This window comes from Marmota flaviventris, chromosome 2, assembly GCF_047511675.1.
Source record: "Marmota flaviventris isolate mMarFla1 chromosome 2, mMarFla1.hap1, whole genome shotgun sequence".
NCBI lineage: Eukaryota > Metazoa > Chordata > Mammalia > Rodentia > Sciuridae > Marmota > Marmota flaviventris.
The window spans coordinates 76,998,159-77,070,247 of NC_092499.1; the positions used below are offsets into that span (position 1 = coordinate 76,998,159).

General features: G+C 36.2%; 2 protein-coding genes across 3 annotated transcripts in view; one reads left to right on the plus strand and one right to left on the minus strand.

Moving 5' to 3' along the window:
* The first annotated feature begins 18,454 nt into the window (after nucleotides 1-18,454).
* On the plus strand, nucleotides 18,455-57,164 carry Dlgap5 (DLG associated protein 5). Of its 2 annotated transcripts, XM_027929564.2 has the most exons (19): nucleotides 18,455-18,577; nucleotides 21,510-21,715; nucleotides 25,212-25,405; nucleotides 28,171-28,233; nucleotides 29,121-29,205; nucleotides 29,292-29,414; nucleotides 30,287-30,357; nucleotides 32,126-32,400; nucleotides 33,778-33,905; nucleotides 34,285-34,411; nucleotides 37,040-37,125; nucleotides 38,040-38,200; nucleotides 43,902-43,994; nucleotides 47,880-48,099; nucleotides 51,100-51,286; nucleotides 52,692-52,752; nucleotides 52,941-53,100; nucleotides 54,937-54,986; nucleotides 56,822-57,164. In XM_027929564.2, exons 2-19 carry the CDS (start codon nucleotides 21,511-21,513, stop codon nucleotides 56,951-56,953), a joined length of 2,421 nt encoding a protein of 806 aa, XP_027785365.2. In that variant the 5' UTR covers nucleotides 18,455-18,577; nucleotide 21,510; the 3' UTR covers nucleotides 56,954-57,164. The 2 variants fall into 2 exon arrangements, with proteins under 2 accessions (XP_027785365.2, XP_071463386.1); XM_071607285.1 differs by lacking the exon at nucleotides 43,902-43,994.
* Nucleotides 57,165-60,348: 3,184 nt separating this feature from the next.
* Lgals3 (galectin 3) overlaps nucleotides 60,349-72,089 on the minus strand; it is a 14,400-nt gene continuing 2,659 nt past the window's right edge. Inside the window, exons 2-6 of the mRNA XM_027929465.2 lie at nucleotides 68,678-68,699; nucleotides 67,317-67,706; nucleotides 65,806-65,894; nucleotides 63,414-63,579; nucleotides 60,349-60,642 (exon numbers count right to left, since the gene is read on the minus strand). Coding sequence (XP_027785266.2) covers nucleotides 60,487-60,642; nucleotides 63,414-63,579; nucleotides 65,806-65,894; nucleotides 67,317-67,706; nucleotides 68,678-68,695 — 819 coding nt within the window. The 5' untranslated portion in view covers nucleotides 68,696-68,699 and the 3' untranslated portion in view covers nucleotides 60,349-60,486. The remainder of the gene's footprint in view (nucleotides 60,643-63,413; nucleotides 63,580-65,805; nucleotides 65,895-67,316; nucleotides 67,707-68,677; nucleotides 68,700-72,089) is intronic.

Here is a 72,089-nt window from a genome sequence, read left to right on the forward strand (position 1 = left end):
GATATTATTAGACCATGGAAACATGAAGATTTAAACACATATATTAAATTATGTAGAGACATTAATGAACAAGAGCAAGTCGTGGCAGCTGCAGTAAAACAGGCTTTAGATGCCAGAGACATTAATGAACAAGGGCAAATTGTGGCAGCTGCAGTAAAACAGGCTTTAGATGCCAGGCCAAGAACATGCTACAATTGTGAACAAACAGGACATTTTAAAAGGAATTGCCCCATTGGAGGAGGGTTTAACAAAACTAGGTATCAAAGGAGTAGAATACCAGGTATTTGCCCACGATGCCGTAGAGGGAGACATTGGGCTAATGAATGCCGTTCTCAAACCACCATAGAGGGTACTCCATTATCAAAAAATGAACAAGGACCAGGTGTTTATCCACGATATCGTGGAGAAAGGCATCGGGCTCCATTGCCAAAAAACGGACAGGGGGGCCCAATGCTCCGGGGCCCAAAACCACAAATATACGGAGCACTGGAGGAACCCAGCAACCCCATCAGGGTAGTGCCCAGGATACATTGTCCATCAGATCCCTCATCAGACAAACCAGAGGGAGCGCAGGGTTGGACATCTGCGCCTCCGCCAGAGCAGTACTAACTCCAGAGATGGGAGTTCAAATCATTCCCACAGGGGTGAAAGGACCTCTTCCCAAAGGAACAGTAGGCTTATTATTGGGACGCAGCTCTTCTACTCTAAAAGGACTTATGATAAGTCCTGGGGTAATTGATCCCGATTATGAAGGTGAAATAAAAATTATAGCCAGTTCTCCAAAGGGTATATCAGTAATTTCACCAGGAGATAGAATAGCACAGTTACTAATAATACCCAGCCTACATGATAAATTTTCCAGTCGTACTGTAGAAAGAGGTTCCAAGGGATTAGGCTCCACAGGTGTAGATTGGGCTATGTTGTCTTTAAATTTAGATTCTCGCCCCATGCTAAAACTAAATATTCAAGGACATGAATTTAATGGGCTACTGGATACAGGTGCAGACCTTAGCATCATCTCTCGTCAAGAATGGCCAAAACATTGGCCATTACAACAAGCCACTCAAACGCTTCGAGGCCTAGGAGTGGCGACTAATCCCCATAGAAGTGCAATGGTATTAGATTGGAAGGATCCTGAAGGATGTGAAGGAACTATACAGCCATATGTATTGGATCATCTTCCCGTAAATTTATGGGGACGAGATGTCCTAGATCAATTAGGTTTGACATTAACAAATAACATCAACCAAAATGCACCCACTATTATGACTAGACAAGGTTTTAGGAAAGGAAAAAGATTAGAAAAACAAGAACAAGGTATAGCAGCACCAATACAAATAGATCAAGGAACAGAAAGACATGGGTTGGATTTTCAGAAAGGGCCACTGAGACAATAAAAATTACTTGGAAATCAGAAAGACCAGTATGGGTTCCTCAGTGGCCCCTGACTAAAGAAAAGATACAAGCAGCCCATGACCTGGTCAAACAACAATTAGCGGAAGGACATATACAACCTTCTGTATCTCCCCATAATACTCCCATTTTTGTCATCAAAAAGAAATCTGGTAAATGGAGATTATTGCAAGATTTAAGAGCCATAAATAATGAGATGGTTATTATGGGACCTGCTCAATCAGGGATTCCTCAGTTGTCTGCTTTGCCAAAAACCTGGTATGTTTTAGTTATAGATATTAAAGATTGTTTTTTTTTCAATTCCAATTCATCCTGAGGATAGTCCACGTTTTGCATTTACTATCCCTGCACTGAATCATGAAGGTCCTGATCAGAGATATGAATGGAAAGTACTCCCTCAAGGGATGGCTAACAGCCCAACTATGTGTCAAATTTATGTTAACAAAGCAATCCAGCCACTTAGAAATCAAAATCCTGAACTACAAATATTTCACTATATGGATGATGTATTATTAGCACACAAAGATAAAAACACATTGCTAGAATGTTATGCCACACTTACAAACTTATTAAAAAATTATAATCTAGAGATAGCAATAGATAAAGTACAATTAAATTTTCCAATTAATTATTTAGGAGTTCTATTATCCTCAACCATGGTCCGTCCACCAAAAATTCAAATACGAGTAGATCAACTCAAATCACTTAATGACTTTCAAAAGTTATTAGGAGACATAAATTGGATAAGGCCTTATTTAGGTATACCAACAGGAGAGTTGGGACCTTTATTTGATATCCTAAAAGGTCCATCAGATCCAAATTCACCCCGAATGTTAACGCCTGAAGCAAGAAAGGCATTAAAAATCATTGAAACATATATGGAAAATATGCATTTGGATAGAATTGATATAAGTTTGCCTTTATTATTTATTGTACTACCAACAAAAAATATTCCTACAGGAGTATTTTGGCAAGAAGGTCCATTATTATGGATACATTTATCTTATTCTCCTAACACTATTCTTACTAGGTATCCTGAGGCTGTAGGACAATTAATACTCAAAGGAATAAAAGCAGCAAAGGGAGTGTTTGGAATTTCTCCCAATAAAATTATTACTCCATATAATATGAATCAAATTGATGAGTTAGCTAATGAGTTAAATACTTGGGCAATAATCATGTGCAAATCTAATGTTTCATTTGATAACCACTTACCATCTAATCCTTTATTGTCTTTTTGGTCATTGCATCCTGTAATTTTTCCAAAAATGACAAGAAAAACACCTATCATGAATGCTCCAAATATATTCACTGATGGGTCAAATAATGGTACAGCAGCAGTAGTTACCCCTGATCAAACTTTTACATTTTTAGTACCCAAACAATCAGCTCAAAAGGTAGAGCTTAATGCAGTTTTACAAGCTTTTGTGATGTTTAAAGATTCTGTATTTAATTTATTTTCTGATAGTCAGTATGTAGTTAATGCTATAGTATCTCTTGAAGATGCTGGTAGGATTTCCCCTTCTTCTACTGTTTTCTCTTTGCTTTCCACTATACAAAGTCTAATCTGGGACAGAAAAGATCCATTCTTTATAGGACATATCAGGGCACATACAGGATTGCCTGGAGCCCTTAGTTTGGGCAATGATTTAGCAGATAAAACTACACATGACATACATATTTTCTCTACACTAGAAGAAGCTATAAATTTTCATAAAAAGTTCCATGTCAATGCTAATACTTTACAAAAGCATTTTAAAATAACTAAGGAACAAGCTAGACAAATAATAAAACAATGTCAAAATTGTGTGACCTTTTTACCACAAGTTAATCTTGGAGTCAATCCTAGAGGATTGATACCTAACCATATTTGGCAGATGGACGTCACACACTTGCCAGAATTTGGAAAATTAAAATATTTGCATGTTACAGTTGATACTTCTTCTGGATTTTTGATGGGCTCCCTTCATGCCGGAGAAAAAACTAAAGATGTTATAGCTCATTGCTTACAAAATTTTGCCACTGTGGGTGTTCCAAAACAGTTAAAAACAGATAATGCCCCTGGTTATTCTTCTACCTCTTTTAAACAATTTTGCTCAACATTTGGCATTACTCATATAACAGGAATCCCATACAATCCACAGGGACAAGGCATAGTTGAAAGAGCTCATCAAACTATTAAAATGTACTTATTAAAGCAAAAAGAAGGAATTGGGAAGGGGTATATATTCCCCAAAGATAAACTTAAAATAACCCTTTTTACTCTAAACTTTTTAAATTTGGATTCATCAGGACTTAGTGCTGCGGAAAGGCATATGTGTCCAAAAAATGTGCATAAGCCCAAGGTACTTTGGAAGGATATTCTAACAGGACAATGGAAAGGTCCTGACCCAGTAATTGTCTGGAGTCGAGGGTCTGTTTGTGTGTTTCCACAGGGAGAACAGCAGCCGATTTGGATTCCAGAGAGATTAACCAAGGTCCTGACCCAGTGATTGTCTGGAGTCGGGGGTCTGTTTATGTGTTTCCACAGGGAGAACAGCAGCCGATTTGGATTCCAGAAAGATTAACTAAAGCGATTTCTACAGACCAAAAAGAAGATGATTTGGCTCAAATCCATAACAACTGATATCCAAAACTCCAGTTTGGCTATTCTTACATCTGCAACAGAACCAGGATGCTTTTTTCAATATCTATTTTATTATTGCCCTTTGCCATATCATGAAGTTCTATTTTGTTTTTTGAGCTCATACAGACCTAGGTTAATGTTTTGCTGATCAGCTCTATTTTTTGACTATAGAGTTTTTAAACATTGCAATGGAGATTTCACCTGTAAAAAGTTATAAGGCCTTTACTATAATGTTATGTGTTGTATGTATTATATTATGTGTGCACACTTGTGTTTTGTGTTATATGTTTGAATGTACGTATGTCCATATATCATATATGATGAGCGCTCATGATAAAATGGATCCAAATATTTTTTTTTTCACGTGATTTATATGGTTTAATTTAAATTGGGTAAACAACTGTTGAGGATTGTTTTAATATGTAAATAAAAAAGAAGGTTAACAGATCTGTTTGTTTACTTTCACCTTTCCTTTTCATTATATTTAATAATTCTCTTAAAGATAATGTAAATTGTTAAGAAAATTGTTTTCTTTTAGTGCCTTCTGTAATGTTACATAATTTTTTCTTTAGCCATTATTGCCAGAATTCCTATCTTCATCCCAGTGCCGGTGAAGACAATGTAAATTGTTAAGAAAATTGTTTTCTTTTAGTGCCTTCTGTAATGTTACATAATTTTTTCTTTAGCCATTATTGCCAGAATTCCTATCTTCATCCCAGTGCCGGTGAAGACAATGTAAATTGTTAAGAAAATTGTTACATAATTTTTTCTTTAGCCATTATTGCTAGAATTCCTATCTTCATCCCAGTGCTGGTGAAGTCAAAGATAAAACCAATCTACAGCTTCTACAATAGCCATCACTGAACTGCTTGCAGAACTTGCCTGGACACATTGTGAGCTCACCTGTATGCATTGTGAACTATCTGTTGGTGCAGCGACTTGTGGTAGTGTTGGGGTATTTTTGCTGATGATGTCACCGGTGGTACAATTTTTCAAAGGAGCCCTCAATTGGCTTAATGTCATGGCATTTTGCATCCTCCTCTACTAGTGATGGTCTAAAATTTGGGGGCCAACAGAGGTGAGGCAAAGAACCTCACCCCCCCACTGGTGCAAAGGCCTATCCACAAGTATAGCTGTATGCTGGACCGGTAGTCAGTGACGGGTATGATCCAATTGCAGTGGTACCAACCTAAGACAGGAGGCTGACGCCTAGAGGTCAGTTCATCCGATGACGGGTAAGGACCATATGTTGAATTGGACTGCCTAACAGACACGGTCCCTAAGCCACATGCTTGTTGTTTAAACAGAGAGGGGGAGATGTTGAGAGCCACAGCCGAAGGGGCCCCAGCAAACTTCCAGCTGCCAGCACCAGCTGCTGGCTGATGATTGGCTCACAGCGGCCCCAGCAACATCTAACTGATTGGCTCCTCGGCCCCAGCAACATCTAGCTGATTGGCTCCTCTGCGGTGATGCTCATTGGACTGTTTCCCTGCCCTTTCAGACCACGGAGCTGCTCATTGGGGGACTTTTTTGGCTCTGCCCACGTGACCCAGCCAATCGGCCTCAAGAGCAGGAGGATGGTGGGAGGTGAAGAAGCTTGTGTGGGAGAGAGAGGCTTGTGGAAAGCCGGTGGTGGCAGTTGAGGCTCTGAGGATTTTTCCTGAGAGGCTGTTTTGTTTGGCGTGTGTGGTTCTAAAAATAAAGTTAGTTTCTTTTGACAAGTGGCTTCTGATTGTGCCCAGCCAGACTGCGGCACCTAGCCACAGCAATCAGATAGATGAAAGAAATTAAAGGAATACAGACAGGAAAAGAAGAACTCAAATTATCACTATTTGTAGATAATATGATTCTATACATAGAAGACCCAAAGCATTCTGCCAGAAATCTCCTAGAATTAATAAATGAATTCAGCAAAGTAACTGCATATAAAATCAACACCCATAAATCAAAGGCATTTCTGTATATCAGTGACAAATCCACTAAAAGAGAAACTAGGAAAACCACCCCATTTACAGTAGCCTCAAAAAAATAAAATACTTGGGAATAAACTTAATGAAAGAGGTGAAAGACCTCTACGATGAACTACAACATACTAAAGAAAGAAATTAAAGAAGACCTTAGAAGATGGAAAGATCAACCTTATACTTGGATAGGCAGAATTAATATTGTCAAAATGACCATGCTACCAAAAGCACTATACAGAATCAATGCAATCCCAATAAAAATCCCAATGACATTCCTCATAGAAATAGAAAAAGCAGTCATGAAATTCATCTGGAAAAATAAGAGACCCAGAGTAGCAAAAGCAATCCTTAGCAAGAAGAGTGAAGCTGGTGGCATCACTATTCCAGACCTTAAATTATATTACAGAGCAATTGTAACAAAAACAGCATGGTATTGGCACCAAAATAAACCAGTAGACCAATGGTACAGAATAGAGGACATAGAGCCTATTCCACATAACTACAGTTATCTTATATTAGACAAAGTCACCAAAAACATACATTGGAGAAAAGATAGCCTCTTCAACAAATGGTGTGAGAAAACTGGAAATCCACATGTAACAAAATAAAATTAAACATCTATCTCTCACCGTGCACAAAACTCAACTCAAAGTGGATCAAGGACCTAGGAATTAAACCAGAGACACTGTGTCTATTAGAAGAAAAAGTAGGCTCAAATCTCCATCATGTTGGATTAGGCCCCAATTTTCTTAATAAGATTCCTATAGCACAAGAATTAAAACCAAGAATCAATAAATGGGATGGATTCAAACTAAAAAGCTTCTTCTCAGCAAAAGAAACAATCAGTGAGGTGCGTAGAGAGCCTACAGAATGGGAGCAAATCTTTACCACAAGCACATCAGATAGAGCACTAATCTCTAGGATATATAAAGTACTAAAAAATATTAACACCAAAAAACAAATAACCCAATCAACAAATGGGCCAAGGACCTGAACAGACACTTCTCAAAAGAGGATATACAATCAACCAACAAACATATGAAAAAATTTCAACATTAGAGAAATGCAAATCAAAACTCCTCTAAGATTTTATCTCACTCCAGTCAGAATAGCAGCTATCAAGAATACAAACAACAATAAGTGTTGGCAAGGATGTGGAGGAAAAGGCACAATCATACATTGCTGGTGGGTCTGCAAGTTGTTGCAGCCAATATGGAAAGCAGTATGAAGATTTCTTGGAAAACTGGGAATGGAACCCACCATTTGACCCAGCGTATCCCACTTCTCAGTTTATACACAAAGGACTTAAAAACAGCATACTATAGGGACACAGCCACATCAATGTTTATAGCAGCACAATTCACAATAGCTAAATTATGGAACCAACCTAGATGCCCTTCAGTAGATGAATGGATAGGGAAACTTTGGTATATATAAACAACGGAACATTACTCAAAACTAAAGGAGAATAAAATCATGGCATTTGCAGGTAAATGGACGAAGTTGGAGAATATAATGCTAAGTGAAGCAAGCCAATCCCCAAAACCAAAGGCTGAATGTTTTCTTTGATATGAGGATGCTGTTTCATAATGGCTATGGCAGGGAGCATGGGAAGAATGGAGGAACTTTAGATAGGGCAGAAGGAAGGGAGGAAAAGGGAGGGGGAAAAGGGGTAGGAATGATTGTGGAATGAGTTCTACATCATTACCCTAAGTGCATGTATGAAGACATGAATGGTATGAAAATACTTTGTGTACAATCAGTGACTTGAAAATTTGTGCTCTATATGTGTAATAAGAAATGAATTGCATTCTGCCATCATGTATAACAAATTAGAATAAATACATAATTTAATTTAAAAAAGGAAACTACTAGCCTGATTGATGAATTTGTTTAAATAAATAATTACCCCTAGATAATCACTGTTAGGAAACATTTTCTAAAGACATTATATCAGAAAAGCCTAATTAGTAATTTTGGAAAAATAGTATACATTTATGATGTTATTTATAAATATATTTTTCCCAATTAAAAATGCTTTAATAAAAATAGCTTTTATCTATACAGAGCTTTAAAAGTTTTCAGAACATCATTGTATCCATCATTTTGATTTCATCCTCAACACAACTCTATTAGATATGTCTAAGATATCATTATTCCCATGCTTTCTATTTAAGAAACTAAGGTTCAGGACAACCATACAGCAATTTGTCAAAAAGAAAAAAAAATAAGTGGTATGAGCAGAATAAAATCCAGCTTTTACTCTTGGCCAGGACTTTACATATTTTTTTCAATTTTTTTTTTTTTTGTAGTTGTAGATGGACAGCATGCCATTATTTTATTTTTTTATTTTTATGTGGTGCTAATGATGGAACCCAGTGCCTTGTACATTCTGGGCAAACACTCTGCCACTGAGCTACAGTCTCAGCACACTCCCGCCCTTTTTATATTTTTATAATGAAAATGATGAGACTACACATCTGAATCCATCTACCTATCTATATATATGAATTTTTATTTATTGGCAATGAAATTTGTTATATTGTACTAAAATACAATTACACTGATTGTATTAGTCAGCTTTTGTGTTGTTGGGACCAAAATATGCAACAAGAACAACTTAGAGGAGAACAGTATTAGAGATAGTAGACTCCATTGCTCTGGGCCCAAGGTGAGGTAGAATGCCATGGGGAAAGGGCACAGCAGAAGGAAGCTGCTTCCCCCATAGCAGCTTTCCATTTTCTTTTAGTTTACTCTATTTTATTTTTCTAATTTCTTTTCTTTTTTCTTTTTTCTTTTTGCCCCAGTGCTAGGGATTCAATTCAGGTGTGCTCTACCATTGTGTCCCAGCCTTTTTAAAATTTTTACTTATTTATTTTTTATTTTGAAATAGTGTCTCACTAAGGTACCCAAACTATGTTGAATTTGCAATCCTTCTGCTGCAGGGTTCTAAATTTCTGGGATTACAAGTGTACATTACTTTACCTGGCTATTTTTCTAATTTCTTAAGAGAGCCACAGCTTATTAATTTGGAGATTTTTTTTAATAATTTAAGATTTTTTTGTTTTATAATGTAAGCATTAAAGTCTTGACATTTTCCTTAAGTACTACATTTGCTATATTCACAAGCTTTGGTTTGCATTGTATTTATTTGGATTTAGTTTTAGTTTTTTTTTTTTAATTTCCAACATGATTTCTTCCTAAACTCAAGAGTTATTTAACAGTGATTTTAAATTTATCTCTTTGTTCTAATTTATGTTTTTAATTGATTTTATTTTTTAAACACATGACAGTGGAATCATTACAATTTATTACACATACAGAGCATAATTTTTCATATCTCTGTATATAAAGTATGTTCACACCAATTCATGTTTTCATACATGTACTTTGGATAATGATGTCTACCACATTCCACCATCATTGCTAACCCCCTACTCCTTCCCTTCCCCTCCCACCCCTCTAATTTTTTTATGTTTTCTTTTTTCATGTGTTTTTTAATTGATTTTTTAAAAATAAATGACAGCAGAATGCATTACAATTCTTATTACACATATACAGCACAATTTTTCATATCTCTGGTTGTATATAAAGTATGTTCACACCAATTCGTGTCTTCATACATGTACTTTGGATAATGATGTCCATCACATTCCACCCCTGAATGTTTTCTTTGCTCTAATTTCTAGCTTGATTGTGTATTTATTCCTTGAAATTTGCTGATTTTTTTTCATGGTTTAATATGTGATCTTTGATAATGGTTCCATTTTAATTTTAATTTTTTTTTCAGAACTGGGGATTGAACCCAGGGGCACTTTACCACCAAGCTATATTCCCAGGTGTTACCCCTGCCTCTTTTGAAGCAGGGTCTTGCTAAATTGCTATGACAGACCTTGTGATTCTCCTGGCTCAGCAACCCAAGTAGCTGGGATTACAGGTATATACCACTCAGCTCAGCTGGCAACTGTCCCATATGTGCTAGAGAAAAATATATATTCTCCCATTGTTGGATGTTCATTTTGTTAAATGTATTAATATTTTTGTTCATATTTTCTATATATCTTTGCTAAATTTCTGTCTGTTGAGCCTATAAATAATGAGAGTGCATGTTAAATCTCTGTTTCAGTTTGGATATGGTTTAATTGTCTCCCCCAAAGTTTCATATATTAGAAGTTTGGTCATCAGCATAGTGATGCTAAGAGGTAGTAGGACCTTTAAGAGGTGGAGCCCAGTGTTATTAGGTCATTGCAGGTGTGACTTGGAAGGGATTGATGTGGTTCTTGTGGGACCTTAGTCTCCCTGTGTGTTGCTGTCTCCCAACTTGGCTGCTCTCTGTTGCATGCACTCTTTCCATGATATCATCAGCTATAAGGGGATACAGTTACCAGAGTTCTCTGGACTTTGAGCCTCCAAAACTATGAAATAAGTAAACTTCTTTTAATTTAATTTTATTTGGTTTTTGGAAATTACTCAATCTCTGAAAGCTTTTTTTTATAGTAAAGAAAAATGGACTAGTACAATTTCTAACATTAATGATGGATTTTTCTAGGTGTGGTGGCACATTCCTGTAATACCATTTACCTGAGACTCTAAGGAAGGAGGATCACCAAGTTTGAGGCCAACCTGGGCAATTTAATGAGACCCTGTTTGAATATAATAAAAATAATTTTTAAAAAGGGGATTGAGAATATAGCTCAGTGAATAGCACTTGTCTAACTTGCATAAGGTTGTGTTAAATCCCCAATAGCAAGAAAAAAAAATAATAGTGGCTATTGTCAACGTTTTCCTATTCTATAAATTTTGCTTCATCTTTTATGAGACTATTTTATTAGATGCATACATGTTTCAACTTGCCCGACTTGGTGAACTGAACCTTTTATCACTCTACTTATGACTCTCCTCATCCCTAATGAAGTCCCAGCTTTCTTTTGGTTAGTATTTGCTTGATATAGAATACACTTTTTCCCCCCTCCATTCTCTTTATATCCTTGTTATCTGGGCATATCACTTATAAAACAGTATATATCTGAATTTTTTTTAAAGGGTGTTGATCTTTATATTGATAAAATGTGAATGAATGATCTTATTTATTTATTTGTTACTTTTAGGTGGACACAATGTCTTTATTATATATATATATCGAACCCAGTGCCTCATGCATACTAGGCCAACACTCTACCACTGAGCCACAACCCCAGCCCTATATCTGAATTTTTAAAATCAAATCTATCTTCTAATTAGTGAGTTTACTGACATTTATATTTATCACACTTATTGATATATTTGTAACTTTTTCTACCATTTTAATTTTTAATTCCAGTTTGTCCAACTTTGTTTCCTGTTTTAAAAATATATATATTTATGTAAAAGTCCCTAACTTATAAGGATTTTAGTACTTCCTCTAACATCTTCTGTATGCTGCTATTATCTAGAAACTTTTTTTTGTTTTTTGTAGTGGGGGTTGAATCCAGGGGCACTTAACCAGTGAGCCACATCCTCAGCCCTTTCTAAAATTATATTTTAATTTTGAGACAGGGTCTTGCTAAGTTGCACAGGCTGGTTCTGAACTTGTGATCCCCCTGCTTCAGCCTCTTAATCGTTGTGATTACAGGCATGTGCCACCATGCCTGGCTAGAGACTTTAATTCCATGTTTTTATGAATATGGTTTTTTTTCTTTTTTGTCTTATGTTTGTTTTGTGTGGGGTTTTTTTTTGGGGGGGGGGGGTATTTTTGTTTTTTGGTATTAGAAATTCAACCCAGGGATACTCTACCACTAAGTTATATCTACAGCCCCCCGCTTTTTATTTTGAAATAGGTTCTTGCTAAGTTGCAAGATTGAGCTTGCAATCCTTATGACTTTGCCTCCTGAATTCCTAGGATTACAGGTGTATGTCACCACATCTGTCTGGTCTTAGCATTTTTTAAGCAACCGAAAATATTATGAATGTATTTTCTCACCTTCAAATATTTTTATTTTTTTCTGTTTCATCTAGAGATCTTATTTTCCATCCCTCTCTCTCTAGATATTTTAGTTTATACCAAGGGAATAATGGGAAGAGGCAAAAACCAAAGCCTTACAATTTTTTTCCTAATTTATTTTTCCTTTGCCTTTGCCCAGGGTACCCATCATCTTATAAAAACCAGGTCAGAACAGATGGATTGCCCCAGAATTTTCTGTTTTCTTGATATCTTGATGTTTACCCTGTACTTGGCATTGTTTTCCCTCTGAACTTGACCTTATAGGAGAGACAGTAATTTTACCATATCAGCATCCTGGTAGGAAGCAGGACTGAAACTCATTATCTCATTTAATTCGCCCAACAATCCTAAGAAGGTGATTATTTGATATGATTTGACCATCTTCCTCTTATTTTTTTTTTTTTTTTGGGTGCTGGGTGGGGTTGAAACCCATGGCTTTGCCCATGCTAAAGAACATACTAAGCAAGCACTCTACCACAGAGCTATACCCTTTAAGCAAAGAGGTGATTTTTTTTTAGAGAGAGAGAGAATTTTTTTCAATATTTATTTTTTGGTTATTGGCGGACACAACATCTTTGTTTGTATGTGGTATTGGGGATCGAACCCGGGCCGCACGCATGCCAGGCGAGCGCGCTACCGCTTGAGCCACATCCCCAGGCCAAGAGGTGATTTTTAAACCACATCTCTTTGATTCCAAAGTCTGTGCTTTTTTCTGTGCTCAAGCAAGTATTAAAACAAGCCATTGCTGGGGAGTGATATTGGCCAAATTATATTGTGTATTGTGTGCATGTACAAATATGTAACAGCAAATCCCATCAGTATGTACAAATATAATGCACCAATAAAAAAAGTGAAGAAAAAAGTCAAAATAAATTTTTAAAATGCAATAAAACATGAAAGATTTAAAAGACTTGGATTTGGGTGTTGGCTTTTCTACCTTCGTTTTTTGTTTTGTTCTGTTTTTTGTTTTTGAGATGGGGCCCCTGTTGGCTCAGGCTGGCCTCCAACGATTGGGCTCATGTCATCCTCCTCTGCCTCCACCTTCCTAGTAACTGAGACTACAGCGCGTACTACCACAACCAGTTGGCTCTGCTACTAAATTAGTTGTGGGATGAGGTTGAAGTCCTTTCCATCCCCAAAACTGTGATTCCTCAACCATATTCTGTTTCAGTAATTCCAAATGAAGCTTTAATTCTTGGTACTATGCTTTCCCCATTCAGATGAAACTATTCTAAGGCTACCAATCATATCCTTGATAAACGGATTTAAAAAGCAAGCTGGGGCGGGCATGGTGGCACAAGCCTATAATCCTAGAGGTTTGGGAGGCTGAGGCAGGAGGATCTCAAGTTCAAAGTCAGCCTCGGGAATGGCGAGGTGCTAAGCAACTAACTCGGTGAGACCCTGCCTCTAAATAAAATACAGAATAGGACTGGGGATGTGGCTAAGTGGCCCAGTGCCTCTAAGTTCAATCCTTGGTAACCTCCCCACCCCACCCCCCAAAAAAGAAAAGCAAACCTGGTGCACAAATTCAAAGTTAGCCTCAGCAAATTAGTGCAGGCCTAAGCAACTCAGCGAGACCCCCGCCTCTAAATAAGAAAAAAAAAAGGTCTGTGGAGCAATGTTATGTTATTCTCATATATATGCTTTGTTTTGTATTTCTGAATACAGTCAAGTATGGTAGTTTTTTAACTCACCTAAAAGTTTGCAGAGGGAATTTTATTGACAAACAACTATACAGATCAACTTCGTGTGTGTGGTGCTGGAGCATGTGCTAAAAAAAAAAAAAGTGAGAGAAGACTGAAGATACCACATACTACTAATTTGAGATGGATCACAGATCTAAACATTGGAGCTAAAACTACCAAATTTCTAAATGAAAACATAGTATAACTTTGTGATCTTGTGTTAGACAAAGATTTCTTAGAAAACAAAGCACTAAAGACAAAAGAAAAAACATTGGTAAATTGAATTTCTTTGTACTATCACAGGTCCAAACCACTCACCAATGACACCTTTAAGAAAACAAAGACAGAGCTTGAGATGTAGCTCTGCCATCCAGTGTGTAGTTAACATGGTTGGGAAGCTCTGGGTTCAATCACAAACATATCCCTCTATCCACCATTCCTATCCATGCCAAGAAAAAGGACAGTTTGCTCACTATTGAAGTGGGCGGTTACAGATAAGCAAGTTTAGGTTAGAACAATGGATCTGAGTTGGAGACATCAGCAGTAACTCATTGATTAGCTTAAAACAGACACAGATATTTGCATATTGAAATATTTGTAGGTATCTGTACTCACACATTAATATAGACAAGTATATTCCTTTACTTCATCAGCTGAGAGATTCCCTAGTAGTAAGGAACATATCTAGTGCCCAGATATGGGTTTTAAAAGAAACCAAGGAACTGGACACCATGATACACACCTGTAATGGACTGACTTAATAGGCTGAGGCAGGAGGATCACAAGTTTAAAGCCTGCCTCAGCAAAAGTGAGGCGCTAAACAACTCAGTGAGACCTTCTCTCTAAATAAAATACAAAACAGGGCTGTGGTTGTGGCTTAGTGGTCACATGCCCCAAAGGGGGGTGGAGATGTAGCTCAGTGGTAAAGTGACTCTGGGTTAAATCCTCCTACCCATCCCCCCCAAAAGAAAACATTTCAAATAGTTTAAATAAATACGTACTTTATCCTCAAAGGAATGGAGCAAAACTTTCCGAACTCCTTAAGTGGGTATTGTTGTATACTAATTTTCTTCAAAAGAACCACAGTATGGAAAGTAATAACTTTACAGTGGGGAAACCTGATAAACACTGGGTGATCAAGTTTAATATTAACGTTGATTAAGTCATATTAGGTCATCTTGATAGTATGTAACATTTTACTCTTGGAGGGGCTTGGGGATTAGACCCAAAAGTATATATCTTTTTCTTTAAATTTTTTTTAATTTGTTCTTTTTAGTTATACATATATCATACAGGAAGGACAGCAGAATAAAATAGACTTTATTATTGCTGTATGTATATTCGTGACTGCATGACCAATGTGATTCTGTACACTCAGAAAAATGAGAAATTATACCCCATCTGATTCAAATGTATGATATATCAAGATCATTGTACTGTCATGTGTAACTAATTATTATTTTTTTAATATTTATTTTTTAGTTTTCAGCGGACACAACATCTTTGTTTGTATGTGGTGCTGAGGATCGAACCCGGGCCGCACGCATGCCAGGCGAGTGCGCTACCACTTGAGCCACATCCCCAGCCCAAATGTGTAACTAATTAAAACAAATTAAAAAATTGTTTCTAGTTATACATGTCCATAGAATGTGTTTTGACGTATTATACAAAAAGTATATATTTTTATGTAATGTGATGAAAACAGTATTTTACCTCTCTGGTCTTCCCCTCCAAAACCCATAATCACAATCTAATCATGAGAAAAACATCAGACAAATTCCATTTGAGGGGCATTCTACAAAATACTTGATCAGGAGAGGACCTCTCAAAAATGCCCAGGTCATCAAAAACAAGGAAAATCTGAGAAACAGTCACAGGGTAAGCAGCCTAAAGCAACATGACAGCTAAATGTAGGTGGTATACAGAATGGAAAAAAAAAAAAAAGATCAGTGAGTAAAAAAAAAGTAAGACTATCTAAGGAGTATATGGACTTTAGTTAAGAATAATAATGTATCAGTATCATTCCATTAATTGTAACAAAGGTACCATGCTTATGTAAACAGCAAGAAATGGGTATGAGAATTCTACTATCTGTAAATTTTCAGTGAATCTAAAGTTTGATTTTAAAAAGACCACCCGTGAAATGAGCAAATACATTCAAAATACACATATTTAACAAAGGACTTGTACCCAGAATAAAATTCCTACAAATGAAAAATAAAGAGACAGCCAAATTTAAAAACTATAATATTCAATTTTAAAAACATTTTTTAAAAAACTAAAAACAAAACTTGAACAAACATTTCACAAAACAAGATATAAAAATAGTCAATAAACACATGAAAAAAATCCTCATTATCATTAGTCATTGTGTAACAGCGGTTCACTTTATGCTTTCAATATTGTAAGGGTAAAAGAAATTGAAGTTAAAGCGTAAAAGTTAAAGGGTAAAAGACCGGGTGTTGTAAAGTTTCTAAGCTGCAAGGTCTGAGTTAAAATGTAAAGGATTAGGTATTGTTAGGTTTCTATGCTACCTGCAAAACCTGAAATTTCTGTAGCTGTTAAGACAATGCTTGGAACTGCCCAGTAAATATTTCCCCTGACTATTTGGTTGTTTAATAAGGGCTCTGTGTGGTCGCACGTAGGCATTGCAGGGCCTGGACCAATCAGTTTAAATGTAACCCCCTCCTTAGGAATGACCTATCACTCCAGCCTGACCTGTTCCCGCCAATGAATGAACTAATCATGTTTAGGAGTTGTTGTTCAATTTTCCCGCGCCTCATGATGATTTGTCCTGATGTATACAAAGCCCTCCGCCCTCCCCAAAAAGTGTACTTAAGCAGTGCTCAGCCCCTGCTCGGGGCTCTGGGCTGCTTTCCCTTCTTGAGTGGGCACGGAGCCCCAGCATGCTGGCTCAATAAATCCCCCTTCTGCCAATTGCATGAGTGGTCACTTGGTGGTCTCTTTCTCCGACGTTTCGCGGGACCCTTACAATATAACCCTTGCTGCTTTGTCACTGAAAGTTATTTTTTAAATGGACATGTTTCTTTCTTTTCCTCTCTCATCGCTTTTCCCTAATCTCTCCCTCCTCCCTAATCTCAGGTGAAACAGGATTACCTTTCTTCTTCATCCTAGGCAGATTTATCTGTCCTTGAGTACATACCCAACATAGAACCCAAGTAATTCGGAATTTGGGGATGGTACCAGATGATCTCAGAAATGACTATCTTCCAAATTAACAAATGAATTACAACTCCAGACAGAAATGAGGGGAATGTAGCTTTTGAATCGCCTCTTTAAAAGCCCCCTGTTCCTGCTGATGGGCAGAATCACAGCTTTAGGGACAGGAGTCCCCAGTGTTTCTCCTTTGTTAGCAAAGCAATAAAAGGTTCTATTTCCTTTTTCTCAAAACCGGTGTCCTTGTTATTGGATTGGCATGGGGGACAAGGGCAGAGCTTTCGGAAACAATTTCAAAACTGGCCATGGTGGGGGTACTCGTGAAATCCAAGCAACTAGGGAGGGTGCGTTCAGATTTTGATTTAGAGGCCAGTTTAGGCAACATAGCAAGACCCTTGTCTCCACAAACAAAATTAAAAGGAGACATCATTTCGCACCCTCTGGAGGGTTAAAATGAAATACTGACAACCCTAAACGTTAGAAAGCACGGGAATAACTGGAGTGCCTATAAATCAAAGGCAGGACTTTGGAAAACTGCTCGTTAATTTCTTAGTTAAACCTACCCAGAATGCCCCAAACAAGCTATGCCTAACTTTCCCCAACAGAAATTAAAATGCCCTAAAAAAGAGATATAGCTAAGATCATAACAACTTCGTTCATTCTAGACCAAGATCAGAAATAACACAAAGGGGCGAAAGGATAAAGCACTCAATGTAATACTTCTCGGCAATAAAAATTAACTGTTGGCTCATGCAACAGTACGCATGCATCCTGAAAACTTGCTGAGAGGAAGATTAAGTTTCCTCCTGATGGAATCAGTGGAGGAACTCTGATGATGGGAATCCTGATTGGCCATTAGGTAAACAGCTGTTTACATTTATTAAAACCCTAAATAAATAACCCTAAAATAAATGTAAAGCTGTTTACATTTATTTATTATTGAGTGCATTTATTGTGCACTCAAAAAAAAAATGCCTTTCACCAAAATATGTAAATTTCTCCTTAACAAAAAATGGACAGAAAGGAAAAAGTCACTGAAGAATGTAAGGAGGAATTTGTGTGGCAGGCCCTTTCTTTTAAATGTTGAAAAGCTGGGCGTGGTGGTGCTCGGAGGCAGGAGAATTTCAAGTTCGAAGTCAGCCTCAGCAACTCAGCAAGACGCTGTCTCAAAAATTTAAAAAGGAGGTGCTGGGTATGCAGCTCAGGAAAAAAGACCCGCTAGGGTCTGTCCCCAGTACTGCAAGTAAATGAAATGTTTTCTGGCTAATAATGTCTTCTGGATTTTTGTGACTAAACAAGGCCGGGAGATTCTGGGAGTTCAGGGCCGTGGGACGAACTCGCCCATTGCATACAGCTGGCTACCAGAATTCCGCCAGAATTTGGCTACGGCACCTGAGTTCGCTCCCCTACGGCTCCGCTCTTCGCCTTCAGCGTGGCGGTCCCGCCTATTTTTCCCGTCACACCCATCTATTGAACCGTCCCTTCGCCTTTCAATCAATTCAAATATCGCACAGAGCGAACCTATCGCAAGATTCGTCGAAGGGAAGAGGCGGGCACTTTCCCGGAAGTGCTGGTTAAAGCCCCTCCAATCAGAGGCTTGGTACGGAAGGTTTGAATTTTGCGCAGGTTTGGCTTTTAGCGTTCCTGCTTCGGAAGCGACCGACGTTGTCCTGACTCGGAGGACCCTCATACTTTTAGTTTGGTTGTAGTTTCGCACTAGAAAGTGCCTCAGGTAGGTGGGTTCTGGAGAGCTGCGGGGAGTATCTTGGTCCGCTGCCGGAGACGATCTGAGGAGTGGGACAGTATATGTAAATTAAATGCTTCTCTGAGATCTGTCGGTCGCCGCTCGGGGGAGGGCTCTCAGGGACCGGATTGCCTCCCGAAGCTGATGGCAGGATCCTCCCAAAGTGTAAAAGTTTGTTGCCGTGGTTTATAGAGCAGTCAGCGTTTTACCAGTGGGATGTAATTGGCTTTTGAGGTAGCACAGTGCTCCACGATGCTGGACGTTGAACATTCCAGGAGCTCCTCCCAGATCTTTTGACGACTAAAAACTCCCAGCTGAGAACCTCTGGCACGCCAGACTAACGCATTCTAGTCTTTTAAGTTGGAAGAAACTCCAGGCAGCCAAAGAAAATTTAAGATGTGTGTGAAAGGCAGGCTGCCTGACTTGGGATAGACCATCTTTTAGCTGTATTAATGTGGGAAGTTAATTTACCTTATCTGTACAATGGTAATAATACTAAACTACTTTGTAGGGTTATTGTGACAAATATACCTTTAATGTTAGATAGTCTTTTTGAAAAATATTTTTTTGGTTGTAGGTGGACACAATATGTTTTGTTTGTTTGTTTATTTTTATTTGATGCTGAGGATAGATCCCAGTGGCTCATGCATGGGAGGCAATTGCTTTACCACTGAGCCACAACCCCAGCCCCTAGATAGTCTTTTAAAGTAACTAATAACAAGTTTTAACTTTTACTATTTAGCAAATCACATAATAGTAACAAATCACATATTAGAGGAGACTTCTTCATGAAAAGCATAGCCCATGTCACTTTTCCTGGGCTCTTCAAGGAGAATGTTACTAGTATCCAAGTGGGATGCTAATTATGCTCTTGTAATTGCTTAAAATCGTGTTTTTAGGGGCTGGAATTGTGGCTCAGCAGTAGAGCGCTCGCCTAGCATGGGCGGACCCGGTTAGATCCTCAGCCCCACATAAAAATAAACGCATAGTATTGTGTCCATCTACCAAAAAAAAAAAAAAATCGTGTTTTTAAGAACTTTCAAGTAGAAATGTGAAGGTTCATGGAGGGCAATGCGCTTGAAGACAGCTTAGAAATGTGTATCTCTTCATCTTTATCTTTTGCTATAACCTTTGGAATAAACCAGTATATGTAAATTAAATGCTTCTCTGAGATCTGTGAGCTGCTTTAGCAAATAATTGCAACCTGAAAACAGGGGTTGTGGAAACCCTGATATATAGCTAGTCAGTCAGTAGCACAGGTAAAACAATTTGACATGGGATATGGGGGCAGTCTTGTAGGACTGAGCCCTTAACCTGAAGGATCTGATGTTGTCTTCAGGTAGATAGAATCAGAATTGTATTGAATTAGAGTGCATCCAGCTGGAGTCCCCTGCAAATTGATTGCTTGCCTGACCGACATGAGACATGTATTGAGAGGTCTGGGGACTTAAGCTCAGTAGTAGATTGACAAGCACGAAGCCCTGGGTTCAATCCCCAGCACTACAAAAAACAATAACAGAAACTTAGCAGTACCTTGTGAGAATATGATGGTAGAAAGGGAGTACTTCTATATATTCATGGTGCCCATAACTTTTTAAACCTTCTAATCACAGAGGGGACCTTCTTACCTTCTTTTAAACTGTCAAGACTTTTATTCTGGAGAACAAGTCTTCTCTCTAGCTTTGTAGTTTTCTTGAAATATCAGGTGCATAAGTGACCCCCTTAAACTTTCCACTATCCTTTATTATTCTCATTTGGAGTCACTGTTAGAACTTATGACACTGTCTTTATTGACTTTCTTGTTTTTCTTTAATACATTCTCAAAAAATCTTTCTAAAGAAAAGGGTGTGTACCAAGTAAACTATGTGTTTTCTTGCTTGGATAAAAAAAAATGGGGCAAGGGCTGGGATTGTGGCTCAATGGCATAAAAATAAATAAATAAAATGTATTGTGTCCATCTACAACTAAAAAATATATATGCTAAAAAAATAGTGGGGCAAACTGATGTTATCTTTCTGCATCACTATGGTAATTATTCCTGAAAAACCTTTCTTTTCCAAGTTTAAAAATCCATCTGCCTATTTTTGGACAAGTCTAATAGGCATCTGGTGTGTGTGTGTGTGTGTGTGTGTGTGTGTGTGTGTGTGTTGTGTTGTTTTGAAGTGAGAAGAAACGCCAGGCTATTCATCACCAGTGTGTTACTGGCAGCATCCCCTAGGGATCCTGCCTGGATCCCCTCTGGCTGGATACAGTGTCCACAGGCATAAGAGACACATACAAAATGGAAAAAGAAAAAATGAATTTTATGCAGTTTAATCAAACTGGGGAGAAGCAGCTAGAGGAGGTGGTAATAGTGTTGCCTGGTAACACAGGGAAAGTTAAGGAAACTGTTCTATATACAGTCCTGTATGTTCCCTGTTTTCACCTTTACTTGCACGCTTCTATTTCAGTGTTCTTTATGGCAATTCTGGAGCCTCTTGTCTATATTCAGTAGACTATAGTTTTCCTGGGCTTCACTTCATCTATCAAACAGGTTCCTATTTAGAACTCCAAAATAGGTTGTAGCGTCTTGTCTCTTGATAATCTCTTTTCTATTCTTCATTGTCACATAGGTATTCCATTATGCATTTAATAGTTTTATTTCAAATAGCTCTGAAGTGGGAGGGAAGATGAACTGGAATCTTAATTTTTAAAAATATCTAAATGAAAATTCATGTTGGGGGCTGGGGATGTGGCTCAAGCTGTAGCGCGCTCGCCTGGCATGCGTGCGGCCCGGGTTCGATCCTCAGCACCACATACAAACAAAGATGTTGAGTCCGCCGATAACTGAAAAATAAATATTAAAAAATTTTCTCTCTCTCTCTTAAAAAAAAAAGAAAAGAAAATTCATGTTGGTTTCTATTTCTCTTTTCCCTGACAGTATGTCTTCATCACGTTTTGCCAGTCATCACAGAAAGGATTTAAGTACTGAAATGATTAGAACTAAAATTGCTCATAGGAAATCACTGTCTCAAAAAGAAAACAGACATAAGAAATACCAACGAAATAGACACATTGGTTTGAAAGATGTTGAATTAGATGAGACATTGCAAGAGCTTGTTCCAGAAAAGGCCAGTACCAAGCCAAGTAAGTAAAGTTCTGTTGTAGTTTTAAGTATTTGGGTGGGGGGGAGGTGGGGTGGGGGGAGTACCAGGGATTGAACCCAGGGGCACTTAGCTACTGAGCCACATCCCCAGCCATTTTTGTATATTATTTAGAGACAAGGTCTTGCTAAGGCTGGCTTTGAACTTGTAATCCTCCTGTCTCAGCCTCCCCAGCCACTGGGATTACTTGTGTGCCACCACACCTGGCTTAAGTATTTTTAAGAGTGAATAAAAGTTGATTTAATGCCTGTGAGTAAGACAAAAAGAACAAAACAAAACTAGCCAAAAACAAATTTTTTTTAAATGGTCAAAAGAGTGGAGCTTTGAAATATTCTAAATAACTTGGTGTTTTCTACAACTAAGTCCTAGCCATTTAAATTAAAGGCCATAAATGTCCCTAGCTAGGCTAAAGCCATTTTCCTATGGAGGTACGATAGCATTTTATTATCTATATTACCTTGTAGGAAACCTAAAGTTCTTAACTTCTGGAACTTAGATAAGTAATGACAAGGTTAATAAGAAACATAAAAATAGAATGGGTAAAAAAACCTGTGAAATAACAATAAGAAAACATCACTCCTGGGTATTTATCCTAAAGAATTAAAGTTTATGGGTGTGTGTGTGGTGTGTATGTGTATACATATACATATGTATATACATATTTCAATATGTGTATATAACAGCACAATTCACAGTAGTCAGATTATAGAACCAACCAATAGGTGTCTGTCAATGAATGAATAGATAAATGAAATATAAGTATACATAATGGAGTTTTATTCAATATGAAGAATGAAATTATCTCATTTGCAGGAAAATGGATAGAACTTGAGCATTATGTTAAGTGAAATAAGTCAAACTCAGAAAGTCCAGGATCATGTGTTTCCTTTTCTCTCATGTGGAAGCTAGAGAGTGGGGAATCTCATGAAAATAGAAGAAAGACCGGTATAGTAAAGTAACCAGCGAGAGAGAGGAAGAGAGGGAAAAAGGAGATATACTGGTGAATGATATTGACTATATTAATTTTTGTGCATGTATGAATATGTCACAACACTTTTCATATATAATGTACTAATTAAGATATGGAAAAAAATTAAAGGATAACTCAAACAGAGCAAGAAAAGGGCAAAGAATTCACCCTGGGGCTGGGGTTGTGGCTCAGCAGTAGAGTGCTGGCCTAGCATGTGCAAGGCCCTGAGTTCGATCCTCAGCACCACATTTTAAAAAAAAAGAAGAAGAAGGTAATGTGTTCAATTACAACTAGAAAATGAATATTTTTTTGAGAGAGAATTTTTAATATTTATTGTTTTAGTTTTCGGCCGACACAATATCTTTGTTTGTATGTAGTGCTGAGGATCGAACCCGGGCCGCACGCATGCCAGGCAAGCGCGCTACCGCTTGAGCCACATCCCCAGCCCCAGAAAATGAATATTAAAAAAAAAAAAAATTCATCCTTACAGTTTGCCCAAAATGATTTGGGGCCATTAGACAAGACAAACTAAAGAAAAGTAATCTCAGGAATGATGAAAATATAGTGTCTTAGAAGGCAAGGGATTTATAGGGAAGGAGGAAGAATAAGAAATGATTTTTCATTTAGCCAGGAGGCATTGGAGTTCTATTTTATTGTTTAGGTGGCAGTAAGATAAAGCCAGGGTAAATGGAGAATTTAAAAGAAGATAGTCTTCTTAGAAGTTTTATAGAGAAAGAAAATGAGGTGTCAATTGTTTAACTGTTAATTACTTCGGATTTTTCAATTTCCAGGACCAGTATGAAACATATATGACACTTAATTGATTCTGCAAAGGGTGACATTGGCCTAAAACATTTCTTCCAGATATATCATTTTTGTGATTCTGAAGAAAAGTAAGGAAAAAAGAATTGGATAAAAACTGTTGTAGGGTTCTTCTGTTTTTATTTTTAACATGATATCATCAGTGCTGTTTGAAGGTCAGAGGAAATGAGCTAGTAGTCTGGGGGAGAGAGAAAAGAATACCATCCCTTTGGAATTGAAAGGAAATGAAAATATGGGCATAGAATGATATGGGAAGACCTTGAAAGAACCAAACATTTTTTTTTGTCTGAGAATAAGTAAAAAGTGGACTGGCTATTTGCAAAGTTACAAAATACTTAGGAATAATTTTTAAAGGGTGTGGTAAAATTAAGAGTTCAATTTTAGCCATGTTAAATTTGTGATGCCTATTAGACATGTAAGAGGAGATGATGAAAAGGTAATTAAATACACAAGATGAGTTAGGGGGAAAGTCTGAATTAGAGATATAACTAATAACTTCAGGAACTCCTGAATTTATATGGTGGTTGAAATTGTAAGACTGGATGTGATTATCCAGAGTTGTGAGTGGAAAAAGGAGAGAAAAGGGTTGGACACTTCAACATTTAGGGGGCAAGGACATGAGGAAACAAGCAAAGAACTGAGGAATAGCACCAAATGAAGTTAAACCCTTAGATATAATTTCTAGTTTATAGGAAAGCATGGAGGAGCTGATGTGATAGTGTACTATACTAACAAGGCTGAGGCTGGAAGGTCTCATGTTTGAAATCACCTGGGCAATGTAGCAAGATCATGCCTTAAAATAAGTAAAAAGAGCTTAGGATATAGCTCAGTAATGAAGCGCTTGCATAGCATGTGCAAGACCCTGTGTTCAATCCCCAGTACTGTAAAATAAAATTAAATACATAAATGAAAAAAAAAATGGAGGCTAGAGGAGTTAGTAAAAAATCCAAGAAAGCAAATATGGTATACAAATATAGAGTGTATGACATTCAATACTGTGGGTCTTTAGAAGATTATCTTATAAGTTAATTAATTTAAAATTGAAGTAATAACTCTGGACACTTTGGTACATGCCTAAAATCCCAGCAACTAGGGAGGCTGAGGCAAGAGGATGGAAAGTTCAAGATCAGCTTTAGCAATGTAGCAAGACTGTCTCAAAATAAAAGAAGGGCAGAAGGGCTAGGGATATAGCTCAGTGGTAAAGCACCCGGGGTTCAAAACAAAACACATGCCTGGTACATATAGCAAGCCATTAATATTTGAACAAGTGAAGGCACACACAGGAACAGTAATTTTGAAAAGACTAGGGGTTAAAATAACTTTTAGTTAGTGCCACAGTCTGGCTGGGCACAAATAACCTAGCCGCCATGAGGCACTTGTAGGTTCAAACAGGAACTACTTTATTGTACTCCACGTGCTGTCCCCGGGAACTCTCTCCGCCCTCAACAGGGCTCCAGGAGAACTCCCCCGGGAACCCATCTTAATGGCTCGCTGGTGTCACCTCTCAACCACTCCTTCTGGCGCCATCCCAACTCTGCTGTGGCTCTCAACAAGTTAGAATATTAAGGAATAAATTATTAGAAGCGTTTCTTGAAGCAGTTAGACAAAATGATTTTTAAACATTTTCTGTAACTTTTTTATTTGAAATGTTTTATATATTGTGTTTTGATTTTTTTTTCGTGCTTAGAGTCATTGAAAACTGTCCTAAGTGAAGAAAGAAAACAAATGCTTCAAAAATACAAAGAAGAAAAGCAACTTCAAAAATTAAAAGAACAGAGAGAGAAAGCTAAACGAGGAATATTTAAAATGGGTCTTTATAGACCTGAAGCACCTTCCTTTCTTTTATCAAATCAGAATGCTATGAAAACTGAGCCAAAAAAGGTAAATTAATGATCTTAACTTGATAAAGAAGAATAGTTCCTTTTATCTGGAACTTTCTTTAAGAAACAAAATGACCAATGCCTTTTCTTTTAGTCCTCTTATTAATTTAATTGATTAACTAATTGGTAGAAGGTGGGAATGACATAACAGTAGCTCAGAAGAATGAAAATCAGGCTTCTTGGGGTGCAGCAACTCAAAAAGTTGAGACAGAAGGATTGCAAGTTGAAGACTAGCCTCAGCATCTTAGTGAGACACTGTCTCAAAATAAATAAAAGGGATATGGATATGGTTCAATGGTAGAACACCCTGGGTTCAAACCCCAGCACCACAAACAAAAAGAAAAGAAAATCAGATTCCTTGATATATAAATGGAGAGAGGATAGACTAGGAAATCTGGTTCAGCCAGGCCAAACAATATTGTTCCAAAGGATTTGGCATTTATCTTGTAAGTAAGTTATGGAAAGTCAGGGGAGATTTATAAATGAGGTAGGGCCATCATCAAGTTAATAATTCAGAAAGTCTACCCTGGCCTTAAAAATTACAGTCTAGAAAGGAAAGCATTTATGGATAAGAAGATAATTTGTGAGACTATTACAGCAGAATCGATGGGATAAGTTGTCTGGGGCAGTGGGTTTAAAAGGGAAACTGGTGTAAGATATATTTGACAGGACTGGTGGCCAAGTAAATGATAAGGGTTGAAGGAATTAATAAAGAGTCAGAGACAGATGATTCTGGAATTATTAGTTTCAACAAATGTACAAATTATGCCATACTGCCAAAGAGATGAGGAAGACAGAAGTAACAAGCTTACATGGGTACACGTTTGTGAACTTTTTTTTTAACTTATTTGGGCGACCTATATAGACAGTTGGGAATAAAAATTTTGAAAACAGAATGGAGATTGGTGCTAAGATATGGACTTAGGATATAACATTGAGGATATAGGTGTGGTTTAACTATAGGATTAAATGAAATCCCTTCAATAAAGATATGTAAAATTATTATTTTTTTTTAAAGAGCACCCTCAGGTGAGCAGAAGTCAAACACCAGGGTGAAAAGACTTGTCAGGGTGGCAGGAAAACTAAAATAGGATAGAAGATAGAGGAGGCCGTTGGATTTTTTATTTTTGAGACAGGGTCTCACCAAGATACTGAGGCTGGTCTTAAACTTGGCAGTCCTTCTGTCTCAACTCTTTGAGTTGCTGCACCCCAGGAAAACTTTAATTCTTCTGACCTACTGGCTATTCTAAAAGTATATAACACAGATCTCATTTTAAATAATGTGTTTCCAAGATGTCATTGTATATGAGTTCCAAATTTAAATAAGAATGGAATGATATAAAGACCTAAAATATTGCCTACTTTTCTGGGCCTTGTGAATCTCATTGATTCACTTGGCAGATCTTTGATTATTTACTCTGTATATAGCATGATCTTAGAACAATAAGGAAGAGACTAAAATTAATGGCTGTAGTTCAAGTTGGAAAGATAAAACTAAATCTATTCTTTGTATGTTAGAGGAGGGAGAGATTATTTCTGTTTGCAAGAACATCAAAGACCTCTTGGGAGGGGTTATATTTAAGGTGGCTTTCCCAGAATATGTAGGATGTCAGTCATTGGTCCAAATTGTAAATAACTATTTAAATAGTGTTATAGGTAGAGGGGGAAAAAGAGGCCCATCACTGTGTTAAATAGCAAAATTCACTAGTAGCTAGCCCTATTTTGTATTTTATTTAGAGACAGTCTCACTGAGTTGCTTAGTGTCCTGCTTTTGCTGAGACTGGCTTTGAACTCACAATCCTGCCTCAGCCTCTCGAGCCTCTGGCATTACATGCATGCTCCACCATGTCCAGCAATCCTATTTCTATAGCACTAAGTTTTTACTGAGATTTGGAGATACAAAATGGCATCTCATCTAGAGAAATCTATAATTACGCTTCTTAAAAGAATTTTAGAGTTGACAAATAACTTACTACCCTAGTCTTTCTCCTGTTAGGTTTTTTCTTCAAGATATGAAAGCAAAGTTATTAAAACTAAAAAAGTTTTAATAATTTAAGTGGAAATTTTTTAAGTTTTTTATTTCCTTTTTTTTCTTTTTGCTGGTATTCATTTATCTCTTTTTTTCCTTTTTGGAATGGGGATTGAACCCAGGGCTTTGAGAATGTGAGGCAAGTGCTTTGAGCCACATTCCAGCCCTGAGAATCTCTTTTTATAAACAGAAAATGAAAGATCCTAATACTCAAGTCTGCTTATTACCCTCTTCCCAAATATGTCTAACTTATCATATTAATGAGGATTCTAGTACAGGGAAAATATGGTTTGAAGTTTCTTTTCCCTAATGGAGAAATATGAGTAAGTTTTGAAGCTATTAAATTTAAATCCAGTAGGGCATGGTGGCGCACACCTATAATCCCAGCGACTGAGGAGGCTAAGGCAGGAGGATCGCCAAGTTCAAAGCTAGTCTTAGCAACTTAGTGAGGCCCTGTCTCTAAATAAAATTATAAAAAGGGCTGGGGTCTAAGTGGTTAAGCACCCCTGTGTTCAATCCCTGGTAACAAAAAATTAAAAAATAACTTAAATCCAGCCAGAACCAGAAGAAAGGTAGGAATTTTTAGTAAGTATCTTTTGCCATAAATAATTGAAGATAAAATTTAATATTAAACTGGGAATTTTGTTTCATAATGAGACATGAAAGTAAGCTTTTGCCAATTCATTTTATGTTTTTTTTTTTTTTTTTTAAACTGGATTTTCATTTGACTGTTAAAGGCTATTCCATATTCTGGACGGATTACAAGATCAAAGGCCAAAGACCAAATTGAACAAACTAAGGTACAATTGATAATAGATCCATGCCAAACTTTGTGTCGCCATCTTTATTTACTGAACTCGTATTATATATTCCAAGTTACCTGCATGAAATGTAAATAGCTGAAAACATGTCCTATGAAAAGCACATAGCAGATGAGTATTATGGTTTCTAAGAAAATGGAGTGGTCAAAGAGGGATAGTATGACTTTTATCTGGTCAGAAAGCTAAGTTTTCATGTGTTTGGTAGATTTTGGGTCACTACCACAATCCTAGCACTTTTCTAGTCTATGGGATACATAAAGAACAAAATTCTCTGGCTTCATGGAACTTACATATCAGACTGGCAATTTAAAAATTTATATATGTATGTGTGTATGTGTGTGTATATATATATATATATATATATATATATATATATATATAATAATAATGATTATAAGTATTATGGAGGAAATTTTAGAAGAAGGGAGTTAGGGAATACCAGAAGTATGTGTTGGGTAGAATTTTGATTGGGGCAATCAGGGAGAGGCCAACTGAAATGGTGGCATTTTGAGTGGGGTCTTTAAGGAAGTGAATCATGGGAAAGAGTTCTCTATCCAAAAGAAGAGTTTTCTAGGCAAAATTCAAGGCTCTCAAAATGAAAGTATTCCTGTTGAGTTCAAGGACCATCAGGTGGCTATAATTAGCTGTGTTGTCAGTGCTTAATTCTAGGACTCTAAAAAAAGGATATAAGGAAATATTTATAATTGAAAACTTTTCTTCCTTTAATTTTATTTAGGTTAATAGATTTTTTTGCTGGGTAATTTATAATTGTCAGGATTCAATTGAGGGATCATTTTACAATTTAAAATTGTCATAGTTTGATTCATTATGCAGTTAAATCACATAGTACCTAATTTCTTAAATAGATTGAGAATGGGATTGATGTTCGAGCCATCCGACCTGTTCAAAAACAAATTGCAGAAAAGAAAGTATTGGACAAAGAGAAAAAAGGTAGGAATATTAACAATTACTGGTGTTATCACAGTAATAACTTATTAATACAAAGAACATTTGATTAGATTATCTTCCCCTTGCAGTTGTGCGGCCTGTTATGCCCACATCAGTGAGAATGACCCGATCTGCTACTCAAACAACAACGCAGATTGTAAGAACAGTCTCAACTAACACTACAAGAAAGCCTGTCACAAGAGCCACTAATGGTAAGAACTATTTTTTGATCAGTGACTTAACCAGAATGTTTTGTCCCTTGAGGTTATTATTGGGTTTAAATTTTAAAACCAGCATGTACTTTTTGAGTAGGAAAGAGAGAAATGGAAAATTCAACTGGGAAAGCAGAGTCTGTGTCCTGACATTCAGTTAGCACACAGCGAGAACTGGAATGTTGAAGCACCTGAGTTAGTATAATCAGTGCTCTGAAGTGAATACTTAATGGCCTAGATAAATCCCACTTTATCCATTTGTTGAAATACAATGTAGATGCTGTTAAAGTATATTTAATGACACGGTTAATGATACACTAAGTGGGCAAAGAAAAAAACAGGTTAGGGCTGTGGATATAGCTCAGTTGGTAGAGTGCGTGCCTCAAATGCACAAGACCCTAGGTTTGGTCCCCAGGCCCCACCGTCCCCCCCAAAAAAGTATGGGGAAAAAAACAGATGAAACAGTAGTGTCACTACTCTGAAAAATAATACATGAACATGTGGACATAGGAAAAATTGAATAACATGCTAAAGTGTCAATTCAGTAATGGAATCTTGAGTGATTCATTTATTTTTGGTGGTGGTTCTTGGTGTTTTTCTTTGTTACCTGTCTATAAGATGCATTTTTTATTCAGAGGAAAAAGTAAAAGATAAAACACATTTGTTTTGTTTTGAAACAGATGGCCTGTATTTGGCAGGAAATTTCATTTATTTTTATTTCTTTTTATCATGTGACTTTTAATCATAAAAAATCCATCAAGACATGCATTTGTATTGTCACCTTTTTTTTCTCTTTCCCAGATTACCTTAGTAGCTTTAATACAGCATTTTTTATCAGCCAAAATTTATATCTAATTTCATTTTTATTGTAGATAATGAACCTGAAAAAAAGGCACCAAATAAAGGAAGACCTGTGAAAAAGACAGAAACAAAACCTGACAAGGTAGAGAATAAACATCTGTTTATCTCTAGATGCTCTGAAAATCTCTTGCTACTTTCATAAAGTTGAAATTACACATATAGAGCTGCTTCAAGAGGTTAACCTACATGTGTGTTAAAGCCTCTTGAACCATAAAGAATTATGAGAATTTACTATTGTTGTTTTTTCAGGTGTCTTATTCTCAGAGCTTTATAGGTAAAGGAAGTATAATTTGGTTAACCAAAAGATTATGGAAAAAATAATAAAAACAGCTGAAAAGCCATTATATGAGAACTAGCTAAGAGATAAGTTGGAGAAAGGTGAAATGTATTTACTTTGTATTCAGTTAGACCTGAGTTTGTTTATTGTCTCGGCTTCCAATTAGCTGCATATCTTTGGGAAAGTTATACAATTTGAGTTTGTTTTTCCATCTCTAACATAGAATACCTACATAGTCCAGTTTTTTTTTTTTTAAATAATTTTTTTTATTTATTTTTATTGTTTAATTTTCGGTGGACACAACATCTTTGTTTGTATGTGGTGCTGAGGATCGAACCCGGGCCGCACGCATGCCAGGCGAGCGCGCTACCGCTTGAGCCACATCCCCAGCCCCATAGTCCAGTTTTAAGAATTAAATAAGCTAAAATTTCTGATGGTATCTAGCATAGAGTTTAATAAATTGATAATAAAAAAAGAAGCATATGGCTGTGTGGCACAAGCCTGTAATCCCATTAGCTCAGGAGGCTGATGGAGAAGGATTGCAAATTCAGGGTCAGCCTCAGCAATTTTGCAAGGTCCTAATAAGCAACTTAAAATAAAAGATTTAAAAGGGACTTGGAATGTAGCTTAGTGGTAAATTGCCCCTGGGTTAAATTCCCAGTACCCTCCCCACAAAAAGAGGCATTATTATTTTTTTTAATTTATTTATTAATTAGTTTTTTAAAAAAGGCACTATAGAGGGCTTAATCTCTTGGTTTATAATCCATTTTACAATTCCATCTTTAAAAAAAATGTTTTGTTCAAGAATAAGAAATCTGTTTATATTCTTACTAAAAATCACATGTAGATATTTTAAGAAAAGCACTATGGGATGAATCTTTACAATCTTTCAAGCTCTTCCCTTGGATTTATTTTCCCCTTAAAGATTTATCACAAGTTTTTACTTTCACTGACGCTCCACCCTTCAGGGTAATGTTACCACTTAAATGTTTGTCCAGGTTGAAATACCTTATTTTGAGTTCAGATCTCATTAAAAATCACAAGCATTCCCAGAAACTTAGAAACCTAAAACTTATGTTTAAAAATATGTTTGATATTTTATATGGTATATCTTACTGTGTCATATTGAAAAGTATTGTTCTTATCAAGCGGTTACTTACATCTAAGATTAGTTTTTAAAAGAATTTGGTCCTTAACAATAGCAGTCATCTAATACTAAATTTCTGATTCTCAAACTAATTGTGATTATCCACGTAATTTAAGTAAAAAGTGTATTTGTTAGTTGAGTAATTTTTTCCATCTTCAACTTTCATATATATTTTATTTTCTTGTAATGCCTACAGAGTGTTATATGCTTTTTTAATAAGAATTGGTTCTCTCTCTTCCAGGATCATAGGGGTTTAATGTAACTGGTCCTCTAATTCCCTATATATATTTTAATTGTATTTTTTTCCTTTCAAATTATATATAGGGAACATAGAGCTCAATTGTCACATTTTTCAATCCTGTAAAAATTGGTTGAATGTATCCCAGGAAGAGAAATTCTCATTCTGTTCCATTTACTTATATCTAGGTTGTTTCTTTTAAACTTGATAATGAAGAAAATACTTTGGATTCAGAAACCAGTGCAACAAATAGAATGGATCCAGATAAAATCTTATCAAAAATGGAAAACTTACCTAAGAAAAATCCTGCAAAAACCAAAGCAAAAACTTCTTTTGCACCTAATGATTTTATGTTTCATCCACTGGATGGTTTGAAGACCTATCAAGTAACACTCATGACTCCCACAAGTGCCGATGCTTTCTTGACACCCAGTTATACCTGGAACCCTTTAAAATCAGAAGGGTAAGAATATAAATCTTAAAGAAAAAACATATATATATAAACACACTTGTAAAATCTTAATGAAACCTTTGCCCAGAGGGGTGGTAACAAATGCCTTTTTTAGATTTGGCCTATGTTTTCCTATATTATTTAAGTTAGTGAAATATGCTAATTATAAATGATGAGGATGTGTTTTTTTTATAGACATTATTCAAGGTTGAGGTTGTAGCTCAGTGGTAGAGAGCTTGCCTAGTATGGCACTGGGTTTGATCCTCAGCACCACATAAAAATAAATAAATAAAATAAAGGTATTGTGTCCATCTACAACTAAAAAAGAAAACAAAAGGGCTGGGGTTGTGGCTCAGTGGTAGAGTGCTCACCTAGAATGCACAAGACACCGGATTCGATCCTCAGCACCACATAAATGTAAAATAAAGATATTGTATCCACCTAAAGCTTAAGAATAAATATTTAAAAAAAAAAAATATTATTTAGAAGGGTAAAAATAATGCTTTTGTAAATTTAGCATTTCCTATGCATTTTTATTATTTTTACTCTTCAATTTGTAGGTTTCATTTACTCTTAATAAGTGACTTAATTATAACACTTAAAAATTTGTATTTATACAGAGAAATACAGATCTCTCTCAATATATGTTTGTACATATATATAAACACAGAATATATATATATATATATATATATATATATATACACACACACACACACACACACACACACACATACACATCCCGCCGGTACTGGGATTGAACCCAAGATCTTGTACATGCTAAGAAAGTGCTCTACCACTGAGCTACATTTTCAGGTCTTTTTATTTTATTTTGAGACACGGTTTCACTAAGTTGCCCAGGCTGGCCTTGAACTTGAGATCCTCTTTCCTGAGCCTCCCAAGTAACTGGGATTGTAGGCATGTGCTATCACTCCCAATAGAACAGAAGTAAATTTTTTTACAAGAGGAAAACTGCCATAATTCAGATTTTTTGTTTTGTTTCTGATGCAAGTTCCTTTAAAATATTAGCTCTAAAAAAATTAATTGCATAGTTTGGGGGGATCAGTTAGACTCCTTTTAAAAGAAAAGGTAATATTGTTTGGCAGCAAATATACTAGAAACTACTCAACAGCATTAAAGACTATTAAATGCTTATCTTCTATTAAGAGATCTTCAGAGTCTTTGAATATCATTAGAATTGATACAGATGGACATTCCCATTATATGTACTTAAGTTTTTTTTTTCCCTCCAGGATAAACTTACTTTTTAAAAATGGGAACATTGTTATTTGACTCCCAGGTTTTAAAAAACAAATAGAATTCTGAAATCCCTTAATAAGATACATGGAGTTAATGTTTCACGAAGTATATTTTTGCTGTTGTTTTTAGTGATAAGACTCAAGAAGCAACAAATGAAATCTTGACCCCAACATGTAAAACTTACTCTACCAAGACAGTACAGCAAAATTCAAATAAATTACAGTGTCCTCTGGGTTCTCTAACAGTTTCAAATCAAGGTATAGTATTTAACTAAATTTTTACTTACTTTTTTAGATTATGATTTATCAGCTTTGTTTAGAGTTCATTTCTTTCGTATAGCTCAGAGATATGACCTCAGGTTCCAAAAGTAAATAAATAAAAGGGAGAGTATGAATGAAGACATTTGGAGAGAAATTTATAATAAAAATACAGACAGGAAGTAAGTGTAAATTTGAAGAGATGAAAAATCTCTTGAGCACCACATTAGAGAATAGGTGAATGAAACAATTGAGGCAGAAATAAAATTCAACATTGAAAAAAATTGAAAAAAATTGAAATTTTTTAAAAATGCCTTTTTGTGTCATTTTAAGAATTGCTATTTTGAAATTTGTATGTAATATTTTCTTTAATTTTTAGAACATAACGTAAATCAAAATGAAGCTACTACTAAGAATTCAAATGGCCTTTCAATTAAGGATGTCCCATCACTTGAATTAAATGAAGGTCAAAAGTCTCAGCCAACACACGATGTACCTTATTTCAGGTTTGTCTCTTTATTCATTTACTGGCTGGGGTTGTGGCTCAGCGGAAGAACGCTTGCCTAGCACATGTGAGGCACTGGGTTCAATCCTCAGCATCACATAAAAATAAATAAATAAAATAAAGATATTGTGTCCAACAGTAACTAAAAATTTTTTTAAAAAATATCTAATCATTTAAAACTCAAATATTTAGTTTTGTGTATATTTAACATAGTATGTTAGTGGGGTGAATTTTACATATTTTTACATTCTAATTATTTTTTCAATAGCTAGTATATTCATTTGGTTGCTAGTTCAAAGGGTAGGCAGTGCAAAGGGTATAAGTGAAAAGATTCCTTTCCAGTACTATCTCCCAACCCCATAGTTTGAACCTCCATGGAAGTGGGTATCATTCATTCCTTGTGAAAACTTCCAGAGATAGATAATGCATATGTAGACAAATATAGAATTTTTTTCTTTAAATTATGAGCAGTAGTGTATAATACAAACTATCCCATTTTCATTTAATGTTAAATGTTGAAGACATTCCATTTTAGTACTTAAAAGAGCTTTCGTACCTTGTGTGTATGCACATGCAGATTTGTGTGTTCTTTTTGGGGGGAGGTTACTGTCGATTGAACTCAGGGACACTCGACCACTGAACCATATCCCCAGCCCTATTTTGTATTTTATTTAGAGACAGGGTCTCACAGAGTGCTTAGTACCTTGTTGTTTATGAGGCTGGCTTTGAACTTGCAACCCTTTTGTCTCAGCCTCCTGAGCCTCTGGGATTATAGGCGTGCACCATTACACCTGGCTGGGTTTGTGTTGTAATGATTGCATAGTATCTAATTGTGTGGATACACCACAAGTTATTTAATAGGACCCTGTTGTTAAGCATTAACATTGGGTTTTGTTTGTCATTATTATAGTCAGGGCTACAAAGAACAACCTATGTGCTTTTTTATTCACATATGCAAATAATGACCTCAATTTCTAGTCCCTTAAGTAAGATTAATTAGAATTCCTGTGTTTTTTGTTTGTTTGTTTGTTTTTTTCCACTTTTTCCAATATCTAACTAGCATTTTTTTTAGTTTTGCCAATCATGTAGATGAGAAATTTTATCATTTTAATATTTATTTGTTTTATTATATTTTGTGTGTATTTGAGAGCCACTTCAATTATTTTTGAGAGCATAAATTTTAGAATTACAAGGGATTTTAGAAATTAGCTAGTGTATTGTTTGTGAGACTGAGTCATTGAAGTGTTAAGCAGTTCACCCAACTAGATAATATCAGAGCTGAACCAGGTCTCTTTGCTCATTAATTCTGTCAGTCTGTGTATTACCATTGAATGTGAGTTATTAAATTTTTCTTTCAGGAAACAAACTTGAACTTGGGATGTAGCTCAGTGGTAGAGCCCTTGCCTACCATGTGTAGGCCCTGGGTTTCATCCCTAGCACTTCTGAGAAAAAAAGAAAGAAAAAACTATCCTGTTTTTCTTACTAGGATGCTTTGGGTTTTGTTGTTGTTTTGTTTAATCTCTTGAATTTGAGGAGATAATTTTCTCCATTTTTTATTGTGATAAAATATAGATAACTTGAAATTTGCTATCTTCATTTTGAGTATACAGTTCATTTCACTAGTATTAATAAGTACATTCATAATATTGTAGAGCCATAGCCACCATCCATCGCCATAATGTCTTTCATCTTGTAAAACTGAAACTACACTCATTAAATAGCAAATTTCTATTTCTCCCTCCTCACAACCTTTGGCAAACTATTCTAGTTTCTATGATTTCAACTATGCTAAGTATGTCACATAAATACTTCTGGCTAGGGATACTATAAAACATCCTATGATGAACCAGGTGGACCCCCACAACAAGAACTATATAATCTAATATGTTAATTGCTAAGGTTGAGAAACACAAGCCTGAGGAAAATTCAGTCTCTTTCTATATAAAAAGCATTCTAGCATGTTGAGAAACTGAAACTGTTTACTGTCAATGAGAACATAAAATGGTTCCTTGTACCTTGTATGCTTTTCAGTTGTAGTTTGTGTACTTATTGTGGGGATTCCATTTAGTGTATTGTAGGATGTTTTGTAGTGTCCCTAACCAGTAGTGACAACTAAAAATATCTGCAAACATCACCAAATGTCCACTGGGGAGCAAAGTTAACAACCCTAGTTGAGAACCATTGCCCATAAATAAGCAAAGCCAAATAATTAAATTCTGTAAGGTCATATCACTTTAATCATAGATTTATTTACAGTTTTTAGCTTCAGTTTACTCTTGGCAGTTGGGTTAGCCTTAGTTCCATGGACAAGATCAGAGAATCTAATGAACATTGAGAAATATTAGACACTGAAAAATGAGAACAAGACAAACTAGAAATGTTAGCTTAAGAAGTGGGTTCTTGACCTCATCTAGCTATGATAGATGTAGAAGGATGGACATAGTATTAATTTGCATTTGTGGATTTTAACATGTTAAAGTTCATAAAATAATTAGGTATCAACTCTGGAAAATTAATATTGTATGTATCTTATATACCTTCCTAATGTAATGTATCACAGTGTTGTGATGCTATTACTGATACCAATGGGGGAACACTCATTAAACTGAAATCTATCTCACCATTTTAGAAATATCCTTCAGTCAGAAACTGACAAATTGACTTCACACTGCCTTGAGTGGGACAGGAAGCTTGAATTGGACATTCCAGATGATGGTGAGAAAACTTTTGTTTTTTGATGATCTGATCTTTGTTTCTTATAATATAATTACATCCATCCAAAACATAAAAATCTGATGTTGTACAACTTTATAGTTTCACTGTTATTCAAAATAGCAAGAATTTTTCATTTCTAAACCTATATTTCCCAGTATCTCTCTGCTAAAGTAGTATAAAACTTTTGTGTATTTTTTGAAATTTCTATATGATTTTATAGGTGATGTCAGTATCTGGTATTGTTAAATTATATAAAAATATTTTCAGAATAAAAGTTACCTAAATTAATATTGAAAGTTTTTTTCTGAAAAGTTTCTCATTTATTTGGTAAAGGTGTTTAAGAAAAAAAATATATGTAGGCTCTCAGTATGCAATCCTTCTTAGATACTTAGGTACAATGAGCTATTTGAGGTTGAAATATTGTAAAATATAAAAAGAAGTAGAATGTCTTTTATTATGTAGTAATATATGTATGATAGTGAACATTACCAGTTGTTAATAGAAATCAAAGGAAATAGTTAATGCTCAGTATTCGTATGGTGAAATTTGTGATAAAATTTTTTTTTTTTTTTTTGCTTTAAGAATTTTGGCCAGGTGTAGTGGTACACACCTGTAATCCCAGTGAAATAGGCAAAGGCAAAAGGATTTCAAGTTGGAGGGTACCCTCAGCAATTTAGCAAGTCCCAAGCAACTTAGCCAAGACCTTGTTTCAAAATAAAAAATAAAAAGATCCGAGGATGTAGTTCAATGATAAAGCACCACTGGGTTCAACCCACAGTACCACAAACTTTTTTTTTTTTTTTAATTTTATTTTGCAAGCCCTAGAATATTTGGGGTGGAGTCTTATCAGTTGGTTGACTTGCTGTAAAAGTGCTATTTTGTGCTTTAACGTTTAAAACACTTTTCTCTTTTAGCTAAAGATCTTATTCGCACCGCAGTTGGTCAAACAAGACTCCTTATTAAGGAAAGATTCAAACAATTTGAAGGACTGGTGAATGATTGTGAATATAAACGAGGTGAAATGGAAACTACCTGTGCAGATCTGGATGGATTTTGGGATATGGTTAGTTTTCAGGTATGTGGCCAAGTATTTTGAATATAGTAACTTATTTTTTTTTTAATTGAGTAATAGTAGTAAAATGGAATAACAGTAGCTGCTTAAGTACCTATAATATTGAGATATTAGAAAACACCTCTATAAATGATAAAGTACTGTCTAAATTTTATGATTGATGTCCTTTTCTCCCCCAATGTTGTCAGGATAAATTCTGTGTGAATTGGAAACTGAGATTATATCCAACTCTTGAATACTGGGGTTTTACATGTGAGAAATAAGGCATTCTAGTCTTTAGTAGTTCAGTTCAACTAACAATTATTGAGTCCCTATTGTGTGCTAGGCTTTGTATTCGGAATGATAAAAAGTCCCATTCTCCATCCCAGAGAAATTTTTAGTTTGATTAGCAATTTACACAGTACACATAATTCTAATGTAGAAATCTCTCCATGATGGAGGAAATCACTAGAAGGGTCAGTAAAAGGTAGGGGGTGGGTAATAATTTCTAGTTTGTTGAACTTATTTTAGAAATAAGCATATAAAAAATTTTAAGATTAATAACCAACAACAGACATTTTTTTTAAAAATGTGTTTTAATTAGTTATATATGAAACAACAGACATTTGAAGAAGAAAGTTTTATTATTTTTTTGGTTGTACTGCAGATCAAACCCAGGGCTTTGTGCCTGCTCATAAGCATGAGCTCTACCACTGTGCTATAGCACCAACCTCAGAATAAAGCTTTAGACCTAAAAGAAAAAGACCAAAGCCAACATTTAGGGAAAAAGCTATTTGGATAGAGTAAATGGGAGTAATATAAAGAGAAAAGAACATTTGAATGCAGGCATTAATATTTCAAAGAGATCAGACATTTCATCTATCAAATAAAAATACCTGTTTAAAAAAGAACATTCATAGAACCACAGAAATAGCCTTTTGAAGTTAAAAAATAAGAGCAGAAGTGTAATATGGAATAGAAAGAGTTTGAGTTCTGGAAATTTCTTGTTAAGTGGAGCAAAGAGATGTAAAATAGAAAAGAACACAAGAGAAAATTAAGTGGACCAGTCCAGGAAGCATAATATCCAAATAATTGGAATTTCAGAAAAAGAGAATAGAAAAATAATTGTGGAGAAAAAATGATCAGTGAAATAGTTTAAATTTTTTTTTTTCTAGGACATGATTTCTAGGCTAAAGTAGTCCATTCAGTGCCTAACACAGTAAATCAGACCAAACCCACATCTCTTCACATTATTAAATATATTTGTACAAATCTTGGGATAAAAAAAGAAATCTAGAAGCTTTCAGAGAAAGAAAACAGACTTCATTCAAAGCCTCAAGAATCAGAATAGCCAGGGATTTTTCAGTAGCAATTTTGAAAGCCCGGAAAACAACACTCTGAAAAATCTAGGAAAAATAGCTTCCCACCTTAAATTTTGTACCCAATCAATTATGAGACTGGAAAGGCAAATATTTCAGACCATAGGTCTCAAATTTTATCTCCTCCCATGCTCCCTTTCTTGAGAAACTAACATTATGTACCTTACAGAAATGCGAGTAAGCTAAGAAAATGGGGAGGAGAGTGCGACCTATCCCCAGAGAAGGGCTGAAGAAAAGGAATTGTGGCTGATGGTGAAGGAACAAGGATTCTAAAGCAACTTGGAGTGTGGAAAGTTTACAGAACAGTAGTTAAGATAGCAGGAGGCCCAGAATTCTGGGAATGAATAGAATACCTGATTTTTTTTTAATTGTAGTAATGTAATTTATACTTACTATGCAGAATTTGGAGATGAATCGATAAGTACATGAAAAATGAGCAAACAAAAAACAATGATTATTAAATCTGGAAAAGAGTTATGAGGAAAAGAACATAATTACAGTAATTCTGTGGCCCAGATGTCAATAATGTTTATGTGATCGTAATAATAGAAGGATTATTTTATGACCAGTTTTTTATACATTTACCAGTTTTCATAACAGTGAGTTGGTTCATTAGCATCCTTTAGTGTTGACCAATTAATTTTGCTTTTTAGTATTGATTTATGGATTTAAAGATATTTGATATGTTTACATTATTTATAATTATTATTATCTTTATTCATGCTTATTTCTCAGCTTTCTATCTTGTTTTTGTTTTGGTACTGACGGCTAAACTCGGGTATTTTACTTTTTTTTTTTTTTACTCTTTTTTTATTTGTTTCAATTAGTTACACATGACAGTATAATGATCTTGACATAGCATACATTTGAATCAGATGGGATATAATATCTCATTTTTCTGAGTGTACAGGTTGCAGAATTACATTGGTCATGCAGTCACGTATATACCCACACCAATAATAATGTCTGTTTTATTCTGCTGTCCTTCCATTCCCCCCTTCCCCTCCCCCGGGGTATTTTACTTTGAGTTACTTTCAAAGCCTTTTTTATTTTGAGAAAGGGTATCTCCAAGTTGCTGAGCCTGAGCTTGACCTTATGATCCTTTTGTCTGAGCCTCCCAAGTCAGTGGGATTATGTGTGTGTGCTACTGCACCTGACTCATTGCTCAGCTTTGATTAGTGGGGACCACTTTAAGTTGAGGCCTTTTTTATGAGGTTTTGTTTTGTTTTTAACCAAGAAACCGTGTGGTATTATTTACATATCATAAAATTTGTCTATTTTAAGTATACAGTTGTTTTTAATAAATTTAGAATTATGCAACCATCACCACGATCCAAGTTTAGAATTTTCATCACTGCCAAAAGATCCTTCCTGACTACCATCAGTCTCCATTCTCACTCTCAGCCCTAGGGAATTACTAACAATAAAATATTTTTTTTAAAGTTGTGTCTGGCTTGGTCCAACAGAGTGCACTGTAATCCCAGTGATGAAGAGGCTAAGGCAGGAGGCTCCCAAATTTGAGGCCAGCCTCAGCAATTTTGTGAGACCTGTCTCAAAATTTAAACAAAGGACTGGGGATGTGACTCAGTGGTCAAGTGCCTCATAATGGAAAAAAAAAAAGAATTCTCTGTACGGAACATGTATAGACTTTGTTTCTTCTCATTTTTTTCTTAACAATACGGTGTAACAACTACTTTACATTGTATGTAGTATTATAAGTCATGTAAAGATAATTTAAAGTATATGGGGTATACATAAGTTATATGCAAATATTATACCATTTTATATAAGGGACTTTGCTGTCTGAGGATTTTTTTTTTTTTTTTAATGACCCTGGAGATGAACCACTAGTTCCTAGTCCTTTTTAAAAAATCTTATTTTGAAATAGAGTCTCACTAAGTTGCCCAAACCGGCCTTGAACTTGTGATTATTGTACCCAGCTCATGTACCTTCTTTAATGAAATGTCTGTTCAATCTTTTGCCCATTTTTAAATTGGGTTGTCTGTCTTTTTATTAGGGACTTTTTAGTGTTCTTTACATATCCTGGATATAATCAGAAATGATATTTGCAAATATTCCAAGTTTGTGGTTTGACTTTTAGTTTTTTTGTTTTGTTTTGTTTTAATACATTTCAGGGATTGAACTCAGGGGCACTCGACCACTGAGCCACATCCCCAGCCTCATTTGTATTTTATTTAGAGACAGGGTCTCACTGAGTTGCTTAGTGGCTTGCTGATTTGCTAAGGTTGGCTTTGAACTTGTGATCCTCCTGCCTCAGACTACCAAGCTGCTGGGAGGATGCATCACTGTGCTTGGCTGACTTTTAGTTGTCTTAATGATGTCTTTTGAAGTGCAAATGTTTTTAATTTGGGTGAAGTTCAAATTATCAATTTTTTTTCTTTTGTGACTTTGATAGTTTTTAAATATATATATATTTTTTAATTGTAGTTGGACACAATATCTTTAATTAATTAATTTATTTTTATATGGTGCTGAGGATTGAACCCAGGGCCTTGCCCGTGCTAGGTGAGCACTCTGTCGCTGAGCTACAACCCCAGCCCCTTGACATTATTTTTAAGAACTCTTAAGTCACAAGGGTTTTTGTTTGAACTAAAAGTGCTATAGTTTTCAGCACTTAGAGTTCAGTCAGTGATCTCTTTGATTAGTTTTGGTGTATGGTGTGAAGTCAGAGTCTAACTTCATCTTTTAGTTTTTTTTTTTTTTAGTTGTCGATGGACACAATATCTTTATTTTTTTTTTATGTTGCCATGAGGCTTGAACCCACTGCCTCACGCATGCTAGGCAAGCGCTCAACCAACTGAGATACAATCCCAGCCCCTAACTTCATCTTTATGGTTATAGACATGCAATTTTTCCAGCATTGTTCATTGAAAACATCCTTTACCCACTGAGTTATATTGACACCTTTGTTGAAAATCAACTGATAATTGATTAAACCTGAGTTATTTTGATATTTACTGAGGTTGATATTTACTTTTTTAAGAATAGGAAGTTGAGAGGATATGTGTGTATAAATGCATAGTAGGGATACTCATTTTGACCCAAATGAGTTTAAAAAAATTATGTCCATATAAAAATCTGTATGCAAACATTTATGGCATGCATAGGGGAATAAATAAATAATAGTTACTTTTGTTTTGTACCTGGGATTGAACCCAGGAACACTTTACCCCTGAGCCACATCACCAGCCCTTTTTTAAAACTTTTTTTTGAGTCAGGGCCACACTAAATTGCTGAGGCTGACTTTGAACTTTTATCCTCCCACGTCAGCCTCCCAAGCTGCTGGGATTACAGGCATGTGCCACCATGCCCAGCAATAGTAGTAGTTTTTTTTTAAAAAAAAGAAAGATTGTGATCATTTGTTTGATTTGAGAAACAAAAACACTTAGGATATATTTCCTATCGTTTTAGTTATCAAAAATAACTAGGGGAGTTATTCATATATGGCAACCTTTATTTAGATTTTTTTGAGGTTTGTAAGACCAAAAATAACAATGAACAACTTTATCATAAATATTCTTGATGTAAACACTGAATTAAGAATGGCTTAGCTGCTAGGTATGGTAATTAATTACTGCCTGTAATCCCAGTGGCTTAGGAGGCTGAGGCAGGAGAATCAGAAGTTCAGAGCCAGCCTCAGCAAAAGCAAAGCCCTAAGTAACTCAGTGAGACCCTGTCTCTAAATAAAATACAAAATGAGGCTAGGATATGGTTGAGTGCCCCTGAGTTCAATCCCCGGTACCACAGAAACACACACCCCAAAACATAAAACAAAAAGAAAGAATGACTCAGCTGAGCACAGTGTGCACATCTGTAATCCCAGCAACTTTGAAAGTTGAGTTAGGAGGATCATAAGTTAGAAGACAGCCTGGGCAAATTAGCAAGATCCTGTCTCAAAATAATAAAAAGGGCTGGGAATGTAGTTCAGTAGCAGTGACAGAGCATCCCTGGATTCAGTCTCTGTTACTGTCAAAAAATAAAAAATGACTCAGTCTAATTTTAATAACTCAGCTTTTTATTATTTTTATAGTACTGTGGTTAAAACCAGGGACACTCTATTACTAGGTGTATCTCCAGCCTTTTCATCTTATATTTTGAGACAGGGTCTTAACCAAGTTACTGAGGTTGGCCTTATACTTGAGGTCCTCTTCGCTCAACCTCTGGAGTAACTGGAATTATAGTCTTTTGTCACCCTTCCTAGCTGAGTCGCCAGTTCTGAGTCACTGTTCTCAATTTTTTTGAAGCTTAAGTTCATTAGTTTGTAATTTATTAGTTTGTATTTGATTAGCATTAATCTGATAAACTTAGGCGTTATTTATTAACAGATAGAAGATGTAAACCAAAAATTCAACAATCTGACCAAACTCGAGGAGTCTGGATGGCAAAACAATAACAATACAAATAAAAAAGTCTTTAGGGTAAGTTTGTGGGGTTTATATTTCATATTTCTAATATTTCTTCCACTTGATTTTTAGAAACATTTAACTTCAGTTTTCCCATTTTATAAAGTTTCATGTGTTACTTACAAAGTCCTGATTGTTTTTAAGTAAAGAACAAGGAAATGATCACAAAATTTAAAGTGTTTATTTCTGGAGAGAAGAAAGTAAGAGCTATGATTGAATGGAGGCACCCAGATGGTTTGAAGTTAGCAGATAGTGGGTACATGACTGTTGGTTTTATTCTTTAAACTGTACTGATGTATTTGGTTGTAATGATATTATTAATAAGTGATTGACATAATGTTTTGTATGGGCCAAATATTATTCCAAGTATAACTTACGTAATCGTTATAGCAATCTGGTGGGCTGGGTTCTATTGGCCCCATTTTATGGTTAAGGAATCTGAAGCCCCCCAAAATTAAATCATTTGCTCAAAGTGGAGGTGGGTTTTAGGCCAGACTTTTTCATTCCAGAATCCATGTACTTAACCAGTTGACTCTGTTCCCTTGCTGGTTTGTATGCTTTTTTGTATAGTAGATTTTAGAATGAAAGGCATTTTTTAAAAGAAAAGAGGAACAGTGGCTCTTTAGAACTTATGTCTTATTCCCTTTACCATTACCTGGTGAAATTTATACCATTTTTATCTATCTCTAGTCATTTTTTAAAAATACATCATTTTAATGTTTACCTTCTCCAAGGGATACCAGTAGCATTACTGTGATAGTATTAAGTTGTTTGATTTTTTTTTTTTTAAGTTGTAGATGGACACGATACCTTTTATTTATTTATTATTTTTTTGTAGTTGTAAACTAACAGAATACCTTTATTTGTTTGTTTTTATGTGAGGACTGAACTCAGTGCCTCACAAGTGCTAAGCAAGCGCTGTACCACTGAGCTACATCCCCACCCCACGTTTTCTTTTTATTCACATTAGTACGTTTTAAGATTAATACAAGGAACATTCCCAGTTTTTAGTGTAGGTTAAATATTCCTTATCAAAAGTGCTTGAGGGGCTGGAGATGTGGCTCAACGGTAACGTGCTCGCCTGGCATGCGCGGGGTGCTGGGTTCGATCCTCAGCACCACATAAAAATAAAGATGTTGTGTCCACCGAAAACTGAAAAATAAATACTAAAACAATTCCCTCCCTCCCTCCCTCCCTCCCCCCCCCCCCTTAAAAAAAAAGTGCTTGGGAACAGAGATATTTCAGGTTTGGGGATATTTGCACATATATAAAGAGATATTTTGGTGGAGGGACCTAAGATTAAACAAGAAATTATCTATATTTCATATAAAGCTTATTTTATATATATATAACCTGAAGGTAATTTTATCCTGGCAGGAGTCAAGCACAAAGATCAGGTGGTAATCTCTAGTCGTTTTTAATAGAGTGATATTTTGAGCTCAGTGGTTTTGGTTCAGGTAGACACTTATCAAGTTGAGCATTACTAGTTTAAAACCATGCCAGGTTGTCTAGTATTTTTTTTATGTTTTGTTATCCAAATTAAGACTGTTCTGAATCCTATCTTTGAAGTTTAAGGTGATTAAGCATTAAAAGAACCTTTATTATAAAATTATTTTACTAATAAAGCCTCATGACAAGAAAGACCCTGAGGGCAGCAACTAAGTGATTGAATCAATTTCAAATTTTCTAAATAGTGAAGGATATTACTTATTAAAGCTACTGGGGCTGGGGGGTATTTCTTATTTAGTCCTAGAAATATTAATATCAATGATAATGGCTATATCATATCAGAGTCTTGTAATTCTACTTGTTATCACCAGATGTCTCTCTCCTTCTACTTTATTTCATAGGATACAGTTTATTTTTCTTTTTTAAGGCCTTTTTACTACCACCACACCCACAATGTTGGCAAGTGAACCCAGGGGATTCATGTGCTATGCAAGAGCTCTACCATGAGAACTACCCCTAGTTCTTACAAGTTAATGTTCAGATTATGATACTGCTTCCTTCTGTCTCTTGTTCATCATCCTTTTATTCCATCAGTTAACCTGTTTTCCTCTTTTCTTCAGCTTTTTGAAGTGTCTGTCTTAACTTTGTTTACATTAAAACAAATAAACCAATTTGTAGTGTTCACCTTTCCCTCTGATTATTTGTACTTGCCCCTCTGTTCCCAATCTTTTCCTTCCAAATCATAGACAAGCTTCCTGAAAAGGTCGTAGATATCTTAAGTGATTTGGCTTCCATTTCTCTCTGCAATTCGGTTTTACTTCTCCCTGTCCCTCAAGAGCAGTTATCAAGGTTATTAATCAACTCATTACTGAAATTATTAGATACTTAATTTATAAAGTCTAACTCTTCCTTAGTTTTAAATATGTTCTACTCTCTTTTTCTTAAAATTATATTCTGATTTTCCTCCTACCTCTCTGCCCAATCTTTAGTCATGTTTGCAAGTTTGCTTTTCCATTATCTCTTAAATGTTTTTATATTCAGAGTTTCTACCTCAACTTTCTTCTTGCCTTTCACATTCCTGTATGATTTTTTTCTCCCAGTGCTAGGAATTGAACCCTGGGCTTCATGCATACCATGCAAATCCTCTACCACTAAACTACATCCCGGCCCTTCCTGAACAATCTTAAACTGCTGTTCAGTGATTCCTAAGTCTGTATTTCAAACCATACCTACTGCCCAACTCTAATTCTATATATTATGACTCATTAGACCTTAAAAATCAGTATATCCCACACTGAAATGATTTTCACACATTCCCTGTGACCATCCTGTCAGATTTGTAAGAAACTTGAGTATCTCCTGTGATCCTTTCCTTTTTTCATTTCACTATCTCCATCCAACCACATCCAGTAGATAAGCAAGTCATCTTATTTCTGCCTCTTAAGTATCTCTTGAATCCAATCACTTTTTTCCACATCCTTTTCCTTAGTCTGATTACTATCATATTTTCCCAATGTCATTGCAGTAATCTCCTTCCCAGTTTCATTCTCCTGGCAGTAACCAGAGCAGTCTTCCTAAAACACAAAATTTTATACTGTTAACCTGTTGCTTAAAAACCACTCCTTTTTATTCCTCTGTCATGTGTAGATGTACCCTCAAAATGATTACAAGAGATTTTATAATCCCACTGTTGCTTATATCCTGCCATCTTATCTTTGTTTTCTTTCCCTTCTGGCTTTGCAAACATGCTATTCATCTAGCCTTTCTTCACCCCATCTTTTACCTGGCTAATTGATTTCAGCTTAGGTGCTACATTCTTGTAAGCTTTTCTTGACCTCTGAAGATTGGTTTAAGTGTCATTCTCATAATCTACTATAGCTGTTTGAGTTTACCTCTAACATGATACTTATCCTTCTTGCAATCCTAGCTATTTTACCAAGCTGTAAACTTCTTTAGGGCAAAAACTTAAAAACTTTGTCTTTTACCTTTTTTCCCCTCCTCTACTTTTTTGCAGTACTAAGGATTGAACCCAGGGGCATTCTACTACTGAGTTATATTTCCAGTCCTTTTTTTTTAAGTTAGTTAATGATGCTGGGGATTGAACCTAGGACGTGTGCATGAGAGGCAAGCACTCTACCAACTGAGCTATATAGCCCCAGCCCTATTTTGTTTTATTTTGAGATAGGGTCTCACTAAGTTGTCAAAGCTCTCCTTGAACTTGTGTTCCTCCTGCCCTCTTGGCCTTCTGAGTAGCTGGGATTTCAGCCTTGTGCCACCAGCCTGGATATCCCCTACCATTCTGCCTCCAGAATTCTTAGCACATACTAGGAACTTGATAAGTATGTGGTGAATGTGTGATATATTTAATGTACACTTTTTTAAAGTTAGACTTTTTAAGTGACAAAATTCTTTTTTTAATAGTAACAGCTTTAACATTGTTTCTTTTTGCAGAAAAAAATTGTCTCAAGCATGGCAAGTAAACCAAAACAGGATGATGATGGAAGGATTGCAGCTAGAAATCGCCTAGCTGCCATAAAAAATGCAATGAGAGCGAAAATTAAACAGAAAGAACACTCGGAGGCAACCGCCCCTGTAATATCAAAAGAAGTTGACAAAATAGTATTTGATGCTGGGTTTTTCAGAATTGAGAGTCCCGTGAAATCATTCTCAGGTTAGTTTTGTTTTTGCTGAGACTTAAGAGAAATATTTGAGGCAAATTTATATAAAACACAAAAAAAGTTTTTGATATGAAGAGTTGTAAACGCTATGACTTCTCAAACAGAATAGACTATGTGCTAATTCACACATGCATGCAAATTTTATTTTGATGAGTATGACCAGATTGGTTTAAGGGGGGTTTACTTCATAAGATTGAGTTTATATTTTGTAAGTGATTTCACAGCTATTGTTACCATATAACCCCACAATCTAGAAGCTTAGGTCACAAGATCCTAAGAGGTAAGGATAATGATGGAATAAAGAGAAGTTGTTTTCTTCAAGCAAGAAGTTGGATTAGAATTAAGATGAAAAGGTGAGCATGGTGGTGCATGCCTGTAATCCCAGCAGCTTAGGAGGCTGAGGCAGGAGGATCATCAGCAATTTAACGAGGCCCTAAGTAACTCAGTGAGACCCTGTCTTTAAATAAAATACAAAAAAGGGCTGGGGTTGTGGCTCAGTGGTTAAGCACCCCTGAATTCACTCTCTAGAACCCCTCCCCCCCAAAAAAAGATGAAAAGTAGTTTGGACATTAAACCCTTACACTTCTATTGTGTTTTAAAACAAAGCTTATGAAAGGTAGAATTGGTATTTTCACTTGAGTTAAAACTCAAATATTTTGACAGAGAGTAAAAGTACTAATTTCCCAATTTTAAAGGATTCTAGTGAGGTTTAAGGGTGTAGCTCAGTGGTAGACCTCTGCCTATCATGCAAGAGAACCTGAGTTCAATCCCTAGCACTTCAAAAACAAAATAAGTAAAATATTCTAGTATAACCATCATTTAATACTTTAGGAAACTAATTTTCTAACTTTTTGAATAACTGTTATTTCACAGATCATTTTTATTAAACATGTATCTCAATTAAAATTATTTATAAGCCACATATGTCCACTAAGAAGTCTGTGTTCACTAATTTTCTAAAAGTAACCCTAAGCTTCTAATACTTGCTATCTGATACTTTCATTAAGATGTAAATATATCACCTTGTTGGACACCGTGGCTCATGCCTGTAATCCCAGCAACTCAAAAGGGTGATGTAGGAGGATAATGTGTTCAAGGCCAGCCTCAGCATCTTAAAAAATAAAGAGGGGTGGGGATGTAGCTCAGTGGTCGAGGCTCCTGGGTTCAGTCCCCAGTACTGTTATTTAAAAGAGGTATAAATATATCACCTCAAGTATGTTACAACCTTCTTGTTGGTTTTGATATCATAGCTGGAGTGGCTTTGATTTGTTTTCTCCCTTTAAGCAGCTGAGCTCTCCATATGATGAGAGTCTCCCACCACTACTAATAGCATGGCCCCATACTTTTTAAGGATCCTAGTGGTTTCTGCAGCTAGGAACTCATCCCTCTCTGTTCTTTCAGGTACACAACTATACTCAACTCCATCCTTATGAATAGGGAAGGTTTGTGAGAAAAACTGATCTTTTAAAATTGAAGTATAATGCTTAGTTTCTGTGAGGCTTATTAGAAAACAATAGTCCTTGAAGGGGCCCTTTCATCCCATTTGCCAGTCCCTAAAGGCCGTCACTTCAATTCTTATGGTAGTCTTTTTTTTAAGATATTGATGAACCTTTATTTAATTAATTTATTTATTTATATGTGGTGCTGAGAATTGAACCCAGTGCCTCGTACATGCTAGGCAAGCACTCCACCATGGAGTTACAACCCCAGCCTCTTATTGTAGTCTTTTGGTATTATTTAACACTATGTTTCTAAACAAGGTTTGATTGTTTTTCAGAAACATATAATTTTCTTTTGGTAAACTTTCTTTCCTGTATTTCCTCAACTTTTCTCAACATGATTTCCTCAACTTTCCTGCTGGCTATAATGTTTTTAATTTCAAAGAGCTCATTCTCATTCCCCAATTGTTCCATTTTATTATTCTGCACGTGTTTCATGAGAACACTATGGATATTAATAACACTTTTATGTTTTTTCCCCTAATTTAGTCAGTATTTGTTTCAAGATACTTTCATGTGTTTTTCTCAGAAGTCTAATCCTTTACTACTTGGTTATGGTTAAGAATGGGTAGTAAGTAACTGGCTGGAATCTGTGTACAAGGGTTATGCCTTTACTGTGGGGGCAGGTAGCTGGGCCATTGTCCTGGGAACCTATACTTTGCTGCATTTAAATCTTTTCTCATAGGCTACTTAGATTCCCCATAGAAGATTTTTCTCATCTGCTATCTGGATGCTATAATTTTGGCTGCCATCCATTCAGGAACCATGTAGAGGGGAAAAATTTCAACAGATTATTTGTAAATAATCACTTACTGTCCTTATTTTCAATATAGTGACCCATCTCACTATACTGAAAATAAGTGATACTGATCAATATAGTGATACTGTATCTAGTATCCCCCTAAGCCAGAGACCTTCTGTTTCAGATATTTCAGAACCCCTCTAGTTTGTGTGTGGGGAAGAGGTTATTGGCTCTACTTTGCAGAATGATCAAAGAAATATAAGCTCTAATAATCCTTTAAACTAACTTTAAAGTCCTCTTCTGTTTTTAGCTCCATTTTTATCTCCACTTTCAGAAATACTTTGGGCCATTGATTCTTTTGAAGTGTTCTATGGTAGAAATTGAGTGGACTCTTCTTTCCTGATTGGTGGCTTAGTATAGTATTCATTTGCTGGGTTCTAAGCAATATCCCACTTGGCCATAATACATAACAGCTTCCAAATTATTTTTGTTATTGTTCTTTTATTTCCTTTGTCCTTGTAGACTTCTGCCTTTTAAGATTACTTCTGTTAATGTTATAGTAGTGAAATGTTAAATGGAAGCATAATCTAATTTGAGGGTTTAGCACTGTCTTTAATAGAAAATTCCAAGCATTGACTTTAACAAATATTATTTGACAGAAAAAAAAGTAGGATTTGCATTGTCTTATGGGTTTTAAAGAAAAGTGAATGAAAGAAATTTTTGATTTTGAGGTGATTTCACTCGTCTTCTAGTACTTTCCTCTGAACATCTTTCTCAAAGACATGGAACACCTAAGTCCATCAGCAAAGCCGTACCTGAGGGCAAAGCCGGTGAGGACCTTCCAAGAAAGATGATATCACCGGAGAATCCTCATCCTCAGAACATCAAAAGTGAATGTGTTGATAAGAAAATTTTGTTTTCAAATATTTCTGAAAGCAGGTATTTCTTTAACGTGTTATTAAGAATTTAACAAATGCTAATCATATTATATCATTTCAGATTATTAAACTAGTAAAATATGCCTGGAATATATTGTTAATTAGATTTCACAATGATCTATAACATAGGCAAGTCATGCTTTCTATGAATGAGGGGATTGAGATTTAAGATTTCAGATTGGAGCTGGGCATGGTAGTACATGTCTGTAATTCCAGATACTCAGGAGACTGAAGAGGGGAGGATCACATAGTGAGATCCTTTCTCAAATAATAAATGAATGACTGGGAATGTGGCTCAGTGGTTAAGCACTCCTGGGTTTAATCCCCAGTACTAAATAAAATAACAATTTATCATCATTCTTCCCTTTCCTGTCCCCCAACTAAATTGCAAAGGCTGGTCTTGAAATTTTTGATCCTCCTGCCTCAGCCTCCCTAGTTGTTGGGATTAAGGGTGTGTACCACCACACCCAGTCCAATTTATTATTGTTTCTCAAAAGCCAATAAGTTCCCATAGTATGTACTGTAGATTTTTGTCTTATACTGGGAAGATCAATAATTGCATTTGAGTTATATTACAAATGTTTTTTTAAAAAATGTTTGATTGCTGGGCTGGGGTTATGGCTCAGTGGTACAGTGCTTGCCTAGCATGTGTGAGGCACTGGGTTTGATTCTCAGCACCACATATAAATAAATAAAATAAAGGTCCAACAACAACTAAAAAATATATATATATATGTGTGTGTGTGTGTGTGTATATGTTTGATTGCCAAAAATAGTTCAGCAAGAGCATCTTAGTAATAAGCAACTTTGTACAGTAAAGACAAAATGAAGTTAAAAAGTAGAAAAAGAGAATGAATTTAAAAAACTTCAAAAACATTGAGACACATATTTCTAATAAAATACAATGTAAGATCTTAGATTGTATTGTATTGTAACTAGAAAAGGTGAATTAAAAAAAACTTCAGAGACATTGAGATACATATTTCTAATAAATTACAATGTAAGATTTTAGATTGTATTGTATTATAACTAATAAGACAATGTAGCCAACTCTAACTACACAATAATTGGATTGTTCAACTTACAGAAGTCAATTTCATCTTGACCTGTCCCTTGTGTATGGCTCTAGAATTGGCTAAGAAAGTCTTGCCAGTGCAGCTACATTAACCTGGCTGACCAGACTGATGACCAGCTCAGGAGTTTCTGGGGAAAAATACCTTGTTTAAGGCCATGCTTTAGTCACTATAGTCCATTATATCTCTGTCAGGCTGGATCTTGGACCAGGCGCTATCTTTGACCACTTTCCTAAACTAACTCTCTCCATAAAGGATAGATTTAAAAGGCAAGTCAAAAGAACAATATGCTTAATTAGTGGAGTATAATGCATTTTTTCTTTTCTTTTTTAGGAATAGCATAGTAGAAGATGTTCAGTGTCCTGGAGTACAAGGTTTAATTGAAATAAATCATGTAAGTCCTATTGTAGTAGATAGTCCAGTATATCATCTATTTATATCATTCTGTGTAGCAATTCCATAAGCAACACCTAGATTTTCCATTAGAAATTATATTAGTCCTACAGAATGATAATTCTTATTTCAGTGACCTTTGGCTTATTTGAAAACCTGGAGCTTTTTGTATTTTTCATCTCATATCAGGATGAATATGGAACTAACAAAAAGGAAGAAATTTCCGATATTGAGGAAAGAATGGAACTAAATTCTTCAGTTACTTCACAAGATGTTTTGATGACTAGCCCTGAAAAAAATATACCATCACAAAATAACATCTCACAAGAAGTTAATCCTTCTCAATTGGGTAAGATTGTCTAAAATACAAAGAGGCTTTGTTGAAAAATGAATTTGGATTTAAGGTATAGATTATAAAAAATATGAGTACCATTTTCTAAAGATAAAGGTTGTGAAATTGAACTTTCACAATAAATATCTGAAATTAGTTTATGAGGTGGGCATAGTGGTACACATCTGTAATCCCAGTAATTCAGGAGGATCTCAAGTTCGTGGTCAGCCCTGTCAACTTAGTGAGATGCTGTCTCAAAATGAAAAGTGACTGGGGTGGGGCTGGGGTTGTGGCTCAGAGCAGGATCACTTGCCTAGCATTCATGAGGCCCTGGATTTGATCCTCAGCACCACATAAACATAAAATAAAGGTATTATGTCCACCTACAACTGAAAAAAAAAATTGTTTTAAAAAAGGGAGGAGGGCTAGGGATGTAACTCAATGGAAAAACACCCCTGGGTTCAATCCCTAGTATCCCCCCACCGCAAAAACAAACAAACAAAAAAAAACACTGGTTTATGTTATTGTATTCTACTCTTAACCCCAAACCTTGAGAGAGACCTAAAAAAAAAGAAAAGTATACTAATCCACATTGGAGAGAGGAACATTTTACATAATACCTACTTTGGAATCCTTCATTTAACAGCATTTTCTGAAGTCTCAGAAAAACTCCAAGTTTCTTAGTTTTTATCTTTAATACATATCTCCAAACCTGTCTTCAAAATATCCTCTATTTTTTCCTCCCTAATGCCTACCGTTTTTTGTTTTTTTTTTTTTAATTTTTTATTGTTGGTTGTTCAAAACATTACATAGTTCTTGATATATCATATTTCACACTTTGATTCAAATGGGTTATGAGCTCCCATTTTTACCCCATATACAGATTGCAGAATCACATCAGTTACACATCCATTGATTTACATATTGCCATACTAGTGTCTGTTGTGTTCTGCTGCCTTTCCTATCCTCTACTATCCCTCCTCCCCTCCCCTCCCCTCCCCTCTTCTCTCTCTGCCCCCTCTACTGACATTCATTTGTCCCCCTTGTATTATTTTTCCCTTTCCCCTCACTTCCTCTTGTATGTACTTTTGTATAACTCTGAGGGTCTCCTTCCATTTCCATGCAATTTCCCTTCTCTCTTCCTTTCCCTCCCACCTCTCATCCCTGTTTAATGTTAATCTTCTTCTCATGCTCTTCGACCCTACTGTTTGTTTTTTTGTACTAGAGATTGAACTGAGGGGCACTTAATTACTGAGTCACACCCCCATATACTTTTTAACATTTTATTTAGAGAAAGGGTCTTGCTGAGTTGCTTAGGGACTCACTAATTTGCTGAGGCTGGCTTTAAACTTGCAGTTCTAGTGCCTCAGCCTCCCAAGCCACTGGGATTAGAGGTGTGTGCCACTGTGCTCAGCTTATACCTACTTTTGTTGTGATTGCTCTACAAGAGAAAAAGGGTCTTATGCTTTTGTTACATTATAATGTGTGCTAGTTTCATCAGTTATTTTCATCTGCTACTATGGTTGTGGTCTAGCTGGGACCTAAGATAAAATAAAATGGTTTAACTATGTCCAGGCATTTAATGTTCTCTACGTGATCTTTGTCAGCATCTTTTAGGTATCCTTAATATTATAAGCATGAGACTGATCAAAGAAGACACTTTTTATGCTGAAATTAAGGATAAGAATATTACCAAGAAATTACTTTTAAAATATAGCATAAAATGATCTATGTTTTTGTCTTAGCATGTGATATACAGACCTTTTGATAGCTTTCAAGTTATTACCCATTTCTAACATCCTTGACTGCAAAAATATTATTTAAAGTTAAAAATTATTTTTTCTTGTTTCTCAGTACTACTTGATAATAAAAGTGTCTTTACTGAATGCCACCTTCTTGATTCGGTAAGTTTTCGAACTTAATTTGACAATTCCTTCTATTCTAGATTTGTTTTATAAAATGAGTATTTTCACTTTGTGTGCAAGGCTTAAAATTTGTCTTACTGTTTTTGCTTACTCTGAAATCCATTCATTATTCATTTTCTAAAAATGGAGAAAAAATGTTCTATGTTTATGTACTCTAAAATATAGTATGTTTTAGTATTTAAAGCCTGAGCATTTATTTTCCTTTATGATTTATATATCAAATTTGATATGAAAAAATTAGTTGAATACTTGAATGTCTAATAGTGGCTTGGATTATGCTAGGTATTTCTAAATCATGCAAGGAAAATACAAGGTTAACTTCTACTTATCCAAAACACACAGTGTGGGCAGGGGTATTGTCCTGTCTTCAATCATCCTTGGTTATTTGCATCCAATTCTTTTAGATAACTATGTTTATGTCCTTGGTCTTAAAATATGAGAAGTTCATTAAATTGAGTGCCTCCTTTGTGGTCAGATTTGGGCTGCCTTGTGTCTCAGGAGAAGTTGAGTCAGAAGTTGAGCCACAGCATATACTTGTAATCCTAGCAACTTAGGAAACTAAGCCTGGAGGATTGCAAGTTCTAAGTCAGTCTCAGTAACTGGTGAGGCCTTGTCTCAAATTAAAACATAAAAAGGGCTAGGGATATGGCTCGGTTGGTAAGCATCCCTGAGTTCAATACCTGGTACCAAGAAAAAGGATTTTCTTCTTGGTCTTTGCTTTCCTTAATCACAAACTGAAACCTAGAGGATCGGGGAATTCAGCATAAGCCAGTTTATATAAACCTGATTTAATCCTGTTTCCATATCTGAACTCTGGATTATTGGTTCTAATAATATATAAGTAAGTCTAGGAGTTAATAAGTCAAAATATTCAATTTTTTATATTAATATGAATAAAGGTACCTAATGATAAATTGATAAATCTTTGATTTCCTGTGATTTGTTTTCTCATTTCATAAATGTTAGATATTTAAGTCCACCTGTCTAGTTAGGCCCAAATTATTGCTTGCCCAGTAGTACTATTTAAAACCGAAGTAGAGTTTGAAGGGAAGGAATAAAGGATCCCAGCAGGATCACACTCTAGTAAAGGGCTTATTAAATATTGTTATATGGTTTAGAATTTGTGGAATCTGCATGAGTTGCCTAAGATATGGTCATAATTTTATTCATCTTGTGTATACTGCCCAATTTATATATATATATGTATATATATAATTTTATATATATATGTAAATATTTTTATATATATCTATATGTAGATATAGTTATATGTGTATGTGTGTATAACTTTAGGAACAAATTCCCAGTTTTGTTTCAATTAAAAAATTATTTGAAGTTAAGTTTACTAGAAAGTAGCAAAGTCATGTTACTAGTAATGTAGTATTGTTGCACAGGGAAATGTATTTGTTATTAATTGATCTATTAACTAGCCATCTTGAAGATTTACTTGGTAAAACTTTTTTTTTTAATATGAAATTTTCCATTTTTTTAATAATATATTTTTTTAGTTGTTGATGGTCGTTTATTTTTATTTATCTTTTTAGTTGTAGATGGACATAATAGCTTTATTGTATTTATTTTTATGTGGTGCTGAGGATCGAACCCAGTACTTCACAAATGCTGGGCAAGCCCTCTACCACTGAGGCATAACCCCAGCCCTGAACCTTTATTTCATTCATTTATTTATATGCAGTGCTGAAAATCGAGCCCAGTGCCTCATACATTGAGGCAAGTACTCTACCACTAAGCCACAATCCCAGTCCTTGCTAACTCTTGATGGTTACTTTAGTGATTTCTCTAAATTTGTTCTTTAGCCAGGCCTAAACTTCAGTAATCAGGTGGAGAGGCGACATCAAGAACATGCCAGACACATCTCCTTTGGTGGTAATCTCATTACCTTTTCACCTCTAAGGCCCCTCAGTGGAGAAAAACCAGAAGAATTTTGAATTTAAAAATAAATCCAATGCTGTGAAATATTTGGAGACAATTAGAAGTTTGATGAAGATGTATTTGTGTTCACTTCTATTCAATCCATTTATATATTGTCATATAATGTTTTAGTATGTGTTAATCTAAGTGTATTTTAGATATACTATTTCTCAGGGGAAGTGGGAATATTTTGTATATTAACCACATAGAATAAAAGGTATGTTTCACCTTGTGTCTTTTGTCTAAAATGTATAGGTTTAAAGCTAATTATACTTACTTAGAGCTTATAAAATTTGAGTTTAGTTAAAATATTAAATTTTAACCAACATATTTGCATCCTTTTATACTTTCTTCTTAATTTGAACTCTTAAATTTGTTGATGTTAAATAGCTTGGAGTGCTACAGTTTCAAATGGTTAAATTATTAGAAATGCCCATTAAATCCTTGCTTTTTTCTTTTCACTTTCTGCTTGATGAGACAACAGCCATTGCCTTTTTCTCTTGAAGAGAGACTCATATTAATCACAAAATGTGTTTGAAGTATATTCTCTTTTATACACTCTCTTTAACTATAGGATTGTAAAATGCATAGCTACAGAATAGCAGAGCACCAAAAAGACTCAGTAGCTGTAGCTAGTCACCAGGTCTGTTATTTATGTCTGAAAATGAGTTGAGGATTGGAGGCATTTACCAAACAAATAGGAATTTTATGCCTGACCTTTTAAGATTAGGGGTTTTCAAATGAGAAAAGGAAACATGCTTTCTTTCCCCTACCCCCTGACCCCCAGCACGGGCGATTAAGCCCAGAGGCATGCTACCACTGAGATTATCCTCAGCCCATTTTATTTTGAGTCAGGGTCTCACTAAATTGCTTAGGCATGTTCCACCATGTCCTACTTTTGATGTCAGAGGAAGATGTGTTAGGCTGTGGGAAAGTTGGTACTTATTTACATACTTATTTTTGCAGTATTGAGGATTGAACCCACGGGATCTTTACTACCTAGCTATATCCTCTGGTCTTGCTAAATTCTGAGGCTGACCTTGAACTTGTGATTCCCCTTCTCAGCCTCCTGAGGTGCTGGGATTATAGATGTGCGCCACCACAACCTGCTGAAAGATGGTATTTATTATCAAGCCCAAGTAAGCCCTAAATAAAGGCAGTGTGAGGTGCTGGCTTAGAAGAATATTATCAGAATGCCTCCTCTTCAGTAGATTAGTGAATAATTCAAACAAGCCTTGCAGAAAAAAAGGAAATATACATAAAAATTATGGTTTTCTAAGGGCCCACAACCATGAACACCTAAAATGTTAATACAGGGTAACTCATGACTATTTATAATCTATATAGAGCAATATACAACATAATAGTAAAATAACATCTGTTCTCAAGAATAAAGCAGAGAAGAGTAAGTCATTGTCAGCAACAACAAAAAAAAAAAAGCAAGATTTTTTAAGGTAGGTTTAATAAGGTATACTTTTGAATAATTTAGAAAACTTTTAGCTGTTTAGGTATTCATAGACCTGAGCCCCTAGAAAACCAAAATGTATATATTCTTTCTTCCTGGCTTATCTGAATTATACAAATGAGTAATGGACTCATACTAGCCTAACAACTAGGAAACTTGTTATTTCCTGGGTTATCAGGTTGATTCTAAACAGTTCAATGACTGCCCCAAGGTCCACATTCCATTCTTATTTTTCTGTCATCTTTTGTGTCAGCTTCTAATCCAAGGCTTGGTCCTGTTGGGGTCTTAAGATGGTTGCTAGTGGCAAGCAGCTATGTCCTTCCCTTTGGCCTGATTAGGCCAACTAATGCCACATTGAAGTTGACTTCAATGACTAATCAGGATTCCTTATTGAGTCTGGAATCATATCTGAATAAAAACATGGCTGGTAGAAAACAGGTAACCATCGATGTCTCCTATTATTGGGTTATTGGGCACTAGACTTACAAGGTATTAGGGAAAATTTTAGAGACAAAATGAAAGAAAACTACTTGAGTAAAATAAGAGCCTTTCCAAAATAGAAAGGAAAATTTCTATTTATTGAGGGCTTACTATTTGACAGCCCTCTTGCAAAATTATTTTGTGTAATGTTATAGTAATGCTACAAGAGATTTTATAGATAAAGGAACCAAGGCCCAGAGAATTTAAGTAATTTTGTATAAACCACATTTTTTTTCCCCTCCAAAGCTATACTCTTCCATTGAATCTCATAAGTAGGACAGTCAACACTAAAACGTTAAGATAAGGAATTTACATAGTTTTTGAAATATGCTGTGTATATGTTATCCAAATCCCTCTTTAGGATCCAAAGAACTATACCACTGGCCCACAGCCCTCAGCTTGTCTACTTCCTCATCTGAGGACAGCCATTGCACCCAAGGTCACACCATTTCTCCTGTGTCTTGTATTTTGTGCTTAGTGATTGACTGAACTGGGGATGTAAAGGCCTGGCTCCCTTAAAACTTCAGAATGCCCCCAAGGGTGGGCTTAGACATTGCTGTTGAACTCCCTCTGCCCGATCATGTTCTTGTCCCCACATGTATTGATTCTAAGTGCCTTCCATCACAAACCTTGTATTCTACTCTGCTTCCCAGGACTCCTACCCTGTGATAATTACTAATTTAAATTATTTAAGAAGATGATATTGTCGAAATAATAATAGATAAAATAATGGTTTTCTGTAAGCTGAAGTAGTGAGAACTCATCCAGTTCCAAAATTTTTTGAATCTTCGGTTTTACTAGTAATAAGGAAGGGTAGAAAACATAAGAATATTCACATGGGAACAATTAAATTTTGCAAACTAAGATTTTTTTTTCTTCAAATCTGAAAATTTTATAAAAACCAAGACATGGAGATAGTCTCATTGTTTACAAGAGATATAAAGGATTAAAAAGCAGTCAAAAGAAAATGTAGTCATGTGCAACATAATGACATTTTGGTCAGTGATAGTCTGAGATCTTGTGGCCCAGAAGATCATGATGAAGATGAATAATTTGGATTGCCTAGTGACTTAGCCCTTGAAATGGAGCACACCCTATTACTTGTTTGTGGTGATGCTAGTGTAAACAAACCTGCACTGCCAATTGTATAAAAGTATAGTATACTCAATTATGCATACTACATAATACTTTATAATAAGCAACTTTGTTAGATTCGTTTTTACTTTCTATTGTTATTTTTGAGTATATTCCTTCTACTTGTTAAAAAAATAAGGCCACTATAAGGCAATATGTGGGGTTAACACAGCAACCTCAAGTGCCTCATATTTACCTCGTTTCTTTCTCTTAAGTACATTAGCAAATATAGAAAACTCAGGAGCCCCTAAGACAGTATTAATATTGCTATGTATTTTTCCATTGTACATTATCTTTAATAAACTCCAATTAAATGACATGTAAGACAGGTAATTTAGCGTAAGAATATTTATTAAATGGATGCTTACAAGAAAGCTATTGGTGAATAAAGGTAAAATTTTTTCATATGAAACCTTTAAATGTGTAAAATTTAGACTCAATTTTATTTTTAAAGTATCTGCCCCTTCCAGATTATATCATAGCATGTGAAGCACTGGTGAGGTTTATGTCACCAGAAATTCCCAGTTTGCTGATTTCCCTGAGATTTTTCATCCGATGATTGTACTGTAGCAAGTGAGCGTCATTGACTGCAACCTTGAAGTGGTCAAGCTCAACCAGGACTTGTATCTGAAAAGGCACACACACAAATTGTCATGTGAGGTCATACTTATGTTAATTAGTGCAGTTTAGCCATTCCATGATGTGTGCATATTTCAAAACATGTGCATGAGAGAGAGAGATAGTTTTTGTCAATTTGAAATAAGAGGAATAATAGAAATACCCATTAATTTCAAACAAGTATAGCCTGAACTCAGGATGTTCAACATGTCATCTTTATCATTTGTAGACCCAATTAAGAAGATCCAGAGTTGCTGGGGTTGTGGCTCAGTGGTAGAGTGTTTGACTTGCACATGTGAGGTACTGGGTTTGATCCTCAACACCACATAAAAATAAAAAAATAGATATTGTGTCCATCTATAACTAAAAAAAAATGTATTTAAAAAAATAGAAAAGATCCAGAGAAAGTAACTTTACAATAAAAATAAGTTCCAGATTATTTAAACAAAAAAGACAAAGCAACAAAATTGTTAGAAGAACCTAAATGAAACCATAAACGACAAGATTCATAATTTGCCTACATTAAACTTTTTAAGGTTTTGTAGCACTTAAAAAGAAAGACAGCCAGGCACAGGGATGCATGCTTATAATCTCAGTGGCTCAGGAGGCTGAGACAGGAGGATAGAGAGTTCAAAGTCAGCCTCAGCAAAAGCAAGATACTAACTTGGTGAGACCCTGTCTCCAAATAAAATACAAAATAGGGCTGGGGATGTGGCTCAGTAGTCGAGTGTCCCCAAGTGTAATCCTTGGTAGCAAAAGAAAATAAAATAAATAAAAAGTAAACACTATAGTACGAATCCCTTAACCAGTTTGGCAGGGTTAGGGGAAACTCAAATGATAGATATGCAATCTCACATCCTTTTGTAATCAGTAATTTGGCAATGCCTTATCCAAATTTTAAACATGTATATTCTTTGAATAAAGTTATTCTAGGAAAGAAAGATGTGTATGTAAGGGTAGTTATTACAGTATTTTGGTTAAATATTTTCAGGTTTATTCTTTAGCATATTTCCATAGTCCAGATATTCATCAGTAGGGTACTGGTAAAATTCTCACATATTTAAACAATGAAATACTAGTAAGTAATAATATTGTGAAATGGAAAGCTGTCTACCACATGTAGACTGTGATCCTTGTCCCTGACCTTGAGCTTACAGTCTAGCCATTTTTATTGACTACAATCCTAACTCAGTGCTTCAGACTTTATAAATATATGTTGAAGCAGTTACTTAAAAATGTGAAACAAGCATGGTGGCACACACCTGTAATCCCAGCAACCAGGAGGCTGAGACAGGAGGATCAAAAGTTCAAAGCCAATAAAGAAATATGAAATTATGAAAAATTGCAGGAAAATGGATAGAACTAGAGACCACTGTGTTAAGAGAAATAAACTCAGAAGGTTAAGTGTTGTAATTTTTCTCTCATGCAGAAGCTGGAGAGGAAAAAAAAAAAGGAAAAACAGTGTGAATCTCATAAAAATCAAAGGGAGATGAGTAGAAGAAAGGGAACAAGGTGTGGGTGTTGGGGATGGAGGAGAAGTTCTAAGGGAGTGATTGTCCAAATTATATTTTTGTAGTGTGTATTGTGTGCATGTACAAATATGTAACAACAAACCCCATCGGTACACAATACAACCATAATGCACTTATTAAAAAATGGAAAAAAGTTGAAGTCCAGACTGGGCAACTTAGCTTGTCCCTGTCTCAGAATATAGGGCTGGGGATGTAGCCCAGTGGTACCACATCCCTGGGCTCAATCCCAAGCACTGCATAAATAAATATTGAAAATGTGTTGTATTGGGCTAGGGTTGTAGCTCAATGGTAGAGCACACATGAGGCACTGGGTTCGATCCCTAGCACTACATAAAATACTGGAATGATACCAAATTTAATCCTCTGTGAGGATAGGAGACTTTTAAAGTTAAACATCTACAAATTTTTATTTTCATAAAACATGTATATTGATATTTATTTTATTTGGTACTGGGGATTGATTCCGAGTATTTAACCACTGAGCCACATCCTCATTCCTTTTTTTATTTTGAAACAGGGTCTCAATAAGTTGTTCATGGCCTTGCTAATTGCTGAGGCTGGCTTTGAACTTGTGATCCTCCTGCCTCAGCCTCCTGAGCCACTGGGATTACAGGCATGCATCACCATACCCAGCTAAGCATATTGATTTTTAGAATTAAAAAAGAACATTTCATTTCTTCTTTTTTTTTTTTTTTTTTGGTTTTTGTTTTTGTTTTTCCTTTTGGTACTGCAGGTTGAGAGAAGCTGAGGTACCCAGGGGTGCTCAACCACTGAACTACATCCCCAGCCCTTTTGTTTTATATTTTATTAGAGACAGGGTCTCACCAAGTTGCTGAGACTGGCTTTGAACTCTTTATCCTTCTGCCTCAGCCTCCCGAGCCACTGGGATTACAGGCATGTGCCACCGCGCATGGTGAACATTTCCTTTTGATTTTATGCCAACCATATTGTTTTAGGGAAATAACTGACATAAAGACTTTCTGCCATTTTTTATTAATTTCTAGAAAATCTTTAGCTTGCAGTGAGGGTGGGTGGCAACTGTGATGATGGTGAAATGCCTGCAAAGAATTAGGGAATGTCTCACTCTCAGCCATTTTCTTAGCCTGCAAAGTCTAAAGGTAGGGAGGAGACAGGCTGGTTTGGTGCCTCAGGACAGCTGGTAAAAATTCATTTCAATGTGCTGTGGTTTTAGAGTGACTCCCCATGAGAAATACATATTATTAATATATAATAGTAGCAACCACTTACTTTGAATGGTTTACCACTTTCAAATGGGAAAACCGACTGTCTTTCCTCCTTTCCCCATGTGTTATCCAGCTTTGTATTGCATACAATGACTTTCCTGTTGTTTTCATTGAAACGTGGGTTAAAGTGGAAGGCAACATCATTCCCTCTCTTGAAGTCTAAAGCAATTCTGTTTTAAACCAAAGACCAGAGTTATTAAAATGATCAAAATTGCATTTTTTTATCAAGTGAAGAGCATGTAAGTTTCTAAAAAGCCAATTATTTCATAATACATAGGAAATTTTTCTGAATAGAAGCAAACAAGCCAGAGAATGGGTTCAAACTAGGAAGTACACTAATCCCCAAATTTATTTACTGTCAAAATCTTAAAGTCAGCAAGGCATGTGTGTGTGTGTGTGTGTGTGTGTGTGTGTGTGCGCGCGCGCGCGCGCGCATATTACCTTAGTGTCCTTGGTCCCATATTCCCATTCAGCTGTAATCCCCTCCTTACAGACTCATTCATGAAAACCCTTCAGGGTTTCCTTATACAGGTTTAGAACCACTTTGAAAACACTATGCCTGAACAGATAGTATTGGTTCTCTCTTACCTGCCCTGCCAGGTTGCTTCTAATATTTGTTAAAGGCAAGTCAGCTAAAATACTTGGCTTCCTTGTGGTTAGTCAGAAACCTACTTCCTCTAAAACAGCAAGAATGATACACTATAGTTGCTAAATTGTAAAGCTATGACAAAAAAACAACGTTGCAATCTCCGTGATGAAAGGTGGAACTAATGAAAGTGCTAGTTGAACTTTTTGACTCTTTTTCTTCTTAGATGGTAATGCAAATACAAGTTTCTTTATTAAAAGATCAAGCCTACTCCTGAGTTTTTCAAGGTTTTTCCATAGAGCATCAGGAATCAGCTGGTGTTTTTAAATAAGGTTTGTGCTCTAGATTGATGGATTCTCTGGGAATTTTGAATCCCTCAGCCAGTCACATTCAACCACAATTTACAATATTAAACTCACAAGGGAAAATGGCAATAGAATTTGTATTTGACTAAATATTCAATGGCTCTGTTTTCAGTGAAAAGGAAGATACTGTCAACTCTGTCAAGCACTTTTTTTTCATGTAGTTCCTCACAGAATTTGCAGGACCAAGCTGCAAATTTTTTTTTCATTTACTGCCATTAACCATTTTAATCAGAATCAGTTTTGATCAACCATGGTCTCAGTATACATCTCTAGTATTACTGCAACTAAACTTCCCATTGCAATGACGAACTGAGGCAAGGATACTGTGTGGTTCTCTGTGTCTGGGGTTACTGGAGGAGGAAAACAGATACCAACAAATCATGGGTACCACATGCACAGGAAGGTGTGCTAGACTCTGTTACCTTGGGAAGCAACATGTATAAGGACATAGGCATACAGTAATTTACTGCCAAACAAGTTTCTTTGTGTGAGGAAAGGTTGACCTTAGAGATGCTGTCTAGGTGTGTAAAAAGAAAGATTGGCTTAGGGTAGATACTTCCATGCAGAACCAGAGGAGGCTGGCTGGAGGAAAAACCAGGGGGCTATGTGAATGTAAAATTATCCAATTAGAACATGTGCTCATCTGGTGACAGGATGTGGCTTTCATTGATTCCCCAGCAATAAATTGACAGATAACTCAGGTTATTTATGGATAAATAAATAATATTCTTGAAGAAGCCTGTGACATGATTTGAATGCATACCTTTTGTGTACTGCCTATAAGACTCAGAGACGCAGCTCACCAATGGCTGGAGGAGCTTTAATGGCACTTCAGGGACAGGTTTAGGGGATGGCTTTAGGACCTTTTCAGCCTCTTCATACTGTATGTAAGTTTAACCAGCACCAGTGGTGACAGCCAGGGCCAGGCAGCCATGGCAACCATAAATCAGCATGAATTTTCCTAAATTAGCTCAATAAAACCTTACTCCATCCTAGCCTACCTCAGCCTACATCCTAGCCAAACCAGTTCCAATGACAAAGGTTGTTTTATTTTGGTGAAGTTGTCAATGGATAGAATCTTTTCAAACCTTTTAACAGTGTTTACTCAGAAGACTGAGGTTCCCAGGCTTGCCACTTATCTATAGGACATGAGCATTGGTTTTATTTGTAAAAGAGGTAGCATTGTTCCTTGTCCTGCCTTCAACTGTGAAAATTAAATGATACAATGAATACCAAAACACAGATTAGGGTGTGTTACCGTTTACAGTGAATGACCCTGACACTTAAAAAAAATTATTTGGGAACATATATTGAATATGAGATAATCCCATATGACAGTATAGCCAAGATCCTGAACATATAATTTTGGAAATATCATTAAAATTTAGAATATATCATTCTATATTCAAAAATGAATCAACAGATAGGTCAAGTTGCCTCTTTACCTGTTTGCATTGGGCTTCACAGTACCCATAATTGTTATCAGCATGCGAGGCATGACTCCTCCTGGCAGGGGCAGCTCATAAGGCACAGTCTGGGAAAGAACAAGTATATGTGTGTCAACAGTCATTTTTCTTGGGGAAAGAAAAAAAATATAGCTAAAGTTCAGTCACAATTAGTATTTGTGAACAATACAGCCCCAGTTTAGGCCATCTGTTCTGACTTTCAGGCTGCCTTGCCCCGGGGCTAGAGAAATAAGCTTCCCTCTTAGAACACTCCGAGGGCTATTTCAATCCACACCTCATTCACACAGACTAATTTCTGGAAAAGCTTAAGTTCTGTCTGTGGGATGAACACTTATACAGTTCATTCCACAGATGTGTATTCTCCATCCATGTTCAAGATGCCATGAATATCCCTGAAACTCAATCTGTGGCCTCTTCTCTCCCTTTATAACATTTTCCCCTGGGTTCAACTACCACATGAAGCTTTCACCTCTAGCCTGATCTTCACTAGCTCTGCATTTCCTCCTACCTGGCATTGCTACTAGAGCCTCAAGTCCAGCAAGTGTGAACGGAAAGTGTCTCCCCTGCCTTCTCCCATCCATCAGTTTCTCTTCCTGAGTTCCCAGTTGGGGCTAAAGCTTTGCTGATGTTCTAGTTGTCCAGCCTTGAAAGCCAGAGTCCTGACTCCTAAGACTTAATAGGTCCTAGAAGCTCTTCTCTGCAGTCTCTCATATATGCCTGTCTCCACAGCCTTCAAGTCTCCTCCTGCCTGCTCTTGACTGACCCTGTGCCAGGCACTGCCCGGTACTACCCACTGTCCCCACATCTTCTCTGAGCTTTCCTCCAAACTGTTCCAGAAGAAGACGGCGCTGCCTTGAGCCATCTTCTCCAAAGTCACATCCAACACTGTTGGATAGCTCTTTCTTCATTTAGATCTTCTCTTTCAACTAAACTATCAATTTGCAAGGGAAATATCCATGACTGAGTGTACCTGGATTCCTTGAGTTATGTATTCATTTGGAACTCACTTGTTAAAATGTATTTTAATCTGCATGAAAATTCAAACCTTATATCAGAATTATCTTTAAGAGGTTTTTCAAAAACAGATTACCTTGGTTCCCCTACATGTTCCTTCAGTGACCCTGGGCAAATTATATAACTTTTCCTTTGCCCCATTTCGTCATGCATAAAATGAGGGTAATAACAGTATGGTATGGGGTGGTTTTGGGGTTAAATAATATAGATGCATACCAATGGCATGGCATTCTTTCTCTCATTACTACAATCCTAACTTGATTTATATTAAAAGCAGCTTTATAATGCCTTAAAAAGGAGTTTTACCTTCACTTTATACTAACAGTACAAAATAAATGCAATATGAACACTTGTTTTTTTCTACCAAATCAACACACACCAGTAGCTGGTTTTCAGAATGTGGCTGTAAGCTGAAGGTATATAGTTTCCCTGAGCCCTCTGCACATCAATTCCATGACAGAGTTACTCCATCTTACCAGTGGTCCAGCAGGGGTGCCATAGGGGCCAGCAGCAGCAGGGTAGGCTCCAGGAGCACTTGGCTGTCCTGGAGGTGGGTAGGCCCCAGGCCCACCTGGTTGCCCTGGGTAGGCTCCAGGTGCCTGAGGTCCAGGATAAGGTCCAGGTGCAGTTGGGCCAGGGTAGGTACCAGGAGGTGCCTGTCCAGGATAGGGCCCCGGAGGTGTCTGCCCTGGGTAGGCTCCAGGTGGTGCCTGTCCAGGGTAGGGCCCTGGAGGTGCCTGCCCGGGATAGGCCCCAGGATAAGAGGCTCCTGGGTAGCCCCCTGCTCCAGCCCCAGGCTGGTTCCCCCATGCACCAGGCCATCCTTGAGGGTTTGGGTTTCCAGACCCAGATAAGGCATCATTAAGCTGAAAAGAAAGACATAAACAATTACAAGATACAAAATATTCATGAAAACAAGATTTTTCAGAAAAACAAGCATGTGATCTAAGAAGTAGAGAAATATGGGAAAGGTACAAAATTATCAATAAATTTTCCCCACCTATTAATAGTTTTGAGTTCCAAAGACTAAAATTAGACGTTGGGATTCTATATGTTTCTTCACTTTTTCTAGCCACCCATCATCTCAGTTTTTTGTAATTTGCTGAAGTCAGGAGGTAGCTCTCCTTGATCTACAAACACATGCTTTTTTCTTTATTTTATGTATGTATGTATGTACTTATTTACTGCAGTACTGGGGATCAAACCCAGAGCCTGGGGCACAAAAGGCAAGTATAGTATTTCTTTTTTTTTTTTTTTTTTCATTTTAAAGAGAGAGAGAGAGAATTTTTTAATATTTATTTTTTAGTTCTCGGCGGACACAACATCTTTGTTTGTATGTGGTGCTGAGGATCAAACCCGGGCTGCACGCATGCCAGGTAAGCACACTACCGCCTGAGCCACATCCCCCGCAAGTATAGTATTTCACCACTGAGCTACATCCTCTGCACCACCACCCTTTATTTATTTACTCATTGATTGATTGAGACAGGATTTTGTTAAGTTGCCAGGATGGCCTCAAACTTTTGATTCTCTTGTGTCAGTCTCTGGAGCACAAGCTTTTGAATCAACATGAGAAACCAATCTCAAACATGAGGATGCTCAGATTGGGCTGCACTTCCTGGTGCTTCCAGCAGGGTGAGTGACTGTTGCAGACTCACAGGCTTCTGCCTGGCTTTCTTCCCCCAAACTGCTGCTGAAAAAACAAGACTTCAGCTAACAGGCCGTCAGTGGAAACAGTGTAGTCGGACAGTGAGAAGGGAAAGTCTGGTGGTAAAAATGAAACCCTACACCTATGTGAATGTGTATGAAGCTAAGAAAACTGACATGAAGCACTTACCGAAAAACTGTCTGCCATTTTCCTGAGGAGAAAAGAGAGAGAGAGTGTGTTATTATCACTGGACTCACTAATTTCCCTAAGATTTAACTTCCTGAATACTTCATGGGCAGTTCTACTCAATCTATAGGTATATTGCCTAAGTCAACAGTGCCAAACCATAAAAACAGTAATGGGTGGGGATGCTTTCCAGCTACATTACTAAACCCTATTTATTCAAATTCAAACTTGGATCACATTAGCTTGTGTTCTGAAATCTGAGAGTAAGAGGACATACAATGCACGAGGGAGAAGGAGCAGGAAGAAAATGTTCTGCCTTTTTTCTAGGTAAATAATTAAAATAGTCATGGTTTGTCCTGAGCCTCCATCACTCTCCTTCGTGCCCTCTCTCCACTACCCCTCACAAAGGGCTCAGTTGTTGGTATGACTTAAGTCCCCTTTTCTTCCCTCTGACAGCCCCATACCCTAGTGAGATCTGAAAAACAGCTCTACCTGCTGCTTGATTATTTATTCCATCACTGGAGCACATTGATGCCTGCTCCAGGTCAGGCACTGTGCAGGCTCCTATCTGGATGTTCAGATGAACAGGCCAGGATCTGTATGGCAAAGGGCCCACAGTCCAGCTGGGCAGGCAGACGTAGGCAAATACAAGAGAATAAGTGATCCATGCTGTCAGGCCATATGCTGTGGGAATGCAAACCTGGGAAGCTAACTTCGGAGCAGGGAAGGGAACGTAGTATTTGAACTAAGCCTTGAAGGATAGTGACATTTATTTGGAAGTGCTTTTTTCTTTTCTTTTTTCCAAGGTACGTGTATTCCAAATAAAATCTTGGGCACTATAACAAACCAAGGTGAAGAAACTCAACAAAACAATGTGGAGAAAAACATTTTGGGGGCTGGGGATGTGGCTCAAGCGGTAGCACACTCGCCTGGCATGCGTGCGGCCCGGGTTTGATCCTCAGCACCACATACAAACAAAAATGTTGTGTCTGCCGAAAAACTAAAAATAAATAAATAAATATTTAAAAATTCTCTCTCTCTAAAAAAAAAAAAAAAGAAAAAGAAAAACATTTTGGAGTGGGAACTGTCAAACAAGGTTTGTCATGCTCAAAGCTGCCACAGGGCTGGAGAAAATTTACTGCTCCCTCCTGCTCCTTCCCCTGAACCAAGTCTCCAAAAGCACAAGGTGCTTCACACCTGCTCCTGCTATAGCTGCTTCCATTCTGCAGGGCAGTTGAAGGGTAGCCCAGAACTCCTGCATCCTGGGTGACTTCTTTCTAAGCTCAGGATAAACTGTGTCATAGTCAAAATTACCCAGACTTGTAAACAACTAGAATCTCTTCTTTATTTGTTTACTTGTGTTAATTACTCATTTTAAAGAAATGACATGGTCCCAAAAGGGATTCAGTAAATGACAACTACATGATAGGTCCTAAAAATGCGTAATATTAAAATTCTCTGCAAAAAAAAAAAAGGCATAGCTCCTCCTAGGACTTAATATGTACTTCATTTACATACACAAGATGTATTTATACTACTGTTATTTATATCACTCTCAGACATTACCTTTTACTAATTTTTTTCCCATCTCTTTTACCCTGGTTATTCTCCAACTTATTTAGAATCAGGTTATGACCATGCCCATCTCCCATGGTGGAAAACTACCAGCAGTTTGACAGGAAAATCACAGTGACTCCTAGAGCTTACTATTCCTTCCCCACCTTGTATTTCCTATTGAACTTAAACTTCTAGAGCAAAAGTGGGAAGCTCCTATGCTTGTGTGCCTTTCCCCCACAAGACTGTCACAATACTGTATAGGAAACTGTGCTGCCACCACTGGAGGAACTTGAGGGAAGAGTGGTTACAGAAAAGAAAAAGAAAGCAAATTACTTAAGAAAATAAAGCCTCTCTCATTTTGGACACTGGTAGAAAACAATCTTGAACTTCAAGGTGGGCAGAGAGCTTAGCATCCTTTGATCGCACACCCTTTTCCACCCATGAACAATGTACCAAAGACTCAGCAATAATTTTTATAAGCATTTGGTTTCTTTGAAATGTCCCCACTGCACAGGAACTTATGTTCAATCTCATATTACTGTCACTTCAGGTAGACATTTTGTGGCACAGTGTGATCCTGTGCATTTAGGCTATTTAGCCACATTTCTGGCTTCAATCCATAAGATGTCAGTAGCACACCACCCTACAACTTGTAATAACCCAAAGTGCCTTCAGACCTTGCCAAATATCCCTTTGGGCAAAGCCATGCCTAGCTGAGAACCACCAATCTAGACTGTCAGCATGCGAATCCCTATGTAAATGTACATACTCACATCAATAAAAACCAACCAGGGAGTTTCAGTTGCACAAATTAAAGTTTCTATTGGTATCATGTGCCTCATAGGTGCCTTATTAATATAACTGATCAAATTAAGATGACTGTAAAGACTGATGAAGGCCAGAAACTCAAAGGGGCCATTTCCATACTTAGCATTTATTCCACCCAAAACCTGCTCAAATCTGTTTAGTTTATTTTCCAATCTGACCAAATGCAATTTGAGGAACACAACAGAGTTCACTGTATTTTCACTGTGTTTCACATATGCCTTGGATGACAGTTTGGACTGTGTTGTGACACATTCCTCTGACACATTAGAATAATGACACTGCATTTGTGTGGGGCTTCTCAGAATGCAAAGCATTTTCCACATACCTTATCTATTTGATTCTGTTAAGCTCATGAGAATTACAGGAAGAAATTAATATTCCCACTGTAAAGCAAGGAAATAGGTCCACAGAGTCAACCTGTCATTGACAGGTCAGGAACCAGGGCCCAAGTCTCCTGACTCCTAATTTAGGCTCATTCTACACTAATTCAAAACCTTGCACCTTGAAACTTTATAGCTGTTTGAAAGTATTAATGACTTCACCAAGAAATTAATTCTCTGGTCTATTCATCCAGAACTACAGAGCATGCTGAAATTCTAATTGAACTGAAAACAAGATTGTGTTTTTGTCAGAAAACTAACTGGATGACTAATTCAGCACACAGTAATATTTAATAAAAGGATGCCATTTTGCATAGTCACTGTGCTAATTATATCCACACTTTAGCCAATAAGTTGTACTTTTCCCAAAACTAGTTATGCCAACTCCCAACCATTCAGATCTCCTATGTGAAAATGATTATAACTGGTGTTCTTCTGAAGTCAAGATTAGTAACATCAGAACTTAGGGAGGGGGAAAAAAAGGATCTCTTATTACAAGTATTTTCCTTGTCTAGAAAATTTCTTTTTTTTTTTTAAAGGTGAGTAGTTTATATAAAGAGAGATGCATACGATCAAATGTTTTTTAAAAAAATCTTCCTACTCTGCAGAAGTATAGATATGTGAACTCCATCCTGATTCTTCTAGTCTCA

Excerpts from the sequence above, each read along its gene's own strand:
- Dlgap5 (XM_027929564.2), top strand. The coding sequence starts at position 21,511 with ATGTCTTCATCACGTTTTGCCAGTCATCACAGAAAGGATTTAAGTACT. Across the intron at positions 21,716-25,211 it reads AAAGGCCAGTACCAAGCCAA|AGTCATTGAAAACTGTCCTA; the intron begins GTAAGTAAAGTT and ends TTTCGTGCTTAG. Across the intron at positions 53,101-54,936 it reads AGTTAATCCTTCTCAATTGG|TACTACTTGATAATAAAAGT; the intron begins GTAAGATTGTCT and ends CTTGTTTCTCAG.